Genomic DNA, 72,089 nt, shown 5'->3' on the forward strand with positions numbered 1-72,089 from the left:
TACGCTGGTTCACGGAGTCGAAACTCCTCTTTCTCACTGTCAATTCTATTATCAACATAAGGTTTTAGCCGAGTAATATTTACCTTAAAAGTGCCAAATTTAGAATGATTTACCTCGACTGTACCGTATGAAAAAATATTCAATATCGTAAAAGGAGTTGCTCCGTTTCTATTAAGCTCTGAAGTGGTGATTCGAGGGTCCGTTTTATCCAACAATACCTGATAGCCAATCTTAAATTGGTTCGTCCCATCCTTAAGCTCGTCCTGGAGTTGCTTTGGTTCATCATGTATTCTAGGTTTCTCTTTGACGTGTGTCTGCCATTCATCTAGTTCATCAATTTGTAATCTTGTTTCTTCATGATTTGTTATGTTTTTGTTATGTAAGCTGGACTGCGGCTCTGTCACATTTTTTCGAGATGTTTCCTGCAAAGAATGTTGAGCCACAAGGTTATTAACATTAGCAGAACTCGTAATATCATCTCGATCACTAGATATCCTAACAGAATCACAAGCTTGGAGTTTAATCGTCTCATCACCTACACGAAGTATTAACTCACCTGTACCAACATCTATGATAGTTCTAGCAGTTGCTAAAAAGGGTCGTCCTAAAATCAACGGTACGTCACTATCCTCATCCATGTCTAGAACAACAAAATCAACTAGGAAAATAAATTTATCAATTTTGACGAGTACGTCTTCAACAATACCCCTAGGAAATCTAATTGTTCTATCTGCCAATTGAATGCTCATCCTAGTTTGTTTGGGTTTCCCAAGACCTAGTTGCTTAAACATTTTGTAGGGCATGACATTAATAATAGCCCCTAAATCAGCCAAAACATTATTAACACTCAAACTACCAATTAAACAAGGAATATTAAAACTCCCTGGATCTTTCAATTTGTTGGATAGTTTATTCTGCGAAATGGCTGAACACACTGCATTTAGCTCCACGTGCGACGAATCATCTAACTTTCGCTTATTTGCTAAAAGCTCCTTTAAAAATTTAACGAAATTTGGCATCTGCGAAAGAGCTTCAATAAATGGTAAGTTAATATGTAATTTTTTCAACAGTTTAAGGAATTTACTGAATTGTCCATTTGTGTGGTCTTTTCTTGTCGCATTTGGATATGACACATAAGGTTTATATTCCTTACCAACTGAATATTGCTTATTTTGGCTTACCTCAACCTTACCATTGCATACCACAATTTCTTGCCTCGGTTCAGATTTAGATTCAGTTAACCCTTCTTCATCTCGAACAATGATCGCATGAAGTTGCTCTCTTGGGTTAGTTTCGGTGTTGTTTGGCAAGCTACCTTGTGGTCAGTTTGAAATCATCTTTACCAATTGACCGATTTGATTCTCAAGCCCTTGAATCGATGCTTGTTAATTTTTTAGTGTTGTTTCGGTGTTTTAGAAATGAGTTTTTGACATTGAAATAAACTTCGTCAACATCTCCTCAAGGTTCGGCTTCTTCTCATGTTGGTAAGATGGTTGAAAGCCTAGACCACCCTAAGAGAAGTTGGGATGATTCCTCCAACCTGCATTATAAATGTTACTATACAGATTATTCTGAGGTCTAGAATTATTACCCATATAGTTGACTTGTTCGTCTTCTATGCTTAAGTTATAGGATCGATTTTCTAGATCATTCCCTCATCAATTTGCATCGTATTTCATCACCGGATGTACCTACATAGAACCATATAAACCATCAATCTTCTTATTCAAAAGTTCTACTTGATTTGACAACATAGTGACTGCATCAACGTTAAAAACACTGACTGCTTTCATCAGATTTGTCCTCATGACTTGCCACTGATAATTATTTAATGACATCTCTTCTATAAAATCGTAAGCCTCTTCAGGTGTTTTGTTATTCAAAGTCCCACAGGCATGTGCATTGATCAATTGCCTAGTTGAGGGGTTCAAACCGTTGTAAAAAGTTTAAACCTGTAGCCATAGAGGTAACCCATGGTGAGGGCACCTTCTCAATAAATCCTTATACCTCTCCCATGCATCATATAAAGTCTCTAAATCCATTTGTACAAAGGAAGAGATATCATTCCTCAATTTGGTTGTCTTAGCCAGTGGAAAGTACTTTAGCAAAAACTTCTCGGTCTTTTGATCCCAAGTAGTGATAGAACCTCGTGATAAGGAGTTCAACCATTGCTTAGCCTTATTTCTCAACGAGAAGAGGAATAATCGTAGGCGAATGGCATCATCAGAAATGCTATTTATCTTTAAAGTATCACAGAATTCTAGGAAATTAGCCAAATGAGTATTTGGGTCTTCGTCCTGCAAACCATCAAACTGAACAAACTGTTGAATCATTTAAATAGTATTAGGTTTCAGTTCAAAATTATTTACAGCAACAGTAGGTCTAACAATACTCGATTCAGCCCCAGTTAAACTGGGTTTGGCATAATCGTACATAGTACGAGGAGTAGGATCCGGATTTACAGGATTTATAGCAACCACAGGAGGTAACTGATTATTATAATTTTCTTCCATCTCCTCAGTATTAATAATAATATCTTCTTGCTCTTCTATTGTACTTTGTTGACTTTGCCTCGCTTCTCTATGGTTTCTGCAAGCTGTACTTTCGATTTCACTGTCGAATACTAGAGGTCCTGGCAGGTTTCTTCTAGCCATAAACTAAAGGAACTTGCCAAAAGAAAATAAAATAAAAGTTAGTAAATTAAAAATAAAACAAAAAATAAAATAAAAATGGCTAAAGTAATAAAAATCTAGTGTTCCTAATATTTTAGTCCCCGGCAACGGCGCCAAAAATTAATGATCGTTTTATGATTCACTAAACTAGACTATGATCGCGATAAAGGCAAACGCACCTATCGAATGGTAGTATAGTTACGATGAGTCTAGAATATCGTATCCACGAGGACTAAAAGTATTAGTAATAACTATCTTTCTATTATTTAGCCTATAATTAAAGGGATTTGTTTTAATCTAAAATTAACTAAATTAATTAACTAATGAACGCGACAGAGAGTGAAGGAAATAATCGAATAAACCAATGATAAAGCCAATACCCAAGGAAGAATCCACCTAGAACAATTCCAGTGAGGAGAAGAGAAAGAGGGAAAAAAAAACTATGAACAAAGTGGGAAAGAAGAATGTTAGACGACAGCAACAAAGGAGAGTAATTAGACAGCAACAAATGAGAGTAATTAGACTCAATAAAATAAAATAAAATAAATGATAATTAACCCTAGGTTAACAAGAGGAGCGACACAAAGCTTAAATGAGAAAAAAAAAATTGGGAGTGAAAGGAATTAAACTCGAGCCTCTAAGTCAATTAGATTGCCTTCTTATTTACCACTAAGCCAATTACTTAATGTTGTTTAAATTTTACAAACTTTTAACTAAAAGTCACAGTATGACAACTCTTGGTCTATAAATTCAATTTCTTCTAACCATATCTTTAGGATGTTACAATAATCATATAATAGCAAGCTTAAAAAGGAAAAGAATTCATACAAAATAAACCTGACAATTAAAAAAATCCAAAGTTATTGAGGACTTCAATTTGTTACCTTTATGATAGCAAGCAAAATTGACTTCAAACTTTTCCTACACACTTATCTCTTCACCACACCAAAACCCTTTTAACTTGATATGCATTTGATAGAAGTTTGAACAATTCATCAATGATTGTGAATCGCATTAATTCTAAATTCTTATTATGATCGATTTGTATCTCATTTTTACCACTAAGGAAATCTTCTGCATTACTATCATGAAAACAATGAACACAATATCTTGATCATAAAGTTCATTTGTGTTTGAATCAAAGCTTGCAGCAGAGCATGCATTATTTCTTTTCTCTTGGTTTATTATAATTATTATAATTGGAGAATCTAAACAAATTATTTGAACTTTTCCTGACATCAATGTTTTGATTTTGGTTGTAATTTCCTGTTTCTTCAATCTAGGAATGAGCTTTTTCTCCATTAACTCTATGGAAATTTCGACTTTCATTCGGATTTTCCATTTGTTGAGCAATAATTTTTCTTCTAAGCTCTTCAATCTTGATAGCTTTGGAGGGGAAAACTAAATTGATATAAAATAAGGGAAAGTTTGAATTCTGCAAAATTGAGGCTGTTCATATATAAAAATCAACGATTACCTTTTGGGAACTTTTTTTTTCTTCATTTTTTTACGCAACTTTCAAAGTTAATGATGTATTTGGTTAGTGGAACTTAATTAATTATGAACAGCTACAATAATTGCATTTTGTGAGAGAAATTAGGAAAGATAATATGTAATTGTACACATTGTGTACACTTTCTTGCATGATTTTCTAGACGGTTAACAATGCACTAAATTAACAGATGTCTCGTATTTTAATGATGTGATTAGAGATTCAATTTCGCTTATTAAATTAAACATATTTTATAATTAATTATTTAATTTAACTGCAACGGAAAATTAATTATTATCATTGATAGTGGATATTGTGATTAGGAAAAAAAGAAAATAATATGTATGTATAAATAAAAAGCCACATGATCCAAGAAGCGCATGATCCCAGAAATCCTCTCTCAAAGTTAACCAATCTACCGACTAAAGAGACATTCCTTCTTTAAGAAACACACCAGCCATGTGCATCTGTTTTTCTTTTAGCCCTTCTCACCAGGGCATGTTTTAACTGAAATGGTGGACATTAAACTCTTTGGGTTTGGAATGAATAAATGGGTTCTTTGTTTTTTTATATATTAATTTTCATATCTAGGTTGTCGGCTCCTGAACGAAAACCAGATTGTGCCTCTCGAGGCATTTGCTTCCTAAACCTCCTTCATTGCACCGACACAATGGATTAGCCTATGAGACTAATTCCACACCAGCCGTCGCCCTTAACGGCACCCCAACCCCTCCCCCTCCCAATCTCATGCACCTTTCCAAGGCCCCATAAACCATACATGTGCCCTTATAACTCTATTGACATTCTTTGGTTTTCTTCACTTGAAAGTTGAAAGTTGAAAGTTGAAACCCTTCTCTCTCTTCTGCAAATTAGTTTTCTTTGATGAAAGCTAATGCAGTCAAGGTAACCGGTTATGGAGAGAGGATGGAAGCCTAGAATGGAGATATCACCAAATTGTCCAAGATGTGGTTCTTCCAATACCAAATTCTGTTATTACAACAATTATAGCTTAACACAACCGAGGTACTTCTGTAAAGGTTGTAGAAGATATTGGACTAAAGGAGGGTCACTTCGGAACGTGCCAGTCGGTGGTGGTTGCCGGAAAAACAGAAGAGGTAAGTCCTTAAGGTTACCAACGGATGGTGCCCAAACAAAGAGTTCGTCATGTGATTCATTTGGGCATTCTTATGCCTCTACTGAATCTAATAGCTCCTCATCCATGTCTGATGGCTCTCATATTGATCTTGCACTTGTTTATGCAAACTTCTTGAGTAATCAACAACCGGAAAACAAGTCCGGTTTCGAGGTCCCAGAGTTGCGAACAGAGTTCGATTCTTCTCTAGAGTTATCGAGAATATTGAACACAAACATGGCATCAAGTATTCAGCTGCCAGAAGAAAATGGTCTCGATTTGTCTACGGAAAACCATTTGAGCAACAATGGACAAATATACTGCTCTGGTGGTAACTATGGGTTGCCGCCATTGCCAGGTGATGATTTACCATGGCCGAATTCTCAATCCACCATGAGTCCATCCTTGCAAGCAACACAAGAACCAGTCCTTGAACCCGAAACTCATGATCCCAATCAACTGTTTGGTAATTGGAATCCATTTGATTTGTATAGTGATGATACTTTCTCCAGGACTTGATCATGGAAAATTTAATGCATGTGCACTAGCCTCAGCTATATATCACTGTTTCTTTCTTATATTTATGTATAGAATCAAAAATATTCGTGATGAAATAATATCATATATTTTATGTTGCTTTTCGTATCTGATTTATCAATGAACAATTATGTACAAAAATACAATTGGTGATTGAAATCAAGCTGGATAAGAAGAGAGCAAATAGGTAGGTAAGCAAGGGGAATTCTTCCATACTCTAGCATGCAATTTCAGCACCTCTCTTGCCTTCTCTTTTGTTTTATATCCACAATCCATTTGAAGTACCAAGCATAGTTTAGTCACAACACCTAATTGCAGCATCTCTTGTAGCACATTAATGGTAGCACAGAACTTTGAAATTGATAGCAAAATCCTCACTGCCCTTTCACTTGCAACCTGAGAGACCCTAAGTATCTTCTTTGAAACAATTGCAAGCCCTGCTCCATGGCTTATCAGTTCCAATCGGCCTTCGGCACATCCGCATACTGCGTCCAACACTGTTAGTATCATCTCACAAGCCCTTTTCTCTGATGAATCAAGAAGCATGTTGATTAAGACCGGTACCACGCCTGCTGCAGCTGCTTTAATCTTGTTTCTTCCCAATGGACAGGTATAGACGAACAATTTTAGAGCAGCTTTCGTGGCCTGCTGAGAAATTTGATCACACAAAACTTTGACTAATTCAACGAATAATTCAGGTCTCAAATTGATGAGTTGCATTGGACCAGCCATCTCCACCATTGATTTCAACAACAATACTGCATAAACGCGTGATTCATAGCTTCCACCTTGCATTACTCTCGTTAATGACACTACGAAATCACCATTTTTGGCCATAAGCTTCTTCAGAGCAGCTTCCGAGAGTTGGAGACTGTAAAGAATACTTAAAGCCTCATCAATTGTTGATTCTTCAGCTACTGTAGAATCATTATTACTCACAATTGAAACCAAGAACTCAACTGCACCTGAAGATTCCATACATCTTTTGTTTGTAACATTCTGAGAAGCAATCGATTGAAGCCTCCTGAGACACTTGATTTGTTGCTGTGGTGACTTAGCATCATCGAGAAGCTTGATAATCTGAGCTTTGCTAATAGGTGGTTTTGGCGTTGGGATTCTTTCGATTCCATGAGAAGCATTTAACAAGCACCAAGATTGAATCAATCTTCTAAGGGTATGATTCGGGGTAAGTTCACAATCAACAATAACTTGCTTTGTAGCAGGGCATGTAGTGTTCTTCCCTGAAAACAACCACTTTTCGATGCTTTCCCTGTCGTACGTAATCCCTGTTGAAACCGTAACAGGATCCTTCATAAACTCGAGAGAAATGGGGCAGATGAAAAATGGAGGAACATCGATTTCATCCATACCAAAAATGAAACCAAGATTTCAAGAACAACCCGGACAAGAAAAAGCTTAGATTTGTACAAAGAAAAGAATTTGAGAATTGGATTCAAAGTAATTGAAGTGAAGCTGATGAAGATTTAATCGTGAATTGGTTTGAACTTGGAAGAAAAATTGGGGAATGAGTTTATATACGCGAGACATTCAAAACCAGAGAGAAAAGTCAAAAGTCAAAACACGGAAAGGGGTTGGCTTTCCAAGAGGCTCAAGTATGACAACTATAAGTCTAGAACTACTATTAGTAGACCAACTACTTGCCTGGTCTTACTCAATGCTTGAGATTTTTATAGGTTTTATTTGCAAATTTCTCCCTAAATTATACCTTCATACATTTTTTTTTTAGGTAAACTATTAAAATAGCCACTTTTATTTATCTCAAATTATATTTTAGTCACTTATGTTGACATATTGTAACATTTTAGACATTGAGCCGTTAATTGTTGTTAACAGTGTAACGGTAAGCTAACGTGACACGTTGAATCATCATTTCAAACAAAAAATTTAGGTTAAATTATACAATTGGTCATCATATTTTTTTGTTTTAAGCAATTTAATTTTTTTCTTTTATGTTCTTTTAACTTTCTTTTTTTTTTCTTTATTTTCAATTCTCTTCTGCTTTTCCCTTTGTTTGATTGATCATCCTAATTTAATTGTTTAAAAAAAATAAAAGTATAGGGACTAGTTTTAACAAATAGAAAATATAGAAAAAGTTAGTTAAAAGAAATGGAAAAGGGAGGAAAAAAGAAGGAGAAAGATAAAAACTAAGTTAACTGCAATAAACACTCAATGACTAGAATATTGCAATACGATAATAAAAGTGACTAAAACATAACATTTCAAACATAGGTGACTAAAATGTAATCTGAGACAAATAAAAGTAACTATTTAATAGTTTACCTTTTTTATATTTAAAGTTTACCTTTATTTTATATTTGGATTTTATCCTTTTATTTTTATTTCATGAAATTTAATTTATTTATTTTTCAATTTTTAGGGTAAATAATTATGAACCCTACTAATTTTTTTTTGTTAAATTTAGATCCATTACAACTGCAATTTATTTGTTACTTGGCTACCAAGTAGGGGTAAGTATTCGATCGAATCAAGTCAAATTGAGTAAAAAAATTTCAAGTCAAGTCGAGTCAAGTTAATGAATCATATTATTTATACTCAATGTTGTGTTTACATGGACCAGTTATTTAACTAGTAGACGAAGTATAACATTATTTAACTACGTGAACAATATAATGATTTTACATTTTAACTTAATGGGTAAACATTTATCAAAACAACATAGTTTTACTTTTTAACTTGATGATTTTAACTTTTAACTTTAGAAGAGGTAAACATTTATCAAAACGACGTAATTTTGTCTTTTCTTATTCGGATTTTTTGTTAACTTGAATTGTGTAATTCATATTCGAGTTAAACCAAAAAATTTAATTTTTTATTCGAATTGATCCGAATAATTTGATTAACTCAAACTATTTAATTCAAAATTAATTTTTTTATCAAGTTTTTAGAATCGAAAAGGATTTTGCTCAGTCCTACTACCAAGTCAGTATTTCTTTCGTTTCAAAATGTTACAACAAAAAATTTAACTGACATTAACAGTTAAACCTTCAATTTTAATAACTACATATGTTATATATAAACTTAATAAATTTAACCAATCAAATATAAATTTATTTTAATTTTCGTTTAAATCAATCATATATAATTGTAAGGTGTAATTTTTAAAATCGTAATTATAATATGTGAATCTTCAATTTTAATGTTTTTAATTTTGTTTGATATTTAATTATTGTGTTTTATCTTAATTTAACTTTATATTATAATTCTTTCAACTTGTATGTATATTTATATTATTGTTTATAATGTTTAAAAGAAATTGGAATCAACTAAAGACTTTCTAGGGTTAAACGCACCTTCACCTTCGACTCAATTTCCTTGCTGTAATACTTGGTTATCCACCTCTTTTGACCCACGCCATTTTGTTTAAGTAGACTTTTCTTTTTTAATGTTGGATTGTTATTTATTTATTTATTTATTTTGGGGACGTGATTGATTATCTAGTCTTCCTCAAATTATTATAATGGAAATTGGAAGGTCAGTATCTCCAATATATACACATATATATATATATATATATAGTTTTAAAATCACGTGTTAACCAGCTAAATTTAAGGTTATTACTGTTAGGTAAAAAAATTAAGAGTTACAAATAAATAAACTTGAGTTCAATAATTAATTACATTTTATACTGATGAAAATAGTTTATCGAGCAGTGATTAGTGTATAATAAGATTACCGATTTATTTGTCAATTTTATAGAATAATTTAATAATAATAGAACATAGAGAAAAAAAAAAGAACTTTTGTTTGTCAATTTTAATATGTCTTTATATGTCATGTAAATGAAATTTCATTTTATTTATAAAATTTGTATGTGTTTTTCTAAAAACATAATTATCCCAACATTTTTTTAGATAAATACATATATTAAATAAACATAATTATTAATAATTAAGTCACATAATTTATTACCATGAAAAGTGGTAATCCCAATGAATCATGCAAACCAAGCATTATTGCAGATTTATAGATCAAGATTTTCTAGCCTGAGGGTGTTGAAGGATACAATTCTCTTGCTGCCATGGACTATAAATTTGACAAACTACCACTAAATTCTCTAACTTTTTAACAAGAATTTGAATTGAATGTTAGCTTAGAGAGAGAGATGAAGGGGTGAGACGAGGAGATTTTCTTGCATCTGGCATGTCTGCCTCTGTTGAGCTCTCTGTGCGGGGGGATATTTTTCGCATCGTACCAACCCCATATTCAACTTCATCACAGTGTTCATCAAATTTCCTCCCCATGTTGAAACAAAATAACAACTTGATTCCTTAAAACCTTGAATTTATCCTCTGGAGTAATGCTTGATTTCAACTACTAAGCCCACTCCCCTGTAAAATCTGATATTTCAGGGGAAACCAAAAAAAAAAATTTGCCAGCATCTTTCCAAAATTCATATCTTTTTAGTGAGATTGTTACGAAGGATGACAAACAAATGTCGTATATTCAAAACCCAAAAATAAAAATTTACTCTTATTTTAATAAAACAAATAGTTGCTAATGCAGTTCGAACTTAACCTATACATAAGGTATTGTCCAAAGAAGAATTTTATTATATTAAGGGTGAGTTTGAATGGACAGTTTAACTGTAGTTAATATAAAAATAGTAATGACAATTAGATTAAATATTGTAACAGCCTATTTTGCTCTTTGTTTGATTTGATTGTTTGTAAATCAAAAAATGTTATATCCATAGCTAAAGCGATTTAGCCTTTTCATTAGAGCCTTGATTGGAAATGGGGTGAGACATTTTCCACTCCATTAGAGTTTTTTATTATTTTTAGATCAAATTATTTTCTCTATCCGTTTTGATAGTTTATAAAATTATTTTTCACGAAATTTGTGATTTTCTTTAAAATTGAAAAAAATATTTTCATTATAAATATAATATGTCTTATCATTACAACAACATTATTGATAATCTTATTTAAATTTTAAAAAGAGGTGAGATTTATGTACCAAACAAAAAAAAGTAAAATAAATTAATAACCCTAAATAATTTTGTCATTTAATCGGAGTTGATATTTCCAAAATAATGTTAAGATAATACAAGTATATGGGATATAATTTTCTCATTCAACATATATTTTTTCACTTTACGGGTACATAATATGATCACAAACTCAATTATAAAATAGAATTGAATCAATACAAATTATAAACAGTTTAAGAATTAAAATAATTTAAACTAAAATTAGCCTACTAAATTAAATCTAAACATAACAACAACACATGATGAAACTTGAACTTGGAAATTTAAAGGCACAAAATCTTGCCAATAATATTAAGACTTCACTGGTAGCAAATACTTTTTTTATCTTAAGCTACTTGAATTTAAATAAAATATCCGTCAAATAAAAATATCGGTTAAAAGTATAACATGAATATTCTCAAATTTTAAATATATATATATATATATATATATATATATATATGGAGGTGATTAAAGTATCGTAATCAATGTTTTAAAAGAAAATCTCAACAACATAACATTTACCTATTTTTAATGATAGTAAGAATTTCATCATCCTTAGAGTATTGAAATCGATTTAATTAAATCCTAATAAAAGAGTTGTTTTTTGAAAATTTTAAAATGGAAATTTAGAAAATTGACAAGTTTATTTATCGTATATCTTTACAAAATATGCCATACACTAAATTTAGAGTAGATTTTTAAAATTTTACTCATAAAATAGTATTTATAGCTACCTTTTTCATTAAGCATAACCCTTTAAGTCCTTCCACAACTTTGATGTTGATGGACTATAGCTGCAGTTTTGTCTTTATTCAGACATAATCTTTTAGGTTTTCGTGAGCAGTAACAAATTAAATTATGTTTTGTAAACTTATGCATTATTTATTTATTTGAAATCTTGACGTTAAACACTTCTTATGATTCAATATATTTTCAATGTTCGAAGCATTTAATTAATAGTAGAAATAGTAAATCTTGTTAAATTTCTAACTTTTACATTATGGATATATTTTTATTTTGGTGATTAAATTATTTAAAAGTTTTAATTTAAGTTATTTAGCTTTTAAAATCGATATTATATCACTTTTTCTTCTCATACTGCCTGCACCAATTAAAATCTCTCCTTTCATATTTTTCTTTTATAGTTCAATTTTTTTAATGAAGTAACTTTGGATATCCTGAATCTACGAAAAAAAATTCAAAAAGCTTTTTTTATTTGGTCTTGGATACTGATTGTCAAATTGGCTTAAATTTGAGGTATGTTTTTCTGTTCATCGATAGATAGTAATCCACCATACTGATCGCTGAATCGTTACTTAGAGTTCACTGGCGGAATTTAAAAAAAAATAATAGCCAATGATTTAAATAAAAAAATTTAAATAGTTCAATGACTAAATTACAATTTTTTTAGTTAAATAAACAAAAACAAAAACTTAAACCGAATAATAATATAGTTGAAATAAACAAAGCAAGGAAGCAGTAATAAAATGGTGACACCATCTTATTTATGTTCTTATCAACTGATTAAACATCAGAAAAAAGAACTAAATTTATAAATTTGCTAAAGAAATACTAATAAATTCATACCCCAAATGGACTAGAATTTGATTATACCAAGTATACCCCAAGTAACTAATTTGATGATATCAATCCATCTATCCCAATCCCCCATTACAAAATTAATATACAATCCTCAAATATATGCTGAGAATCCTAAATTGTCTAAAGGACTCAAATTGTACTTGGCAAAAAGTATAAAAACCTATACTAGGCTGAAATTCGTTTTCTTCTTTTATCTTTACACTACCATTCATTTTCCTGGAAAATGTGAAGCAGCCCCTGTAAGTTTAATCATGCAACAAAGTCGGGTAACAATTGTGCTGCAAACCTTTTCCTGTTCTGAATGTTGATGTTGTCATATGCAGCTGAAGAGTGTGGTGTGGAAGGGTTTATAGACCCAAACTCATTGGGTTCACCAATGTCGACCCTTCTCCCCATTTGCATGGCTTGGTTAGGGAGAAAAGTTTGATGAGGGGTGCCTGATAAAGACAGGTTTTCACAATGGGGAAGTCCCAAAGTGAGTGAAACACCATTGCCTGAAAACCTTGGAGTGAACTGTTCTGTATCAAACCTTGTTATTTCTCCAATGGGGTATTGTCCAAAACCACCCATGAAATCATTATTAGTTGTTCCTCCCATGAATGTGTACCCATCTTTGTCAAACTTCATTGTAACTTCATTATTGGTTCTCGGTTTCTTTGGACTTCCTTGTGTGATCCCTTCCAATTCAGATGATCCAATGAAGGAAAATCCTGACTGGTTACCGATAAGGGGAGACGCTGAACCCATTGAAACCGACATTGAGGAACAACCATTCTGATTTGGGATATTATTGTCCTGTTTGTTTTCTGTACTAGTTTTGTCTGGTGCAGTGGATTTGGATGTTGAATCTTCATTGTTATGGCTTTTACTTGTTTTCTTCTCTGAACCATTCTGTTCTTGTTCCTTGATTTCTTCCAAATACATCTCTTCCACCATTGGTTTCCAAAGCCGAACTCGAGCATTTATGAACCAATTAGACACCTGACTCCTAGTAAGCCCTGTTTGTTTAGCAAGCATGACCTTGTCTGAATCTTTAGGGTACCTGAAATACAGATAAACAAATCAGATACTGTAATAAAGTATTGGAATTTTGTTACAAGGTCCAATTTTAGAGTACTTACGGATGAAGAAAGTGTTCAAAGAGCCAAGCACGAAGAACTGAGACTGATCTTTCAGGTAATCCTCTTTGGGGTCTCCAAGCATTGTGTTGGATCATTCCTAACTGTTGAAGTGCTCGCTGTTGTCGAAGATGATGATCCACCAACTTAAGCCTTGACCCTTCTATTTTGCTACCTCCTAGACAATCTTCTTCACCCAAGCTCTTGTTGGCTGCCCGGATTTGACCTGTTATTGCATCTTTCAAACATCGAAACTGCTTTGAGATGGTTTTTAAGGCAAGAGATGTGTATGTTTTAGCAGAGCCGATTCCAGCTGCTTGTTCAAATGATGATATCACTATCTGCATCTGGTGATGGTATTGCCTGTACCTTTGATCCACCTGGAAAAACCAAAAATCATGAACTAACAAAGAACATTGAATGATCCACCGTACATATTTAGAACAATATTTTCCTTGAAGAAGAACACAACTTTCCCGTATATAATATGCTTTTATATATGGTAAATAATAAATATCCATATAATGTTCATACCTCATCAAGCATGCTAATTAGCTTTGCCTTTTTCATCTGAATTTCCTGTCTCTCCGCCGTAGTCAGTTCGGGTCCTTGCTTCCCATCTGCATCTCCGGCTGCCGCCGCGGATTCTCCGACAGCCTTACTGCTATTGCTATTGTCTCCTCCTCCTCTACCCTTTTTAGCCAATTCGTTCTTGGTAATCCCGGTATTGTTAACATTAACAACCTCATCGAGAAGCTCTTGAGCAGCCTTCAAGAATTTAGAGCTCAACAGCATACTTTGTACACCCGAAACTCCATTAGTCACACCTGAACCCGACGAACCCGACCCACCGGAAACCCTCATATCCTCACCTGAAACCGCTTGTGCATGTGATCCGTAACCATGATGATGTTGTTGTTGTTGGGAAGAAAGGCTCAAAGAGAGTCCTTGCTGAGCGCGTGGAGTTTCACGCGCTGCTCCGGAAGGGTCAATAGGGTTGTACAAGTTGTAATGGACGCGTTGAACGAGGCCATGCAAGGGGGAGATTTCGTGGGAAGGAGGGTCTTGGTTGGCGGTGGAAGTAGCCGTAAGTGGGACACCGACAAATTGTTGAGTGTGGGGAGGTGGTGGAGCGTGAAAAACGAGGTTGTTTGGCTGCGGCGGCGGAGTGGTGTCGGAGTACTGAACATAAGCAGGGTTCATGAGTACGAGGGTTTGAAGACCATCAGGTGCTTGGATTTCAGGGTTCCCATGAAAGTACGTCGCCATCGGATGCTGTTTCTGTTGTGTTTGCTGTTATTTTCTGTGCTTTCACTTCACTGAAAAAAAAAAGAAAAAAAAAAGACTGAAAGTATTAAATAATACTGTCAATCAAAAACAAAACATACGGAAAAACCAAAACTGAGAAGAAACTTGATTTAAAACTTTAAAAACCTTATTCTTCACAATCAATCATCAAACTTGGAATCAACCCATTTAAGAACTTGCTTGTCTGATAAATTATAGCTGCAACGGGAACTAATTAAATGATGATATTGGGATGATCAAGTGGATCCTGTACAAATCAAACAAGTTCAATCAAACACAAAGTAACTTTGAAAAAACAAGACATGTTTATTTGTTACTGATATTCAGTACCTGGTTTGATGTTAATACGAGTGTGCACGTGCTTTATGATCATCTTCATCACTGCGAATCAACTAAAGGGAAAGTAAAGGTGATATAATTATAGTTAAAATACCATAATTGATGAGAAAGAGATTCTGAATATGATCTATCTATGGAATTTATGGGTTTTTCTTTTAATGAATTCCCAGCTTCACAATATAAAAAGAGAGAAACTCAAAATCTCTGCAACTTCTCCACTGAAAATGGCAAAAGGAAAGAAAGAGAGAAAAGTTGAGATTAAAAAAGGCTGAGAAAAAAGATACCCATCTTTATTCACTTCATTATCCACAGATTTAAGGCAATTTTTCTTCAATCTTTAATTCCCATTTATTTTATTTTTCTTTTCAAAATTTAAGTGAAAATATATATATATTTCTCTTTCAAAGAAACTAGGAAGACATATTTATAGGAGTGGTAGTCTATATGACATTCATTTACAAAAATTTATATATTTAAAAAATTTACAAAATGGTTTCCTTTTATCTTTCAGTAGAAAATGAAAATGACAGACAAATGATTTCTGATATATATATAATAATGAAAATTTTTAAAATATATATATATATATAAATAAATAAATAATGAAATATTTCTGTGTCAGAAGATCACAAAACAACTGTTAAACGAGGAAATGTCTCCTTCCACGCCAAAGCCTAATTAAGAAAAATTAAATTATTATTATAATAATTTAAGAAAACAATGAATAATTCTTATGATGATGAACATGGAGGGTTGGAGGGTCCTACTCCTCAGTTCAACGTTAAATATCTCTTTGTCTTTATCGTTTTTATTACTTTTTTTTTTTATGATTTTAAATGTTTTTTTTCCTTTTTTTTTATGTGGTTGGATGCCAAAGTTTGAAGATAAAGCAATTAAATTTCTAAGGATCACAGAACCAACCACCATAACACACCTACTTTAATGCTTCAAAAAGAATATTAAATACAAAATGAAATAAATACTGCTACTATTATGATTTTTACAAATATATTATGTATATATATATATATATATATAGAAATGTAAAGAAAACCCATTGTTTTCTCTTGCCTGAGAAATATTATAAAACTTGAAACCTACCAAAAAGTGAATAGTTTGATCTTTGAAACAAAACAAAAGCTGGTGGGGTCTTTCAATCAAATGCATGAATGTGTGAATTTGAATATAAAGGTTCCAACTGTGTATGCCCTACTTTTTATTTTATTTTATTTTATTTTTTCTTATAATTTGAAATAAGAAAAAGAAAATTAAATCTGAATTTGGACCTACTTGAAACCAAATCCATTTAACAAGATAATAATAGTCAATATTTTACATAAAAGGGAAAACCCTAAAAAGACAATGGAACTATGGAAGTGTCCAGTAGCAATAGATTTAGTAAAAGTATAAGAGAAGTTGTTGACCTTAAAGAGAGGGTTATATGGGAATAAAAGAATGAAATCAGAGAGGGGGACTGATCAGCTATTTTAAATAATTAACTCTCTCTCTGAACAACAAAATACTTTACTATCAACATCAGTAACAATTATAGTAGTAGCAGTATAAAAGTGATGAGCAGTGACAGCCTTTCCAGGTTATGATGTTAATAGGACTATAGTTTATCCTACTACATTCACACTTTATATATTTTCTATTTTCTATAAATATAATGCTTCATTGAATTATACGAATATCAACTTTAAAAAGTATTCAAATCTCCATGAAATTTTCATAAAAAATCTCACTTATTTATGTAAGATTTAAAAAATAATCGCACGGGTAATGTCTACAATCAATTAAAAATGTTTAAACCATGATAATTTATAACATAGACAAAACCACATATAACATGTTTCATGACGATAACTGACACATGATCAATTCACACAATCATATAAAACATCATATAAATTGCCACATAACACTACAAGACAATAAGTGACTCACTATATAAACCTAAATGCACAAGAGAGCAAGTATCCTTCTCTTCCATCACCTCCCTCCCGTTGATACATTCTATCAACATAAATAAAAGGACAACTTTAGTCTTTATTAATTACTTATTATTTTATTTTATTTTTTATCTTCAATCTTTATATTCAATGGTTTTCAACATAAATATTTTAATTATTATTAAATTTAATTATAAGTTGCAATATATTCTAATATAATTATATGTTAAATATATTGTATTTTCAATTAATATATATGATTTTTTTTAAAGTTGGAAGCACAATCATATTATAATTATAAACAATACCTTGAATAACTATAACCGAAATTAATTATTATAAAGCACGATAAACTAATAACTAGAATAAGAACTAAGAGCTCACATGTAGTTTATACTGAACAAGATTTAAACTTGAAATTTTAAAGTTCTTAAGACTTTATATTTGTCATTAAATTAAGGCCCAATTGACTATCAATTTACTTTTTTAAACCCATAATTTGATTACAATTTAAAATTTTTATTGTGTAAAATTACTTGAAACTCTTTATAAGATTTGAGTCATTATTATTAGCGTGTCAACAAGAGACCTTAATCATTATTTTTTATGCTCTCGATAATACTTTAAATTATAAAGTGGGTATTGAACTTTTTATATAAAAAATTTAAAAATAATTGTTGAATTTTATACTATATTATATTTGTAGTTGACGAAGGATTGTCCAAGGAAGCAAACTTTAGAGTTTAAATTAGTGACGTAGAGTAGAGACCATTAACTTGGAGTTTTTCATTTCAGTACAGCTACTGAAAGGATCCCTAACCCTTTCCATAAAAAGTAAGCTCAAAAACTCACCTGGAACACTACCCCCTCTTCTTCAATCATTGATTCTCGAACTCTACACCTCTACCCCCTTTTCTTTAATGGTGAAGCGAATCATTTGAAGCTATTCATATAATACCATTAACATCCATAATTTGATGGTGCTTCAGCCTTCACGTAGTAAAATATTTAAGCATGTTTTGTTCATCGTAGAGATCACTATCGTACTGATATGTTCCCTTCATGGAATCCATGGAATTGCAAACACACATGAGATGAAAGTGCCAATACATATCACATCAAACATTTTTAAAATAATAATAAACTATTCCTTTTTTAATTGAATATTCTATCTTCTTCTTCTTCGTACTTCTTTTTCTTACCCCCCTGGTTGTTTATATTTTATTAATTTCTTTTTCTTTTTCTCAGCAATAATGATTATGATGATGAGAGACTATTGTCTCTATAAGATCTTTTCTTAAAAATAATCCATTCTGTGATCTGTTGCTGCCTGTCACTTCTCATCCAAATTTCCAATTTCTTTTGGGAAAGAAAAACATCGAAAAAGCTAGAAGGTTTCATGATTAAAAAAATTTATTTATGTTGCAAAAAATAAAAGAGGAAAATGAAGTAGGCCTAGAGAAATTTTCAAGAAAAAAAATTAATTTCATCCAACATTTTTAAATTAGGATTCTTATTTTAAATTAGTCTCAAATTTAAAACACTTCAATTATATTTTAAAATTTGTAATATTATATATTCAGGTTCTTTTATTATTAAAATATTTAATTTAATCGATAAATAACAGCTTAATTTTTATATAGTTAAATTTAAAATGAAAATTTTAAATTTCGATTATATAAAAATTAAATTAAATTTATTAATAAATTATTATTTTAATGTCCATTTAATACTAAATGATAAATAAATAAATAATTCAAACAAAAATTTAAACTCCTTTTTCTTTAATTCCAAATTCATCCTTTGTATATGTTATACATACATTATTAAAATATATGTTCCAATGTGGAAATTTTAGGGTTAAATTAGGAAAATATGAGGCAAGCCAACTTTTCAATCTTGAGGATGGAGGTCGGTCAACTGCCTCTTAGCCGGACCCCGAAAAAGACAAGCCTAGTCCTATATTTAAAAAAATTATAATTCAATATTATGTTGGAGAAAATACAAGATAAAATTTTAAAATGATATTATCTAGGAAAATAATTACGAATTTTAAATAAAATAACAAACAAAAAATGTTTAGGTTATTTCAAAACATTTTTATATACATATAAAATGTTAAATGGACTTGAATTATTTGATAATTAACCATATGTATATATATTGTTTAAAAAATTCATGCAAAATAGGAAATAATTTTAGGTCTTGTTGATAATTCATTGAAAATATTAAATTAACTGAAAATTAATATTTTTAATGATCTAATTTTTAAGTGTGCTCATAATAAAAAAATAAATGATAAAATTTTTAATAATAAAATGTGGAAAATAATAAGAAAATAAGAGACTATTATCATTTAATGTTGAATTTTTTCAACTCTTATTATTTTATTTTATTTATTTTAATATTATCCTTTAAATAATTTACCTTTAAAATTTTAAAATGCACATTTATCAAGCTGTCTAACTATATTTCATACTTAATTTTAAGAAAATACCAAATAAATTTTATAACTTGATTCAATACTTTTCAGTTTGAGGAGTTCATAGTGCGACAAGTGGCACGTCAACATTTTATAACATTGAAATAAAAATTAAGACTCACTTGAAATTACAATAAATAATTTTTCTCTATTTTTAAATTAATTTAATTTTGAAATCAATTCTATGTAATTTTGAAATCTATTCTATTAGATATATTTTTATCTTTTACATTATTATAAATAGATGTCTCATTTTTTATAACTAATTTTTTTAGTTGGTAGGTTTTTATTAGCTTTTTAGTTATATATATTTTTATTTTTTATTTTTAATAATATCATTTAGAAAATTTTAGAAAATTTTAAAATAATTTAATTGCCTCGGGTAAAAACCTAGTATAGATATTATATAATAGAGAAAAAAAAAAATGAGTATTAATTCAGATATTAAATATATAAATATTAATATTCTAATCTAATTAATTTAAATATTATTAAATATTTTTAAGGTTGTGCGTATTGAAGCGCATTCAATCTCCTATTTAAAGGTTGAGAGAGATTATGAATAATTGTAAGTTTTTATAAGAAAAAAAAAGTAGAGTATAGAATTAGTCACTCAACCACTAGCGTATTTTTGTTTTAGTTATCCAATTATGAAAGTTTTCAATCTAGTTACTAATGTTTTAGGTCATTTTATTTTGGCCACTCATATTTTATATCTTTATTATTTTGTAACTTTTTAACTAATATAATAACATATTTAATCCTTAATACTTACACATTCTATCAGTTTATACCTCAAAACATATAATTAAATATAATTATAGTTATATTTAAGCGATATAGTTAAATATAAACACATATAACATTATTTATATTAAATAATTATATTATTATTAATATAAAAATATCCCTCTCCTCTACTCCTATAATTTATTAAATAGGCTTATCGATGAGAAAAAAGAACCAAAAACAAAAAAAAGAATGAATTTGTATTTGTATTTGTTAGTTTTTTTTACCATCGATGTCGAGCAACTGTTGGCGTCTTTGCTTTAAACGTTCTCTTAGATTATTCACTGTCTCCGTCCCCGTCGTTTGCTTCTCTTTCAACTCTGCAACAGACTATTTTTTTGGTCATTTAAAAACTTTTTAACTCAAAAAGAATATCAAAAGACAAGCCTTTTTCTATCTCTCTGCTCTCATGGATTCATAATTGAAAAAGCAGAAAAACCCAGAATTAAAGAATGAAAAAGGGAAAAAAAAAACCCAAAATTAAAGGAAAGGTTTTTTTAAAATAAAAAATTATAAGAGGGACGGTGGTGAGAAGGAGAGGGACGACTGGAAGAGGGGAGGGGAAGAATTTTTTTTATTTAATATAAATAATATTATATGTGTTTATTTTTAATTATATTTATAATGTGTTTGAGGATCAAATTGATAGAATATATAAGTATTGATGATTAAATATGTTATTATATCGATTAGAAAAAATCATATCATCACTTTGCTTAATAGAATAATCAAAATAAAAACGATCTAAAACATTAATGATTAAATTGAAAATTTTATAATTAGACGATCAAAATAAAAATATATTAATAATTAGGTGACTAATTCTAGAATTTACCATAAAAATTACTTTTTAAAAATATTTAAAATCACAGCATATATTTTCATCCCTAGATAGAGAGGTGTTTGAGGACATTGATGGACCCATTTTTGAAATAACTTACAAAAATAAGGCAGCTTTTAAAGTGATGAGCCCCACCATTACCATATTATTCTTTGCTTTGCTTTAATGCCCGTCTCAAGACGCAACTATTATTGGGTATTTTCTCTATAGACTAAATAAATACGAAAATCATTAAATTTAAATCTCACTCACGAGTGTTGCGTAAATAACGTAATAATGACGTAGTTTTATATCACTATATAGTAATGTATGTTTTACCCATATATATCATGCGTGATAAAGTAAGATATACAAGCTATTTCAGGTAATATTCTTAAGCCCAACCCTTCATATTGTTTTTTTATTATTTTTGTGGTTGCAATTATGTGAGCCTCAAGTTGTTTTTGGATTAATTTAGTGTTAATTGTAGTGTTGTAATTATTATAAACAAAATTTATCTATAAATGGTTGGAAGAAATGAAAGTGAATATCTTCTCTAAATATTTGGATTAAATTTGAATTTTGAAATTGTTATTGTTGTGAGAGCTTTACTTTTGGGTGGCATTAGAGGGGGTTTTACTTATCTTCTATAAGCAATATTAATCGATGGCATACGATATGTACACTTTAATATACTATTGAATTCTTCATAGCTCATATCAGTGGCTAGTAGATGCTCAACTAATATATGTAGTCAAGTGAACTACACTTTATCGACCTTGTTATTATCATTGTCAATTGGATAATGGCTTATTAACTACATCATTTTCGACTCAAGATTAAATTTAGTCACATTGGTTAAAGCAACTCCTCCAATCAGAAAGCTCGTGATTAGGGCTAATCTTTCAACATGATTGTCGCTTCAACATTGGGGAGGTGGAAGGTAAGAATCTCTACTCCACCTTTCCACTAAGGTTGTAAGCAACAACGACCGCATTGGAAATGGGGTACTTTAGCAACCTTCAAAAACCTATCTACAACTAGACGATCTTTGAGTTGATCATGTTTTTCATCTAACATTAGATAAATTTATTCTATTGAATTCAAAGATTTCATTACTCAATCTAGTAAGTACATAAAAACAAAATAATTCAATATTTTAAAGTCAATATAATAAAATATTCAAAACTAAATTTGAATATTAAAAAGAAATAAATAAGTGCTTGCTTAATTAATAAGTTAATAAAAATTTACCATACCAGTAAATATTAGGAAAATATGATTAGAGGCAAGTATTTGGTCGAATTAAGTGAAAAAATTTTGAGTTAATCAAGTTGACAAGTTTTATTTTATCATTCTAACTCAATTTGAAAAAAATTAAAAATCGATTCGGGTGAAATGAAATTCGAATCAAGTTGAATTGAATAAATTTATTCGAGTTAAATTTAAACCAGACCTATTAAATTCTTGTTGAGAATATATATTTGAAAACTCTTTTAAAATAAAATAAGAGAAAAAAACAAGATAATTACTATGATAAACTGGATTTAATAATTACTTATCTAAGGCAAACTACATATTATCCTAACTAAAATTTCATGGAATTTAATTACAATCATGGGATAGGTCAAAACCATCTTCCTTTCCTTTTGTTTTTCTTCTACATTTGATGCATGATTAATGACAATGAAACTTCTCTTCATTTATCTATGTTTTTTCTTTTTTTATCTATTTATTTATTAATTCAAATTAATATTTAATCTTGAAATTTTGTTCCAATGGATGAGATTAAACAAATAAAATAGATAATTTTTTCTAATTAAAATTTCAAAATGACCTTTAGTGTAAAAATATCAAAAATGCTCTTTAAAATATCTTTCATCATGTTTTAACCATGCGGGTTATTTGATCATTTCAATCCTTCCACCATTTAACTTTTTGACACTTGGCATACTTATCCATGATATAATTGCATATGACTTAATGGTAAAATTTTTTATAAGTCCCTTTTCTTCTTTTCTATTTCAATTTAGTCCATATACTGATTTTCAATTCTAAATATTAATATATTTCCAATGCTACTTTCATGTAAAATGACTAATTATTCTTCCACCTTTTCCTTTTATAATTAAATTACACTTTGATCCTCAAACTTTTACTAAAATATAATTTAGTTTATACTAAAATTTACTATTTGTTTTTTCTTTCTTGGTATCAAATTTGACTCTACTAACATATTCGATTAATAACTCTTAGTCTCTCCAAAAATTTACTATTGATATTCCAAAAAGAACTCTGTAATGACAACAAAATTCTTGAAATGTTACGGCTTGCTTATAAGACAATCATATCTCACCATCCTTTTAAGATTTTGATAGTTTCTCATGCCCCAAATATTGGTGCTAGATTTCTAGATCATCATTTGTGACTTTGTGACACTTCACTATATCGACCATCTTGTAGCAATTGTTGAAAGTTCTACCCCTTCGTGATTAGTTGAAAGTTATAGCAACTTTACCATAAAAGAATCTATGATGAAATATACTTAATTTCCATATTCAACAGATTCAAAATGACTAATTAATTTAATTCCATTTTTAAACTTCAATTATTTAATTAATTAAATAATAATTTGAAAACCTTAAATTAATTCTCAAGTCAATTTTAAACTCAATGAGAAAACACATTCAATTGTGAATGTAACCCATTCTTTGACTTCATCATTTCAATTCATTTCTTTTCATTTGGTTTTACATGCAATTCATTTTTGGTTTCAACGAGCTAGTAAAAGGATCGATTGAACATATATAATTAGGACTCAAATGATTTATAATTAAGTTTTAGCGTTTTGCCTATTAATTATAAACTCATTTAGTCACGAAGTCATTCCACTATAGTATTGTGACTGAGCTTTCTCTAATTACATACCATTACGAAAGCTACTTAATTAGTACTTGCCCAATGACCTTGTCATAAGTGTATTACCCTCATAAGGTATTCTTAATCTCTTTGGGATAAATTCGTTCTCCCTATATGATCTTATTTTTATCTCATGGTAACCATTACATTTTCTTTCATGAAAAGTCAATTACTATCAAATAGTAACCAAGTCATTTATCACACAAAAAAAAAACGACCCGAGGTCATGTTTACTTTTCATCTATTATGTAATGTTGATGAAAGGATATCATTTACCCATTAGTTGGACTATGAATTCTACTATTGTGAATGATGCTACATACTGCAGAGGTCATATACCCAAGCCACCAGCTTTCGGATCCTTATCTATTTGAACTCAGACTTTTACTTACATCAAAGTATACGAGCCATGCATACATAGCCCATCATCCATTCAAGATTAAGGTATGTCACATTATGAACGTCACAAGTGAATAAATCTATGAATGAATATAGGATCTATTCTACTTGGGTTTTTTCTAATGTACTATCAATCTAGTTAATCACATCTCTGTCTCTATCTTCTTGGAGTCATCCGCTCCGATGCTTAAGACAAATCATCTCCCCAGTTGGACTTGATAGATGACATATTAGTCTTTCAATTAGTTTGCTCATTTCCAATTAGATGAAGCACATGTTTAGGTACGTCTACTAATATAAGTTGTTTTTCTGTATTACGACCCGGCCACATAATACCGCTTAGTATTAGTTAAACATTAGATAACCAGTGAGCCAATATTTGCTTCCATTTTGCTTTGAATGAAAAAAAAAATCAAGGATAATATACCAAGGGTATTGATGTAATTCATGAATATTTTTTATTAAACTCATTTATTCGAAAAATACAAATGTACATAGACAAAAATAATACACTTAAGGTACTAGATCCAACAAGGATCTCATCAAGTTTTTCACTCGTTAAGCCCAACATCTTAACCTGCTCCTTGTTGCATTCAATAATGTTTCAATAGTTTTCAATTTGGATTCTGGTTTACCAATAAAAACATCATTTTCTTTAATTATTAGTACAAACTTTAGATTTTCTTTGCAAGATCTTGAATTTGTATTCTTAAGGATTCGTTCATATTGCACATTATATTTCATTTCTCTAAAATTAATATGTTTCTTGAAACTTCTCATAAGATGCATGTAACAACCCGGTTTTCAACAGTACTAAAAACGGTAGTTTCGGAACTCTATTTTTGATAATCGAGTTAGTAAATGTTATTTATTAAGATCTACGAGGTCATTACAATATTATATTGAATTCTAGTCTAATAATTTTGGTTATTTGGAAAGTTAGTCAAGGTATAAGTGGTTGGCCTAAAGTTAGTGATTTTAGAAATTGAGGTATCGGGATCTTGCTTTCGAAAATCGAGCCCGTATATATTTTTATTAAATATTTATAGAGTTTTTATATAGGTGGATTGAATTTAGGATAGGTAATTTTGCCGAATTAGTGACTAATTAAGGTATAATGACTAAATCATAAAAATCGTAATAGTTAATCGCTATAGCTTTTTAATTGTTAAAAGGCTTAAATAGAATTGTTCAGGGGCTTAAATGGAAATTTTCTTAAAAGAATAGCATGGACGGTTGTGGATGTCCTTTATAATAATATTAAAAGAATTTGTTTTAATTAAATTAAGGTTATATGATAAATAATGTAATCAACATAAATAATAAAACAACAGGCATCACTATAATCATCTTTTTGGCTTTCTTCACCTAAAAAAACAAGGAAGAAGAAGAAAATCGTCATTTAAGCTTCAATCTTTCGATCATTGCATGGTGAGCATTTTCTAACCCATTATTCGTAAATTTTATGTTTTTGAGATTGTTGTAGCTCGATTTAGCTAAATCATACCTCCATTTTCAAAATTTTTAAAGTTTGTAAATATTTTCATTAATGGTTTTGTATGTTTAATGATAGGATTTGAAGCTTAGAAATGTAATAGGACTAATTTGTAAAATGAAATTTGTTAATTTTGAGTTTAGGGACTAAAAAGGAAATATTTTGAAGTTGACATGAAATTCCTATAATTATTGAAATTAGAGGGCTGTATAGAGATGATATTGAAATCAAAATGAAAAAATGAGCTTAAATATGAAAATTATGATAGTTTTAATTTTAGGGACTAAATTGAAGAAAAATTTTAGGAAATTGTATTAAAATAAATTAAGTTGTTATATGTATTTACTAAGATGTTATAAGGCTGTTGGAATTGATCAATTGTAATGAATTATTATAGATATGGGATTAAATCAATTGAAAGTTAATCGAGAAATAAGAGAAATTACATATTAATCCTTGACATTTTATAGTTGTCGTTTTCCGGTAAGTTCATATGGGACTTACTTTATTAATTCATGATATGTTTGTATTATTTTTTATTTGCTCTTTAGTTTTAAATTGTTAATTATATATATTGTTTTGGACATCGAATAGGCTAAATTGTAAATTATGATAAATATGAACAGATGCGGGATAGCAAATGGATGCAAAATTGTTATATGATAGGATGACATGTATATGATGATGTTACAAGGTTTAAAATGTATATGAATTGCTATCTAAACTATGAAAAGTGTGTATACACTAATAAGAATTTAAAATAGTACGAATTGTTGAGATTTGTCCCAATCAACATAATAAAGTCTTGCATACAAGGTTATAGGTTGATTCTAATGATTTCTGAGATCCAACATTTGTTTGCAGGCTCAATGATACATGTGAAACTAACTCGAATGAGTAACCTGCTATCGTTTTAAAGGTTTAACCTGGACGGGTAACCTAACACGAATATATATTTTCAACTTTGATGAACAATTGATGTACCAAAGATACATGTGATACTGGTTTAGCTCAGACGAGCAACTTGCTGTCGTTTTAAAGGTTTAGCCCAGACTGGTAACCTAACACTACTATACGTTCAGCTCAAACTAGAAATTGATATATTAGAGATACTTGAGACACAGATTTAGCTCGGACGAGTAATCTGATATCGTTTTAAAAGGTTTAGCCTAGATAGGTAACTTGATGTGTGCTAATAAATACATTTATCTCAGATAACATGAGTAACAATATAATTGTGCATGATATGATTTTAATATTTTAAAGTGGTTAAAAATTGAATTGATTATGCATATAGTATTGAAAAATTGATATTGATATTGGATTGGATTGTATTGAATTATTTAAAATGTATTGTTTGAAATTTGTTTAAACTTATTTTGTACAGGGTTGGAAATGTACAAATGCACTAAAGGTGCAAACAGTAGGGAAGAGTGATTATGAACTTGGTTGACATGTGTATAAAATGTAAATGTGAGAATAGCATGAAAATAATTAGTATGGTGGCACATGATGGTGATTTGAATACCTTGATCTTACTATGTCAATATATTAACTTGTGGTTGTTTTGTGAACTTGTACAAGAATGCTTAAGGATGTTGAAGAAGTTTCATGTTATGCATCTTTGAAATTCTATTGGTTAAATTGTTAGGTAAATTAAGTTAAATTTCGTATGAACTTACTAAGCCTTCGATATGCTTACCGTTTTCTTCCCTTAATTGTAGATTTTTGATTGCAAAGCAAGACTATCAGATCATCTCGAAGCTCACACTATTCATCTCCTGATTTAATAGACTTTAATTTTTTAAACTCAGTTATATGTTGCATGTATTAGGGTGCGTTAAGTTGCTTGAATGGTTTGAAATAGTTCATTTAATCTTGTATTGTTCGGTGCCAAATGTGGCATATTGGTTAGATGTTTTAAAAGGATGTTATATGTTATATTATGTTTTATCAGGGAATGAACAAGTTCTGGATAGGTTTATGTTGGTTAAAAGGTGCATCATTTCTAGGAGTTAGATTGTACCATGCATCAATTGTCATATTTTTACATTACACAAGCTGACACACTGCTGTGTGTTCACTAGAATTTGGGGAAATTTTGGACACACGTTTCCACTTTTCACACGGGCTGACCACATGCCCATGTGAGTACTGTAGATTTGGTCACTTAACTTTTCACACAGCCTCAGTCAGTTGCACGGCCCAGCCACATGACCGTGTGACTTTTGTTGAATTTTTGCACTTTGATCCACACGGTCACAATTAGTTACACGACCTGGATGCACAGTCATGTTACTCCAATACTACACGGTTTCAGCCTATTACACAGCCTAGGCACATGGTCATGTGACTCCTATTTTGCATTATTGCCCTTATTTTTTGTAAAAGTTTCAAAATAGTCATTGATTGATTCCGAGTTGATTTTAGATGCTTTTGTAAGCTCGATTTAAACCTGATTTTGTTTGCATAACATGATTTGTGTGAATGTATGAGAATTATTGAGTTTTTTAAATATATTCTCAATTAAAATCACATGTAACTGTTCTGTTATTTGCTGTAGCATCTCGTAACTCGACTCCAACGACGGGGATGGGTGAGGGGTTTTACAATGCATCTTTATCACTATCATTGACTTTCTGTAATCTATTTCTATGGTACAATATCGAAAGTAAAACTCTTTCACTTGGCAGTGGAAGCAACATAATTGCTTAAATGCTTTGTATCTTTAGCCTCATCACTCTAGTTGACATTGAAAGACCATTTCTTCCTTTTAAAAGTAGTGTTGTTAGCATTTTCAACAGTTTTTTTTTTTTAGAATTGAAAGCAATACTCTTCTCAACTTAGGTTTTTTCTATTTTATTCTCCTCACTAATTTGGGTAGAAATATTCCTAGTTAAAACTAGTGAGGAAAAACTAATTTGGGTAGAAATATTCCTAGTTAAAACTAGTGAGGAAAATGCTTGGATCTCTAAGAGAACTTCTTGCTTTGAAAGACCTTGCTATTGAAGGCACCAAACACTCATTATAAATGGTAGAATATTGCTAGAAATGCACCAACAAGAAGGTGTCATTTTGAGTAGATTTGATGCTACCTCTTGAAAGGATGTTGTCTCTTTTTATAGATTCCAACCAATTGATCTCACCAAGATAATATGATAAAGTTGAAAAAGATAATGCCCTTGATTAAACAATTTTCTAACTATCAAATCTTTATTCATAAATTAACACACACAAAATTCCATTAATTTAAAAATTTTAAATTACAAATAAATTACTTACAATTGTTAAACTATATTTTGTATTAATTAATAATAAATATATTTAAATTTTAAATTTTACACTCAACTCTTACAATAGTATTCACAATACTATTCGAGATGTTGCAACCCTATGCAAAACACTTCATATAACTCTAACTTTTCTTTTAAAATATAATTACTTAAAAAATTGTATTCACAAACTAGATGTTATGGAATCTAATCTATACTATTATTTAAGTCTTTGGTTAAGTTGGTATCACGAGTCAATTGACCAACAGCTCAGTTAGTGAAATTACAAAAATGTTCATTCGTAATTGAAATAAGTTATATGAATAGAGGGTATTTTAATTTTTTTAAAATCAATAAAAATTTTGCATGTAATTGGAATTAATCATGCTATTTACGTCAATAAAATATTAATTTTATCACTAAACTAAAATTTTATTTTAATATAATAATTACATTATTGTATTATGTATATTTTATTATATTTATCAGTTTTATATATTTATTATTATTTAAACTCTTAACTTAGTGCTATGAATTAACCGAATATCAACTCGGATGAAAAAATTACAAAAATATATTTTCGTAATTAAAATAAATAATTTATTATCTATATTTTAAAGTGTAAAAAGATTGTAGTGTTAATTATTTTTCTTTATCGTTGATGTCTTAAATGTATAATATTGTGAGATACAAACATTGTGTAAATATAATATTAAAGGAGGGTAAAAGACTGATTTGAAAGGGAAAGTGAGTAAGCAGGGAAAGGAAGCTATGGAAGAAGGCCACGAAAGGAAGGGGCAGATTGGTCACGTGACAGAAGAGCCGACACGTGTCAAATGGAGAAATAGAGAGTACAAACTTGACAATGAATATATATATAAATAAAGGTGGGGCTCTTTTACTAAATTAACCCAAAAAATTTTTATATTTATAAAAATGACTCAGATTAAAAAATAATAACAAAAATAACCTGAAATGAATAGTAAAATTTGGTTCTAGCCTGTCAATGGTCGGCACCAACTAATATTTTGCACTCATGATTGCCAAATGATTGTGTCAGGCTTTAAAAAATTAATTTTTTGAGTTTTGGCCTGACAATGGCCGACACCAGGGTATTTTCTTTTAAAATCGTATCATATTTGTATACAAAATACGAGTTTTTTAAAAAAAAATTTGGTGCTGGCCTGTCAATGACTGGCACCAAGTACCAAAAAAATCAAAATTTTTAAAGAAAAATTTTACTGTCCGAAAATACGAGTTTTAAAAAAAATTTAGGTCTTTGGTCATCAATGGTAGGCACTAAGTATAAAAAATCAATTTTTTTAAAAAAAAATTGCTGCTGAAAATACAAGTTTTTAAAAAAAAAATTTGAGTGTTGGCCTATCAATAGCCGGCACCAGATACGGGTTTTTTTTTAAAAAAAATTTTTTGGGTGCTGGTCTATCAATGGCCGGCACCAGATACGAGTTTTTTAAAAAAAATTTGTTTGTGCTGGCTTGTCAATGGTCAGCACCAAGTACAAAAAAAAAGATTCAAAATTTTTTGGTTCTGGCCTATCAATGGCCAGCACCAATACGAGTTTTAAAAAAAAATTTGATGTCCAAAAATATTAGTTTTTAAAAAAAAAATTTGTACTTGGTGCCGGCCATTGACAGGCCATCACCAAATTTTTTTTTTTAAAACTCGTATTTTTGGACAGCAAAAAAATTTTTTTTAAAAAATTTGGTCTTTTTTTTTGTACTTGGTGCCGGCCATTGACAAGCCAGCACCAAATTTTTTTTTAAAAAACTCGTATTTTGTATACCAGTATGATACGATTTTAAAAAAAAATTACCCTGGTGCCGGCCATTGACAGGCCAAAACTAAAAAAATTAATTTTTTAAAGCCTGACACAATCATTTGGCAATCATGAGTGTAAAATACTAGTTGATGCCGGCCATTGACAAGCCAGAACCCAATTTTACTGTTCATTTCAGGTTATTTTTGTTATTGTTTTTTAAACTGGGTCATTTTTATAAATATCAAAATTTTTTAAGTTAATTTAGTAAAATAGCCTAAAGGTGGGGCTGTTGCCGCGAGACTCGACTCTCCTCTCATTGGTTGCTTTCTTGACCTTTCTAAACATGTGGGACCCTCTATTCGTGGAATTACACGCGAGGGAGAGAGAAGGGTTTTGATTAAGTGGTGGGACCACATGGGAAGAAGAGGCTAAAAGGGTGAATCTTGCTTAAAGCAAAAAGGGAATTCCAAAAATATGCTAAGTTGACGCGTGTACAGTGATTTTTAGGATAAGAGAAATAGTGGGGCCCACTTCATAATGAGATTAAATTTTAACTTATTTTTTAAAAAATAAATTTTAAATTTATTGAATCGAATTATTCAAATCATTTATTTTTTAAAATTAATTCTAGTAAGTAAATTAAATTTTGAATTTACAACTCATAAAGGTTAAAAGTATATATAGTTTTAACTTCAATCTTAAAACTCTTCACTTCTTTAGTCCTTAGAGATAAAGAGTTTACAATTTGGCCTGTAAAGTATTAGTTTAATGCTCAATGTTAAAGTTAATAGTTAAAAAGTCTTTTTTTAGTGGTGATCTAAAAATACAATTTAAGGGGTAGGGGTAAAGTCAAAATTTTTTTTGGAGAGGAGCTGGAATTAATTATATATTTTTATAATAGTAAAATACAATCTCACTATTTTAATAGCATACATCTTTATCATTTTTAGAAGATTAAATCAATTCTTTTACCATTTTTGGTGGGACAAAGTATAATTTTACTATTACTAATTTAAAATTTTATAAATTATAAGCGGCCTATATGAAAAATTTTCCATTTTAAGGGGGCTGGGCCCCTGCCAACCCCCTAGATTCGCCCTGGCCTTTTTAATGCATTTAGGCAATTCAAGCATCCAATTGAGTGAAAAAAAAGAATAAAGGTTTAATTTTTTTTTGAAAAAGTTTGAGGATTTTTTTATGTATTTTGACAGTTCAAATATCCAATTAAGTACAAAAAAAGTAGGGCCTAATTGCTTTTCTGAAAAAATTTAAGGACTTTTTATACTCTTAAACCTATTTATTTGTTGAAGCGAAAAAAAGATGAGATTAAATTCGTTTAAAATATTTGTTTAAAGTTAGGTTTAGATTTTTTTTTAATTCAATTTTTTTTTTGGTAAATAAGAGGATGTAAAGTCTCAATTATCATGAAGTTAAGTTGTAAGTTGTGAATTGAATGATAAGAATAAGTACAATTTGTTGATGTACGAAAACAACAATATGATTCATAGGTGAAATAAGAAAGGACCCAACTTTTTGGTTTTCATAAATCATTATTTATTGAAACTGAAACTTCATCTTTAAACTATTTCAATCTCAACCCCATAAAATATTGAATATACAAATGCTTTAAATCATTGATTTGAGCTCAATTGTTGAAATTTAAGGAATTTAGTGAATGAGATTTATATAAAATTTTATGGAAACTTAACTTCAATTTATGTTTATATTTAATTTTTTTGTTGAAAATAATTCAATATTGATTAAATTGATATGATATATGTAAAAATAAAATAAAAGTAACATGGAGGCCGTTGTACAGAATTATATTGAATTTTGCTTTCTTTACTTAAAAAATAGATAAATTAATTTATGCACATTAGACCAAATAGCAAATTGATCTTTTCTTTAAAAATTTCATTCATTTCTAGTGTTACACGTAGCATGTTACGTGTACCTCATGCTAACATATATGTGTTAGTTTTTAATAGTAAAAATAGATAGAAATTTTAATAGAATGATTGGTTTGCTCTTTGATCTAATGTACATGGACTAATTTACCTAGTTTTTGAGTAAATAGGTCAAAATACAATTCAACTCTTACTACAAATGCCACCATAATACTTTTACCGTTAAAACAACTATAAAGTAAAACCAAACTAATAAAAATTAAAATATTACACAACACTCAGGTATAGCAATTTCATATAATAAAACTGTAAGTCTAAAGGTAATAATTTCATATGAAAAAACTCGAACCTTAGTATTAAAACACCTAAGTTTTTTTTAAGCTAATTACATGAAATACAATGCTAGCATATATCAAAACCTCGACAACCTCTTTCCTAAATTTAATAAGATTAAAAAAAATACAATATTCATAATACTAGTTGGATTCAATCATCCCTAAATTAAAGCACAGAATTAATATATTATAATGTGGCTTAAGGTGGGGTTGAAATTATACAAATATAGATAAGGTTAATGTAGGTGAAGACTCTATAACCCTAAGTTGGCCTACATGTATGAAATTAAATGGGATAATAAGGTTGAAAAATCAGTAAAAATAATTCTAAATGTTCACAACAAATGTTTGAAAACGCCCAATGCCCCCATATGCACACTATAAAGCCACATGATTCATGCTTTTGTAACCCCTACATAAGCATATGGACCACAAAGTATGCCCTCAAATGAAAAGACATGTGGGTATAGTTTGATTTCTTTTTCCTTTTTTTTTTTCTGCTAAAATTGGTGTCAATTAATAAAATTCAATTTTATTATATAATATATTGTTTTTATTTTTATCTTATAAAATAACAATTACCATAACTATTTCATAATCATCGCAAAGTCATCTTTCGAGAAAAAAAATCTTGAAATTATTAATTCAGTGTTTGATTCTAAATATTTAAAAAGAAAATATTAATTATTATTCAATTAAAGGCCCCGTGAAAGAGATGTAATATACTACGTGTTCATCAAATTCATTTTGGAAATAAATATTGACTTTGTTTAGTATTAAAAGTTTTATTATTCATTAATGGAAACGTGGCTTCTCTACATCCAAATGACCATGGGAGAAGAAGTGGATAGTTAGGCAGACAGTGGCCCCTACACTGCATATAATAGTAAGCATCAAACACTTCAAATGAATTTATTTAAAAAACTTGGGTATACCTAACTATTCTTGTTGGATTCCAAACCATGTAATAATCCCATACGAATTTGGAAATGATAACAATAAAAATTCAGATTATAAACAGAGTGACAAAGAATTTAATGGTGAATATTTAAACCTTTTTGTTTAGTATTGTTTTTGAACAGCCAAAGGCAAGCTTCTACTTGCCTCACTTCGATCACCAGGCATTAGTTCAATGATAGACAACAAGCTATTGAAATAAACTAAACCCCATTGTTCGAATGTTTATAAATTGTATAATGTACTAAAATGATGAATCGAGGGTGGCTTCTCTGATTTGGAAAAGGAAAGATAGATTTTTGGAAGTTTTAGTGCTTCGGCAAGTGTAGACAAATCCGATGTCCCATGTATTTGAGTTTGAGTTCACCATCAATGCCAGCCTTTGTATCTTTCACTTTGTGTCCCCCTATTATTGTTCCTTTGTATGGTATACATCAACATTTTTTTTTACGAGGTATTGTACTACCTCTCTCAATAATATCATCTTCAGAGTTTAATATACAACATCTGTATTCAACAATATGCAAAATTGTAACGCTCATTATCTTCCTTAAGAAAGCTGTTAGGGCTAAAATTTAAAATATACTAAATACAATCTCTTTAAAGATGATGAAGTTAAATTCAAGTTTTTGGAAGTTTTCAGAAAATAGTATTGATTGTATATAATTGAAAGGAAATGACCCAAAAACATTGAGTAGGCAATGGATAATATTACTCAATATGGTTGGGCCCAATAATCAACTTGATAACATTGAGAAATAATGAATGATAAAGAGATATGGACCCTAGCTTTTGTGCTTATTCCCAGAGTGTGTTTCCTTCTTGTTCAAATCATAAGATTCCCCCATTTCCAAATTGGCATTTTGTGGTATCCTACATGTTTTTTTCTTACCTTCCACACTACACATACGTCTATGCCATTTGTATATTAAAGGTGGCATGCCATTTCTAATTACTCAATTTTAGGTCATACCAAACAAAAACCAAATATATTTAATTATAATCCAAACTAAAACCGAACAGGATTCAATAAATATCGAACCCGGCACTATGGTTCGATCTGGTTTCTTGGCTTTCTGCTCAAACTCTAGTTTCAAATACATAATAGGTTACAAGAAGATAAAGGAATAACTGCCACCATTTTATTACAAGCTTATGCTGACACCTAAAACACTGTTACTTACAGCAAAGGATTGTTTGGTTTTTCCTATATTAAAAATATTTTGATATCTATTTCTATACATTAATACAAAGGAGAACAGTCATAAAAACAGAACAAGACAAAACAAAACTCATAGGATACTGTCTGAATATATCTCACACCTGTCTTCTTAAGCAAAAAAGACTAACAAACATGGTTGGCAGCCTCCTACAACTATTATGCACAGGATTGTCGATACAGTTATTATATTGACTTACCAGCCATAGATGGGATTTTCCACTTGTGGTGGTAAGAGATGAAGGTCTTTACAATGTTGCTTGTCGTAATCCCGTGTACCAGGTATTGCCCCGGTGCAAAGTCTAAGCAACTCGTTTCCTGTAAGACAGTAGTGGGCGAATGCTAGACCCCCATCAACCATCTCTGAAAGGTTTGGCAATGACGATGATTTTGCAATTATTTTCGATCCCGCTTTTGCTGGATTATGTTCGTTATTCAAAACTCTGTCAAGCTCTGAATATTCTACAAATCTTTGGGTGGCAGCCTCCCACGACAGGTTGTATATTTGCTCGGGAGTAAGGGGTTGAGGCTCATTTGCCAATGCTTCCTTTACTTTAGCAACAAAATCTTCAGATGATTTGTAAGTCAGACAGTTGGGAAAAGACCTAAAGAACTCATTTGAAGGATGGTCTGCACATACTACGAATTTCCCCATAGCAAGTGCCTCTGCAGTAGCTGTGCAAAGCACATCGCTGACACTGGGGTTGATGAAGATTTTGTACCTTCAGGCAAAGAAAAAATGTTAGGATGTTATAAATCAGAGTAACTATACTTGTAAAATGGTTATTTTTGCAGAAGCTTCATCTCAGCAAATGATTGGATAGTATATATACCCATGAAGAGAATCATCCGCGTGGTCCCTTCCTTTCAGAAAATTAAGGTTCAGATTCAACCTCTTAGCAGTACTCTGAACTTCATGTGCGTCCTCACCATTTCCATACACATCCAACTTGAAACCATCAAGATCATTCTTGTGCTTTGCCAGCAAATCTATCAACTCTTTGTATCCTTTTGCCCAGACCATCTTGCCTAAGAAGTATGCTCCTTTAGAAAAGGCTTGCTGCCCAAGCTCCCTTTCTTCAGCAACTTTCTCCCCAATTTTCAAAAACTTTGGATTTACTCCATGAACATTGCAAATCACGGATTTTGGTAGATCCTGAGTTGCAGCAGAAAGACGAAGAACCTGAAGGATGGAAAACAAACACTTAGTTTATGCAATATAAAGGATGACTCTTCAAGTTTACCAATAAGACTTTTAAATGACTTGTTGAATGAGCAGCAGACCAAATCTATGATACAGTTCAGAATAGAAAGAAAAATGATATTGAGAGATGCCAGGCAAGCATAAACAAAATCGACATACACCTTGTGGCAATACGCTCTGGTGACCCAATTGTTGATGTGTTTCACAAGAAAAGCTTGTAGAGCACCATTCTTCTCCCTCTTAATATATTCCAAGTAATTTGTGTGGACGATACCAACAACATGGTTGAATTTGTCGGTCCAGCGTTTACCATGATGATACCAGTTCAGATGTTCTGGTTCTTCCAAAATACAAATATCAGTATCTTTTGATGGGATAAACTGAGAAGTATCTCCAGCAGGTATTATGCTTCGCCTTTCTTTTGAAAACTAGAAAACAATTAGCAAATATTGTTATTTATTATATATGATAAATGACTGAGAAGATGGAACATGATGTAATACATCAGACATTACCTTTCCTGGATAAAAGGAGATGTTAAAATCAGCTTTAAATCCAGTCCTTTCTTCAAGCCAGTTACGTATATAATTCTCCTGCTCCTCTGGTGAACTGAAAGTGAGATTGTTGGGATAAACAAGTTCTTGATCAGATCTGCAAAGCCACGGAACCAAGAGAGTGACTTTTTGTTTTGCCGATTTGGCCAAGTATGCTGCCCGAAAAAGTGGATTTACGGCAGTTCCTGTCATCCATGGAAGGCTGGCAGTTGTAACAATAGCAACATGTCTTTTCCCGTCTGAGACATCATGCTTTACAAAATCTGTCCAAAAGCCACCCTCATAACAATGCCCTGTACTTTGAAGAACGCTGGCTATCCTTAAATCGAGTTCATCATTTATCTTATCACTATCAACTGTAGGGGGTTCTCCTTCGGCAAGGGAGCGCAAAACAAGTTGATTCTTCCGTTTGCTACACAAGCTTTCAACTATCTTGTCACATAGATCTGAGAAATCACATTTAAGAAACTTGTAAAAATCACTTGCAGTTAGATTCCTAGTCTTGTATATTAAGCAGATACATTAGATAAGCCACAAATGGCAAAATGTAGACTTACTTTCAAGGTCATTAAATACTTTTTTCCCTAACAGATGTAAAATTGCAAGCAAATGAAAACAGTTCTGACTGCATAAGTAAACGATGTCATACTAAAGAAAGTGACAAAAATCGGGAAGAATAGGAACTTTATTGATCAGTGGAAGTAGAAAGCTCTACTTGTGAGTATCTTAAGTTCTTTGAATATTTGAAAGGTGGCATTACTATAATGAAAAAGGAAATTGATTTGAAATTTCATTGTCACATAGAAGGGTGTTTAAAAGTTAAAATCAGCCTCAAGAAGACCACTACTTCCTCAACAATCAACTGCCAATGATAGGTGAACTATTAATTATTCAGCTTAACTACTCCCAGAAGAGAAATAACATAATGGGTTATTTCAAGCACTGGAGTTCATATTTGCTCCAGAACAATGGCCATTGAAAGTCACGGCCCCAATTTTATCCACAACAAATCAGCTGCATAAGTTGGTGAGGTGATAGAACATTTTACAGATTCCAATAGACAGGACATCAACTCAGATAAAAGTTAACACGGCACTACACATTTTAAAAGAGAAAATAAGAGAGCTATAGCTACTTACCCCTTCTGACGCCAAGTTGATCCAAAAAAGGCCCAGACTGCCTTACCAGATATGCTAAAAGTTCAGGTACATCTAGTGGGGGTACATCCTATACCAGACAGGAAAAACAAAGAAGCGTTAAACAATAACGCAACCATTATGTTACGAAGCATCTTAAAGTTCAACCATGTTTACATATGCCTACAATATCATTAGACCTATACAATGGGCCCATCCTCCAATAAAGATGTTTGTAATGAGATGATCAGTATGAAAGTTGCTACTGCTAGGTGCTAGAAACTACAAATAACTGGTGAATCCTGAGTTATCTCTAATTATTTCTCAAAACGCATAGCAGACTGCAGTTTCGCGCAAGAATTAGCCTCTATGAAGATACAAGAAAGGCACAAACTAAAAGGCTAGGATTTACATGTTGATAACAGTAGATCAGTCCTGTATAGCCTATCGACAGCAATGGCTTGCAACCAATGATGTATAACAACGATAAAAAATATAAATCACATGGAGAGAAGATATCAGGTTAAAAACTCCAGATAAGAAATATTTCTAGAAATTCAACTCATACGAAATGTTTATTTTTAAAAATCACTGTAAAAGTTGAGGTGAAAAGAATATCTATCTTTGTTCAAAGCAGAAGACTTGTCAATCAGCAAAATTTTCTTTTAGTTCAAAGCTTTTACATGGACTCAATATGCATGCTTTTGGTGCTTCACTTGTCAATATGCATGCTTTTCGTTCAAAGCCCATGCTCTAATTCCTTAATGTCAAGAGGCATTAAATCCCTTGTAAGGTGGTAAACCTCAATCAACCCAAATATTTCGCTATTAAAGGATGAAAAAGTAGAAAGAGTCCAAGATACTATGCACAGGATGCGATAGAAGTTTTAGTTCAGGCCACATACAATTCAAGATGTTATGACTTTACTCCAATATTGCTGTGTTAGGGAATATTAATATAAGAATAATAGATTATGCTAATCCCAACCAAATAACCACATATCCAAATATATACAGGCACGACAGTAGTTAAATAGACCCTACTATTGTGTAGAAGCATAGTCTAGTTGCCTATCATTACAAGGGAGTATCACTCTTAGATTCTTTAATACAGAACCATTTTAGTTATAAGAAATCAAAAAATTGGAAATATGTAATAACACTAAAAGGCATAGTTTGAGAAAAGAACCTTTGACTCCTGAGGCTCCTTGATTATTGCTTTCTGCAAAATAAATAAATAAATTAATTTAAAATTGCATGCTTAAAATATTTTAGATGAGAGTAATCAAGATAACAAAATCAGACTGTACAAACAGGACCCGTACAAGCTAAAATGTACAACATCCAACTATATACCATCAATCTAAGGATCTTCAGCAACAAGCTATAACAGAATTCCTTTTATGGAATACCGTAGAGTGAGCAACCTAAAATGCTTACTCTTCAAGTTACATAACCTTTTCCATCACAGGAACTTTATGTTAGATAAAAAGGTCCTTACAGGAATGTATGTTTCTGGGTAGTGAGTAATAAACTAAGAATTAAATTTACATCTACATAATTACAGAAGATTCCGAAATCCAATTTTAAACCAACAATTTGCAAATGTGCCTATCTCTGATCTTTATCTTTCTGGTGGAAAATCTTAAGATTCAAAATCATGATTAACCATTTGTATATCATGATGATATTATGTTTTAGTTATCCTAAAATAACTGATTGGTCAAAGGGAAAGGAATAAATTACATTATAATATCTGATCTTTCCACAAACACTTCAACCTAATTTCTCTTCTCAACAGTGCTTAATCAGTCAGAGTATATGCTTCCTAATAGGGAATTTTGATATCTTATGATACATCTTAATTCAAATTATATGCTTCCTAATAGGGGATTTTGATATCTTAGATACATCTTAATTCAAAAGTAAAAGAAGGAACATGTAACTAATCGCCAAGATACTACCCACTATTAGGGGTTGATTAAAGGGCATCTGCTACAAGGAAGCAATAGAACTGAAAGAAGGAAACCAATTTTGCCAGCCTTCAGATATGAATGCATGCTTTTTGCAATGGTAATTCCTGCATCCATATCCAAATATATGAACCAATTGATTAACCAGGCAATTTTAAAGCAGTCATTGTATCATCTTCCCATTAAAGAACAAGGCGTGTCTACATATGCCACAGGATTCAGCCTTTAAATGCCATAACTACCATGTTTATTTTAGAGGTAAATGAGTTATAGAAGGCCCTATTATCTAAAGATTATCACAATTTTCATCTTATTATTTTAAATCATTAAATATACAATTCAATCTAGCCACCAACATGTTAATTTGAAGCACAACATCCTAGAAGCAAAATATGAAATTGAAACCAATAAAAATTCCCAGCCATGGCATGAGAAGCAACCAAAACCTTCATTAGTATGAGCATGACTATTACAAGCCCAATTAAATGCATTTAAAAAATAAAAATTCAAGCATCTTAAAAAACTCGAATGAACTCATGAGATTATCTAACATTTTGTTCTAATTTACAATTTCAGTATCCTAAAAATTTCAATTTTCTAACCATTAAAGAATTGTGCTGATAATGCGAAAGTGTCGTACTCTTTAGGTGTCATTGCACCGAAGCGCTACTGTTGTAGAGCTACGCACCCTCAAGGTTTTGTCCCCCAGCTCTGAAGCAAGCCTGGATAGACCACTTGCACCTAAACAAGCAAAACCACGGGCTGCTGGAAAGCAAGAGCAGATGGTGCCATGATCCCTAAAAAGTAAGCATACTGGGAGACTTGAACCGATTGGGAGACTAGAGGTCATGGATTCAAGTCTCCACATAAGCTCGCTTTTTAGCGACCATAGCATCGTGTGCTCTTGCTCTTCATGTCATGGTTTCACTTGTTCATACATCAACAAAACTAGGGACAACGTTGAGCGAGCATCGCTCTCCAACAGTTACCCGTCAGCCCAACAGCACCAAAGAGAACAATACCTTGTTATCAGCAAGATGCTCTAACATTAACTACACCGCGCATTCATCACTGTTTCCTTCATTCAACCAACAAGAGAATTCTGGAACTAAAAAGCCCTGTATTAAGGAAATAAACCCAAAAAGAACTGACACACCAATCATAAACATTGAAAAGAAAAACAAGCCAAATAACTGGGAAAGAAAGGTAGCGCTAAGGGTTTAAGTCTCAGTCTAGAAAAAAGCAGGGAAAACAAAAGAACTTACCAAACTGGACTTAACTTTCTCCACAAACTCACTATTCTTAAACCCGCCAAAAATTTCCACCGACGCATTTTTCTTCTCAAACTCCCTTAACCTTGTCTTCAATGCCCGAATTGGTTCCCAATCCCCAAATTGCTCTTCCTCTGTAAACCTCGCCCTCCTATCTTTCTTAAACTTATTAAATTCAACAATTCCATACATATCCTCTTCCTCGGTCTCGTCCACCTCCGCCACAATCGCGCTCCTTATCCTTGACAAGTCTATCCCTAACTTCGCTCTCGGCCCCCATTTCTCCATCACTCTCCTGCTAATCTCCGGCGCCGAGTAAACCCTCCGGAACTCCGATATCTTAGGCTGCAACTTCTTCATGAAGTCAATTTCCGATGATTGCCGGATCGCTGGTACCGAAAAAGTTGGAGTCGCGGATTGTATTAAGTTTTCAATTTCCCTGTCAAAACTCGCTGCGAGGTTCTTGAACGTGTTGGCTCGGTCCTTCATAAGCTGCAAATCCGCGTCGGCCGAGTCACGGACCTCTCTCCAACCTTTCGAAATGAACGAGAAAGCACTGGAATTCGACGTCGTCGTCGTCGCCACCGCCGCCGCTGCCGTAGTTTGAGACCCCTTGTCCATGGCGAGCAAATTCAGCTAGGATTTTCAATATTCCGTTAACAGAGAATTTTTCTTTAACCTGAATTCTTCTCTTTTGGGGATTGACACTTTGCAGAGGCGAGAAAGGAAAGAGAACGAGAAAGGGAGAGAGAGAGAGACAATGAGGATTTAACGGCTAAGGTTTTGTGCTCAAAGAACAAGTAGTAGGAACTGACACGTGGAATTCCACATAGGAATAGTGAGATGGTTCAAGAGATTTCCCTGCTTACGTGGTGACTGTCACGTGTAAATATGAGGTGGCACGTTTTGATTCGTTTGTTAGGATCTTCTTGGAGATGGATAATTAATGGAATATGCTTAGAGGAGCCGATTCCTTGCGGGAATCTGCATTGAACCCGATTGTGATTTTGTACACGTGGTCCATTTTGGTTGGCTAAGACCCAAGATTTCCACCTTCCTTGTCCAACTTTCCCTTTATTTTCCATGCCTTGCTGGTGTGACTTTTCCTGCTATCCTATCTAACCATGCTTCCTTGATGTAAACAACCGATTACTCAGTCAGATTAAAAATGAACTGATTTTTGAACAAGTCGTAGTTAAATCGATTAAACCAATTTATAATTTTTTTAGTATCAATAATCAATTAATAGATTAAAACCGAAGACATTATATTATAACTATAATATCAACGTCAAAAATTTTATCATTAATAAAAAAATAAATATTAAAGGCTAAATTTAACAGTTAAACAGGTGTCTATCTGAGATCAATCTGGAAAATTTTAGCGTCTCTAATTCTGTATTACATTTTTCTGAAATTTTTAGATTTAACGAAGCGGACAAATATATAGAATGCAAAGCAACTGGAAAGGGCTATCCCAAATGCCATATGGGAGATGAGTGGCCATCGGATTCCCGATAGCAATTGTGGGCAGCTGCCAATGTGATCCCACCAAGGTTGTCAGTTTTTGACCTTCATCCACCCTTCATGCAAATCACGATCCACATGTTTCTTTACCACTTAAAACATTCCACTTTCCAAAATTACCCTTTATGACTACTCAAAATTTGAAACATGTAACATACTAAACAACATAAAATGAAATGACAATCAAGCAAAGTTAGCAGACTCAACCCAACACATGGGGTGTAAACCTCTTAGACAAGCAAAACTGCATTTATACACCCGTCGTTTTCTGGGTTATTTGTTACTTGAGCATATTTTCCTGCACGCATATCGGAACCGATTAGAATAAGCGCTAGAACAATAAAGAAAAACACGAATATTGGTCAAGGAGGATATTTACCCCAAACAACTTTCCCAGCTGGCGTGACCAAACCCAATTCACTTACATTCACCTGAATTCGACATGAAGAAAATGAGTATCAATAATGCTAGGTAAACAGATGTCATACCAAATGATTTTGAATGGGAAACAAAGAATTTACCTCGATGATTGTTCCTTTGGTCATGACACCAAGAGATGTATACATTGGACCATTGGGATTTTTCTTTACCCCAATAATGTCAAGATTGAAGGTGCACTTGAGCTCAGGATGTGTAACATGAGCTTTAGTAAATCGCAATCCTGAAGGACGGATGAAACGCTCATATTTTGGAGGCTTTCTTGTAAAACCAGGTCCTACAAATGTGCACTTTGTAACCATTCTCTTCCATTGCTTTGCTGCAAGAGAAGAAAACCATAAATAAATTGGACAACCAAACTCTGGAAACAAAGATTGTGTTTCTTTAATGGTTGACATGACAAACAGAATAAGCTAAATTGTATATACTCACTTTTTCTTTTACCAGTTCTGAGCACCTTAAACATCTCATCTTCTGCGACCGGCCTGACCTAAAGAGGTACAAAAGTTCAAAGTCAAACAAATGTAACTATGAGAACCGTTAAGACCAGAATACAAAAGAAAAATCGAGAAAGAACATATTAAGATATAACAAACAGAAAAGTTCGGAAGTCTTATTACCTTGGGAATAGGGACCTCCCATTTTCCGGCTTTCTCTTTCCTCTTTTGCTTTATGGTATTGCTAAGAACCTAGGGCAAAGCATAATGTTATATATATTGATTGACATAAATATAGGTACTAAAGAAACAACCTCATTTATAAGCATACCTTAGCACGTGTGGTATTTTCACGATCCATAAGATAGGCAGGAATAGCTCCATCTTGGACTTCGTCATCAACCTTACGCCTAGTTGATGATTCCTCATGCATAGCCAATCTGTTCTTGACATGATGAAAATATAATTCTCGGTTATTACATAACTAACAAAGAAGAGACCAGAACTGATGAAGAAATAACAGCTCTTTGAAACAAGGTCACGCTTTAAAACAAGAAATTCATGTCTCAAAGGTAGGTTTCAACTCATGTTTCAAATCCTTTGGTGTAAACAAAACAATATAAATTATAGGTGTGTTTTTCTAATTCATTTACATGTTTGAAGTAGTCTTAAAAGAAATTTCTCAGGGAAAATCAGAAGGCAATATCTAATACCATTCAATCTCTTCTCTAATACCACCATTCATAAATGCATTTTAACCATTCCAAAATACATGCACTGACAACCGGATATGGATTAGCTACTCACGAAAGAAATTTTCAATTTTGAGCAACATGAAAATGGAAGACAATCAAGTTAGCTTCCCAGGAATAAGTGGCATGAAAAGGACATAGATTTAACAATAGACAGTATGATCACTATGAATTAACCATCTTATTCAAATTCACTCAACTACGGCAGGTGATCGTATTCGCGATTTCATTTGAAATTAACAGAATTTATCTGTCTGCTAATAAATGTTAAAATAAACAAATAATAGTCAAGTCTTTCCAGTGCAAAATGGATCAGCAGTTCTATGAAACCCTAATTGGAGTGTAACCAATACAGATAATAATAACAACAAATATAATAATAATAAAACTTACGTTTTTTTCATGAGGGCCTTTTCAGCATAATTTTTCTTCGCAATCATCTTACCCTTAATACCCAGCGCCTATCATAACAATTCAACAAAAACAAATCAATTATCTCACAAAATTCCACCCCCCCCAAAAAATGCAAAATAACCAAAAAAAATGGAAAAAAAAAATTTAGACCTTTTGAGCCTTAGCTGAACGCTCGTGTACTTGACGAGCTTCCTTCTTGCGCTTCTTCTCGAAGAAGTCATGGCGGTAACCATGCCTCTTCCTGTGTAGCTCTATGTAATCACCTTGCGGCTAAACAAAAATCAAATAAGAAAAATTAGCAACAGTTGCGAAATTTAACCATTTGAAATTAGCTCTCGAAAAGGATTGAAAAGATAGAATTCGAAAGAAACCGACCATGGCGGCTACAAAGCTTTGATCTTCACTTTGGGGAAGAAGAGAGAAAAGAAAAGCCAAAAACCCTAAGGTTTTATAATTTTGTGGACAAAAAGCAAATCGGGTCAATTTTACCGTTGGATGGGTATAAGAATGCGGGTCGGTATAATATTTGGGTTGGATTAGTTTTGGGCTTTAATGTAGAATCTTGGGCTCTATAGAAACAACTGTTAGGGTACTGATCTCGTTGGATAGTACTTTTTGCATACCTACAAATTTTTATATGTATTTTTTTTATAAGCACGATGGTCTTAATTTATTTTATGATTTGAGCTTAATCATATTCGGGACGGAAATGATATTCAGATAAAACTCTTTTAATCACGATGATTTTTTTTAAGTTATATGTGCATATTTATTCATTTCCAACAACTTTTTGGTTTGGTGACAAAAGCATTATGTTGTAGGTATGAAAGCTTGGGTTCAATCTTGAGTAATTTCATTCTCTTCCCTCAATTATTAAAAAAAAATATATCCACCGGTTCATAGTTTAACATGCAATTTATACAGATTTATAATGAATTAGTGAAGAAATCGATTAGACATGTATAAATCATTAATTATACCAGTAATGATTAAATTACTTGTGGACATGTTCAATTTGTATAATCCATGCAATTTCTTTGAGAATATACCATTAACTCTTTATTTGAGCTATAATTCAACTATCTATAAGTGAAACTGTATCGTATATAAGTCATATACCAAATGTATCAACCTTTTGCTTACTACTCCAAAATACATTGGTTATCAATACATCAAAGTATATAAGTCATATATATATATATATAGTCATTCACTTATTATTAAAGTAACACAATGATCGTCATAAGATAATTAATCTATAAATTGACTTAAGATTAATTTATTTTGGGTCTAGTTCTATTTAGTTTCAATCTAACCAATCAAATATGTCTTTTATCTTAAGATTCAATCCTATTATGAGAGATAAGACGAGTTATCTTTTTCTTTAATTTGACTCACGAAAACATTTCTTTATCTATGTATTTTCTTTCAACATAGAACATTAGCTTATAGATAATATAGTCAATGATCTGGCTATAGTGCTTAGTGGTATGCAATGAGAAACTTTATTTGCTATTACATGCTGAAAAATGTGGAAGTCATGAAGCAAGCTTGTGTTCAAAAAGGAGCAACCCAATACCAATAAAATTCTTGACAGCAATGGGGAAGGGCTGCAGGGTTATAGTCAAAGCATTGGGTGCTGCACAATCCTACAACCCGAACAAAAGAAGGGATCATGCATATGGTAAAAACCAGTACAAAAATATGTGTACATATATATTTGTTCTTTTGATGACATTGATAATGTCCCCAGTCAATGGGTAAAAGCAAAACCTAAATTCACAGTTTTTTTTTTTTTTAACGAAAATTAATGACTGAGTTTAAAGTAAACTAATGATTATGCTTCACCAACAGACAAGATGATATAACAAAATCTATGTCGGTGAATCTATGAATTTTGGCTAAGAGAAGGAAATGGAACTTTCAGTCTTTCATTATAACCCAGGAAATTTCAACCATGATTTCCTTGTCCATTAACTGACCAATCACGTGCATTTCCTGCTTCATTTACTCTTCATTAATTACCACTAATTAGTAATGTTTAATAAGCTAATAATAAAGAAAATTATTGGATTTAGTGGGGTATTTTAGATTTCACAAGTGAATTAAAAGTTTGACAAATATGTTATAGGGTGTAGTAAAAGAGTATAGATTGTATGAAACTGTGATTCCACGTCATCCCTATTCTTTTTCAATTGAAAATGTTAAAAATCAGGAGAAAAAATCTAATTTGTCATCCTCCTATTGGAAAATGATAGGGATGACATATAATCACAGTTTCGTACAATTCTTTCTCATAGTAAAAAGGGTAAAAAAATTAATTACGTAAATAAATGTGACACTTTTCACACTCTCAATCCACTTATGGAGTCTAAAAAAACTCGAGTAACAGTGTATCAAATATTTATATTTATGTTGCGTTAATTTCTATCGATGTTAACTCTTTTCTAAATTCTAATCATACGATATTTATATTATATTATTTTACATTGATGTTTATGTTATTTTTATGTTTTGAGTATATTAATAATCAAATTTATGTAAATTTTAACATATATATATATATATATATATATAAATGAAAATGACTCAAAAACTTCAAAAGTGTATTTTTGAAGTGGAGAAAGGGTTTGGGAGGAAACAAATATTATTGTGGTGTTTCACTTTCACTCTAGCTAAAACAAAGATGGAAAGAAAACATTTCCCTGTATTTAGTCAATCTTCTAAATTCCTAAATCTTATTAGATCAAATGTCCTTATCAATTAGCTGAATGGAAATTGAACTCAGGCACTTTCAATCCACACCACCAACCATAGATTCCATGTATTTAGTTTTGGGTTATTATAAAAATTTATAATTTTAACAACAATATCAATTAGTGGTTTAGATGATACAGCAAATAATCTTGATTGTTGTACCATGAAGACATATAATTTGCAGAGTTAATTCCACCAACCATCTTTACATTATAATTTCCTCATATCTTCTGTAATATAATTTTAAAGAAAAATTTATTATTTTAAAATTGATATTTTAAAAATATCAGTTTTGATATTTTTAAATTTTTACAGAAAATTGTTGTTCCTTTCTTTTCTTTTCGAATTTGCTTTATTTTTAGTTTTTATTTTATGTTTTACGCAGCAAGTTTTTATTTTTTAAAAAATTTTATTTTAAATTATGTCAAGACATGTCATTTATTGGTTAAATTAATGTTTCAATAATAGGAGTGTCTCGATTGATGCAACATTGATAGTTTAATGATGTAATTAAAAATTTTAAAATTTAGAGATAAATTTAAAATGACGATCATATTTTGGAGATATCTAGTGCAATTAACTATAATTCTTATAGTTATTTATGTATAAAAATCATTATTAAATAGTAAGATTAAGATGATGATATGTATCTATTTATTTATTAAATTTTTAAATATAGTTTTAATGGACACGTGTCATCATCTTAATTATATTTATAAAATTATTATTTTTCTAGTGTGGTATAATATATAAGTTAATAATGCTATATATAATGTTTTAGATATTTTCACATAAATTTTACAATTTAATTTTTAGTTTTTAATAAAATATAAATTTTAAAATGATTAATTATGTTAAAATTAGAAAATATCAAATTTTAGTTCAAAATATTAAAATTGTATATAAATCATTACAAGTTGATACATAAATGATATTAATGAAATAAATCGATATGCAGGGGCAAATCCAAAAATTCTTTTAAGGAATCAAAATAGAATTATAAATTTTGAGAGGTCAAAATATAATTTTATCATGTATTAATTTATGATTTCATTATTTTCTGAAAGGACTTGATAGTTTTTTTTTTTTTGAGGGTTTAAAAGTGTAATTTGCCCATATGTTAATTTATAATTTAAACATTTCTTAAAGAACTCATATAGCAATTTTTCCATGTTGAGAGGGGACCAAGGCCTTTGCTTTGCTTGACCCTTTAAAACTCGTCCCTCGATATGTATTTGTTAAACCTTAAATTTTTTAAATAGGATGATAAATATATTTTAATATGCTTAAACTCATTTTTTACATTAATAATAATATTTATACCAACTAAATTAAAATTAAATTCATTAAATTTATTAGATTAATTATATTGAAACATCTAATAGCTTATTTTAATGAAAATTATAAGATATAGTTTGGACCCTCCCACTACAAAACAAAAAGGTTGGGACCCCATTAATCAAAAGCTGTCTTTGCACCGCCACCGAAATAAAAGAATCATTCAGCTACCCGCATTTCTATTATACTCTCCTACATAAAAAGTATAAAAAAAGTTCGTAGGCTGCCAGTTAAAATAGAGTTTTTAAAGGTTTAATTTTAAAATTTTGATACAATATTACAAATCTATATAAATATTGATAAATTGATTGAAATATTGGTAAAATTTTAGACATTTTGGTAAATTCAAAATGTTAATTATTTTGGGTAAAATGTTTAATATTTTAATAAATCCAGGTAAAAAAAGTGGTAGTCTTAAACATTTTGATAAATTCAAAGAAATAGTGATAAATTCATATAAATTTTGGTAAAATTATTAGAAATATCGGTAAGGTCACATAAATTTTAGTAAATAGTTAGAATTTTTTGTAAATTTATAAAAGTTTTGATAATTGTTAAGATTTGTTGTAGGGTTAGAAATTTTGAAAATTCTGATAAAATAATTTATAGGAATTTTGATAAATCGTTAGATATATAAATAAGTTCTTAGAAATATTGGTAAATCGTCAAATATTTTAGTAAATCCTTAAAAATTTTGGTAATTATTAAAACTTGGTATGTGGTTTATAAAATTTGAAAATATTGGTAAGTTATTAAAATTGTAGTAAAGTCCAATAAATATTGATAAAATGATAGAAATTTTGATAATTCTTTAGGAATGTTGGTAAATTCTTAGATATTTTGATAAGTCTATTAAACTTTTGGTAATTGTTAAGATTTGGTTTAACGTTTAGAAAATTTGAAAATATTGGTAAAATCTTAAAAATTTTGGTGAAGTTTCATAAATATTTGTAAAATGATAGAAATTTTGATAACTCGTTAAATATTTTGATAAATCCTTAGAAATTTTAGTAAATCGTTAAATATATTGATAAAACATAGAAATTTTGGTAATTGTTAAGACTTGGTACGATGTTTAAAAATTTGAAAATATTGATAAAATCTTATAAATTTTGGTAAATCGATATTTTTGTTAAATCGTTATATAATTTATTAATTTATAGTATAGAGATTTCAAAATACATTCATTTATCTTAACAACTTCTTAGCTATTTGGATGGCATTGTGAATGTTGTATAAAGAAAATACAAGTCCTTACTCCTTTGAATTTGACTACATTTTATTGATTTTACATAAAATATATATTATATTATATTATATTATGCAATCCATATCTAAAAATAAAAACCTGGAATAAGAACTAATATGAAAAATAATAAGAGATAACATTCATAATTTGACAAAGTACTAAGATTTAATATCAATAATTAGACAAAGGGTTTAATGGCAAAATGCACCATCCATATATATATATATATATATGTATGTATATATATGTGTATATATATATCATTAGCCCTTACATTTGTAAACAACAACTCAAATACTACTAAACCTAACATCTTTATTTTCGTTACCAGCATCAAGTGGTGGATACTCCCCATTTGGTCTAAAAGGAGAAAGTTTGTTCAAAGACTGTAAGGCATTTGCCCTCAAACTTCTTTATTCGTCAATATTATTATTTTTTTTTTTTGAAAACTTAACTTATCCTCAAACTCCCTAAAATTCCTACAATAAGCGAGTGTCCATAAAAGAGGGAAGAAAGCTTGTTCAAAGACCATAAGGCATTTGCAAATTTATGCAAAGTACCAAAAACAATAACATGTCAAATAACAAGAGATGTTATGCCGTAAATTGTAATTAACACCACCTTAACTCATTGTGCAAATTTAAACTAAATCAAATGTGTTCCTCTACCTAATATTTTACTATTTTCAACCTCAATCACACAATAATTCACACCCAATTAACAAGTAGCAACACCAACATAATTCAAATCATAAATTTTAGACCTAAAAGTGCCAAGCATATCATAATGCAAATTGCATGTTTATATCGTCAAAATAATTAAGTGTAAAACCATCATTTAAGCTATAAAATCTACACTCTAATCATCATTTTTAAAAAAATCATTGATTTTTTACTTAGCAAGAAAAAAACCCTAATTGGTAAAACTAAATATTAATCAATTTCAAAGATCAAAACCAATGATTCTTTGACATCAAGTCACCAACAATGCCCATTTCGTTGCGATAAAATTAATATTGCAAAAAAATATTGAGAGGAACCAAGAAGGTGTCAAACAAATGACATAAATCAGACTTCATTAATAAGACAATTTCTATATGTTAAGAAACATCCTAGCTAAAAAATGAATAAGCTTAAACTTAAAGAAGCAACTTACTTATATTCTGCACTTCTCAAATTATTTACTTAAAACGAAAATTTTTTTGTCAATTAATTTTGTACTCATCAATTCAAGATGTAAAAAAACAGAAAATATTATTCCATCAATGTTATAACTCAAAATGCATGTCCTTGTACAATTTATTATGTTCGTTAGCATGAGAACGTGAAAGAAGCAATTCTTTATACTTAAAGGGATAATAAAAATTAGAACAGGATAAAACTAAATATTAAAAGAATACATCAAATGAACTATGAAAAATATCAAAACACAAAGAAATATATATGTAAAAATATTTATTTAAAAAACCATCAAGAAATATGTGTAAAAATCCTAATAATTCCAATTACAAGATTAAGAGGGAATAAATGGATGCATTTAATATTGTTGAAAAAAGGAGGTGGCAATGGGACTCCGCGTTGATGAACAGTGGGAAGGGAGCAAATTGGTGGCGATGATGAATGACGAGATGGGAGGTGTCAACAATAATGAATGGCGGCAATAGAGGGGAAGAAAAAAAAATTTCACGATGGGAGAGAATAGGTTAGCGATGTTGAATGGCAAGATGGGAGTGGATGGGTTAACGATGATGAACAACAGGATGGAGGGGTCAACGATGATGAATGGCGATAGGGGAAGAAGGGTTTTTTTTTTCTCAAAACATTGCTTTTTGTTCTAATGGTAACCAATTAACAAGAAAAGATTTTATAAAACTGTGATTCCACATCATCTTTATCTCTTTCTAATAAGAGAATGATAAATCAGATTTTTTCTCTTGATTTTTAGCATTTTCCTATTGAGAAGAGATAAGGATGACGTGGAATCACAGTTTCATACAATAATTTCCCTTATAGAATTTTAGTTAGATTTGAAGTTTTTCAGAAGGAAAAAAATTGAAAATCAGAATGAAAATTCTAATTTGTTATTCTTTTATCAGAAAGGAATAAGGATAACGTGAAATTACAATTTCATACAATTTCTATCAAGTAATATCGATTTCCATATTTTTTTCTTTTTTTTCTTTTAATTTGATCCAATTGCTGGAATTCCTTTACACATAATCTAGCAGTTCTAATTTTTGAGAATTTTTCCTAAGCTTATATTAACTTTTCTTGTCTGAGCTCATACTAAAATTTCCCTTCGTCCACTTCGATTATATTATTTTTTTATTATTACCTTTAAAATCAAGGTAGGAAAAAAAATATAAAAGATGGTCAGTAAAGGATATATTGGTCCCACTTTTGTCGGTATAGATTTGTAGAAGTATATGATTAATCCAATAACCTAATGTCATATATTTAAACTAAAAATCATCACAGCACTATGCAGGTTAAAAAAAACTATTCCTTTTTAAAGTAATTACATTTAAAAGAAAATTAAAATAAATTTAAAAGATATACAAATTATTTAAAATTAATTATATTTTTAATACAACAATTATTCAAATTAGTCAATAGATTCCAACTTGGCATTCTAAAGTAGTTATATTTTAGTAGTTATAAGCTAACATAAATACTAGTTTATGACACATTCATGATATAAGTAAAAATATAATTATATAATAAATATATTTATAAAAGTTTATATAAATAACAAATGGGGCTTCAGTTGAATAATAAAGTATAAATATTTAAAAAATTAATAATTTAATTAATTTCAAGATAAATATAATTATAAAGAAGATAAAAATAATTTGTTCTTTTCCTTAAGGATAAACTTTGTGTTAGGAAAATAATTTTCGTGACATAAGTCTTTTCCGAATATATTTGATTATTTTCATTACATAAGACTTTTATTAAAATTTTTAATCATAGTTTTTATTAAGTTTGGTAATTATTTGACTCAATGAAATTAAATTAATAAAATATAGTTTAAAAATCAAACTATAAAAAATACATATATATTATTAAAGTTATATTAGTATTTTAATATTTTATTTAAATAAATTTATTTTTCTTATTTATCCACTCTCCTATTTTTACTTCCATTTCCGCTCTTTTATATTCAGTTATTATTGTTTAAAAATAACATATAATAAATAACTAAACGTATGGTTTAAAACTAATTAATCATAATGACATGTGAAATATGTACGATATTAAAATAAAAAATATATTAAATTATGAGTAAAATGAAATTTAAACACATAAATACATTAGATAAATTAAATGCACTATAATTATTTATTATGATTATATCATCAATTGTGAGTTAGTGTCGAGTTAACTTGTGACATCAACTCAATTAACAATATTATTAATATATATAGTTGGTGGAGATAATAAATGATACATATTAAAAATGTATAAAAAACATTAAATAAAGTTTTGGTTGAGTGATAATTTTAAGGAATTATATGAATATTTTTCTTGATTTTTACAATAAAAAGATTAAAATGCCTTCAAATAATATAACTTATTTTAATTACAAAGTGACATTTTATAATTTTCTAACCAAGTTGGTACATTAATTTCCTAACCGAGTTGGTATCTGCTAATCCTTGATTCCAACTCGTTAAGGGTTTTATTTTAGTTAAATGGTAAATTTAAGATTTTAATAATCCAATTAATATTGGATTCAAATCTTACAATAGATATATTTTGTTAAAATAAAAAATTAAAATATTTTCAAAAATATAACTTTTTAATTATAAAAATTATTTTTATAATTTTTAAATAACCCAAATAAAATTAGGTTACACCAACTCAATAAAAAAATTAATAAATAAAATAAATCATTAAGATAACCTAAATGAATTGAAAGCGATAACATAACGGTAGACATGGTTGTCAGTTCCGATTAGGTCGCTACACAACTTATTATATCTTAGCCAAGTCCTCCACAGTACATTTAATTGTTGGAAATAACAATAAATTACGAAATAATTATTTTATAATCAAAATTAAATAAATTATATTTTTAGTAAATAATAATTTAAGTTCAAAAACCTGGAAAATGAAAACTGTCTTTTCAGGCCAAGTTTTCAAGATGCATGCATTAAAATAGAGTTATGATTTTCAAGTCAAAGGAGAAATTAAATAAATTATATTTTTATATTTTTGGTAATATATTATTTGAAAATTGAATTATCTATTTATGTTTTAAAATCCCAAATAGAATACAGACAGGAGGATTGGGAGTAGAAGTTGTCTTGTAACACATCTTATTCTTTAGAACTAAATTCAACTTAGTTCTTTTAGATCTAACATGCATTTATTTGTAATTAATGTAAAAATAATGATAGGGTAAGATTAGATATTATAATATAAGATAAAAGAAAGCTAAACACATCCCATTGAAGATAAATATCCATACAAATAAACCCTTAGCTAAATGTAGTATAAATAAAGTTGAGGTTTTGGGATTTGGTTGGTTTACTTTGAGTTTGATTTTATAAATGCTTTATGTAGTTTTTTTAAAATTTATTTTGATTTAAATTTTATTATTTAGATTTATTTTAGTTTAGATTTAGAGATATCTCAATTATGAGTGTATTGTATTTTGTAATGTTTGATTTTAATTATAATTATTTAGATGTATATTGTTTATAATTTGTAATTGTAATTTGTTATATAAAAATCTACCCTATCATATAACTACCTTACACATAGTAAAGTATTATTACTCGAGTTCAAAGGCAAATTCTTGGGGGGCCTAGTAGTAGGGATAGCAATGGAGTGTGGTAAAAGTGGATGTTACTAGATTCATTATCATTCCATAGTTAGTACACTTTATTTTACTTTTGAAAACATCTACCACTTTCATAAATGTTGAATGCATATATTTTCACTTGGCTCTGTTGCACTTCAATTTAATTTTTACTAGCTATTTCTAATATTTTCAATCTTTTTAAAGGTAAGTAATATTTAAACAAATTGATTTTTCAAAAAATTATTTAAACATAAATCATATGAGTTTTATAGTAAGTTATTACAAATTCACCCTTGTAACAGTTGGGTAAAATGTTAATTTCATATAATAGGGTAAGGTGGAGCGAATCAAGCAATTATCGTAATTGCTTCATACCCACTGTTTAAAAAGAAAATTCATCCCGTCCCGTACTACATCCACTTTTTACAAAAAAAAAAATTCTCTTCAGTTTGAAATCCATCAAGTAGTTCGAATTTTGTCATATCTATCCAACACTGAAGAATTAAAATAATATAAACCTCGAAACCCCAAATTCTATTAAATACATTTGTTAAGGTCATATTTATCAAACAATAAAAAATATTAATTAAAACCTTAGCACCTTTGATTATCGAAATAAATTCCATTAAATACATTTGTTAATATTAGATTTTATAGTTCGTCGTTTATTTATTGTAAAAATATTCGTGGTGAAAGAATTAGTTAGGGCTATCGATAAAAAAATATACTAATTACTACCAAAAACCCATTAAGAAATATAAATAATGAAATATAATATAGTGTGATGAGTATGTCATGCGACTATATGAGAATAGCATTGAAGGGACTTGTGAAAGATCAGTATTGGTCAATTATAGCACTCTCTTATTTCTTTAATCAAATCAAATCTTCCTAAAATTTTCAATTGGATCTTGTAATTTAAGTATTATTTTTCCTTTTTATTTTTTTATTTTTTCACTGTCCAAATCCAATCTCAACCTCCAGTCTTTCTCTTTTGCCACATTGATTAACACTGTGAATCTCTATTGGTATTTGATAACGCACATTTATATCACCGTTGAAAAGTCAACTCTTAACAGTTTTTAGTTTCAAATCAAACTATAAAAATAGACATTTTTATTTACTTCAAATCACATTTTAATTTTTTATGTTTAAAATATTATGTTTTAATTATTTAAGTTATTGTTTTGTTATAAAGTAGTTACTCTATTGTTAAATTCCGTTACCTCTATAACAGTAATCTTACGTGGCAGTCCCAATAATTTTAAATGCCGACTTAGATGTTTAGTTACTAGGATAAAAATATATTTTTAATTAAATAAATTTAATTTAGACTGCTACATAGGATGTTTAAATTAGTATTTAAAACCCATTTGAACTGTAATGTAGGACCGTTGTTAGGGAGGTAGCAAAGCTTAACGATAGAGTGACCACTTCGTAACAAAACGATAACGTAAGTGACTAAAATATAACATTTCAAACATAAGTGACTAAAATGTAATCTGAAACAAAAATTGACTATTTTTATAACTTACCCTTATAATTAAAATCATTTTAAAAAGTATTACTAAAAAATATTATATTTAAAAAAAGAGAGAAGGAACCAATGTGATGGCCTAATGGTCAAGGGTGTTTGTTGTTCGAGTTTTATCTTATTATTGTAATTCACAAAAAAGAAGAGAATATATTAGAATTGAATAGAATTCATTTTTTTAAATATTATATATATGAACTAATTGTATTTTAATATTAATTATTAAAAATTATAATTAAATTTAAATATAATTATTTATAATTATTATGTTTTAGTGAATTTTGATAATTATTGTATAATTAAAGTATTTGAATCACTTTCAAGCGGGAAAGTAATTAGTCATAATAACGTTTAAAATTATTTTATCTAATTTATAAGAAAAAGAATAAAATTATTAATAGATGGAATTTGAAATTAATATTAATCAAAATTCTGAAATATGAAATGTTGTATTTGCTTATTTCATTAAGTTATATCAAATTTAAGTTACTTTTTATTTATATAAATTTTGAAATATTTATTTGTGTTATAATTAAATAATATATATTCTTTTAATAATATGGTATGATGCCTAATAATAACGTGGGATAAAAATGATCACATGATTCTATCAAACAAAAATATGATCACATGATTCAAAGAGTTGGACTCATATGCCATTATTGTCCATGTGTGATACTGTGATGACTTGAATTATGACTTTAAAAGAATATTTCCTTATATCTACTGCTTATATTATTTTTTTTAAAAATCTGTTAAACTGTTTCCATTTAAAGATTATTATTATCAGCTTTAATCAAATAAATGAATTAATGTAATTTTCGAGAAATATATAAACAGGGGCAGATCTCGGCTCCTTTGATTAAAAGAGAAAATTTTCTTTAGCCCGATATTGGAATTAAGTTTTTTAGCTCTTAAATAAATAGAAAATTTTCATTTTGACTCCTAATTTAAGCATTTTAATGAAAGAAATTTAACCTTGGCGCTTCTGAAATTTTTTAACTTTATCTCAGTTTCTCTTAAATAAATTTTTTCTTCGCCTCTAATCAATATCTTTTAATCTATTATTCACTTAATCATCTCACATCAGCTCTAAAGAACTCACTTCAAGCTAACCTTCCTCTATAAATACCATCTTCCAGCACCAAAAGATGATGAGAGAGAGCACAAGAGAATTCAACGACTCCTGATACCATCACTCTGTCAAATTTTCCAATTCTCTAAACCCTCATTCTTAGAAACTCTCTGTACCATCTTCTGTGTGAACTATTACCGCTATCTACTCAAATGCTTTGTATAACTTAATTACTATAACAAATATAAAATGATAAATCTTAAACCTATATAAAAATTTAAACATAAAATTTTAATTTAATTTAATCATCGTATATCACAAACACAAATATTTGGTAACAAAATGGTTGAATGGCATAAGGCAACTACCACTACCGACTATGCTAATGACAAAAGTTTATTGGTAACAAAGCTGGCAAAAGCTAATAATTTTTGTCTGGAAATGTGGAAATTAGTGAACTTAATCCTCCAATGTTTGCGTTCCCATTCCATGGCTTCTTCATTTTAATTTAAACCTCACATGATTTTAAATCCTTAACCTTCACTTCTTTTACACCTATGGTTGTTGGAAATAGACCAATTAATTGAATTGAGAATCAATTTTTATATCAATTCAAATGAAGGATAAAACCAATTTTGAATCCATTATTGAGTGAATCCTTCGGAATCAATTGAATCAGGTTAAAAATTTAATTAAATCGATTTTCTCAAATTTTATTATTTTAAACTTTTATTAATTTTTAATAATTTATTTAAAACAATATCAACCCGGATAAACTACAAATTATAAACTGATTATTTGACTAGTTTGACCGTCAATTTAGTTTTAAAAACCTTGACCGCAACTAAATTCAAGTTCTTTGTTCATATGTGCATTGTAATAATTTACTTTTATGTTGTAGTTGCTCGAACACGGGAAGAAGACAAATGGATAGACAACGGCCTTGGGTCTAACAAGGTAAATTTCCAATTTTAATCACTTCAAAATTTATATAATTATAAATTAATATAAATGATAAAATTATAGTTTAGTCCCTAAAATTTATTATTATTTACATCTTAATCCTGCTCTGACATATCCTTGTAATTCTGTAGACTTACACTTAATTAGCGACACTAATAATAAAAACCGAAAACACAGTTTTGGAGGCATCTGCATTATTTTATTACCCATAAAGGAATTTGAATGGTAGCTTCTACCGTAAACAAGCCAGCAGGTCACGGAAATCAAAGCAGCAGGGAAAATGGATCAGACCAGTCCACTCTACACACAAAAAAAATGACCCACCATCTTATATTTAATTAAACAAACCACAAAGAAAAATAGATTAATAATAATAATAATAAAATACTAATGACACCCTTCATGTCACACAACCTGTTCCGAAAAGTCAGTGTTATCCTTGTCTTTTTGTAGTTATTGATGAAGCAAGGCAGCTTGGAAAAGGAAATGTCTGGTCTTGTATGTCACAAATTATTAACTGGTTTTTCAGTATCTAGATGATGATATATTGTGTATATTTACAACACAATGCTATTTCAGAAATTTCACTTTCGTGTTTTAAGGTATGGTCCTTGTTTCTTTCCTTCCATTTTTAGCTCAAATGCTTCACCTTTGGGTACAATAATTTCTTTTCTTTCTTCTTTTTCTATGTTATTTTGCTTGTTTTTTAAGAACCCAGAATTTCTGGAATCTAAAGCATGTTGTTTTAGTTTGTTTGATGCAAGATTTTGAAGTGGGTATTTGAAGAAACCGCCATTGGTTTTTCAAATGAAGCTTCTTTGGTAGCGGTTAGGGTGATCTGGTCCAATGCAGCATAAAAAATCTGTCATGAGAAACAAGTTTGCTTCACTGCTTGTTTTATCTCTTGTTACAGTGGTTTTAAGCACCACTGACCCTGGGGACCTTGATGTCTTAATGCAATTCAGAGATGGACTTGAGAATCCTGAGCTCTTGAAGTGGCCTGAAAATGGAGGTGACCCTTGTGGTCCTCCGAGTTGGAACCATGTTTTCTGTGCTGAGTCCCGGGTTACTCAGATTCAAGCTCAAGGTATGGGGTTGAAGGGTACTTTGCCACAGAACTTGAACAAGCTCACCATGCTCAACAACATAGGTCTCCAAAGAAACCAATTGAGTGGAAAGTTGCCATCTTTTAGTGGCTTATCAAATTTGCAGTATGCTTATTTGGATTACAACAATTTTGATTCAATTCCAGCTGATTTCTTTGATGGTTTAGATGATTTGGAAGCGTTGGCATTGGATCACAACAATTTTAATGCCACAACTGGCTGGTCAATCCCCAAGGCTTTACAAAGTTCTGCTCAATTGACTAACTTTTCTTGTATGAGTTGTAATTTGATTGGTTCATTGCCAGATTTTCTTGGTTCCATGCCTTCTTTGACAAACTTGAAGCTTTCTGATAATAAATTATCCGGTGAAATTCCGAACACCTTCAATGGCAGTGTTCTGCAGATGCTTTGGCTGAATGGGAATCAATTTACTGGACCAATTGATGTAGTGGCAACAATGGACTCCCTCACAGTTCTATGGCTGCATGGAAACCTTTTCTCTGGACCAATCCCAGACAACATTGGTAACTTAACTCTTTTGCAAGATCTCAATCTTAATACAAATAACCTTGTTGGTTTAATTCCTAATAGTTTAGCAAACATGAAACTGGACACCTTAGATTTAAACAATAATCAGTTTATGGGTCCAATTCCAATGTTTAAAGTTTCAAATGCGACTTTTGCTTCAAACAAGTTTTGTAAAGCCAGTCAGGGACTTCCTTGTTCCCCAGAAGTTATGGCACTTTTAAGGTTTCTTGGTGGGGTGAATTACCCTTCCAGGCTTGTTTCTTCTTGGACTGATAACGAGCCTTGCAATTGGGTGGGAATTAGATGTAATGGTGAGAAAGTTTCCATCATAAACTTGCCCCATTATAATCTTTCTGGTACTTTGAGTCCTTCAGTTGCAAACTTGGATTCCCTTTCTCAAATTAGGCTTCAATCTAATAATCTAAGTGGTCCAGTTCCGGATAACTGGACGAGCTTGAAATCTCTGGAAACTTTGGATCTCAGTGGCAATAACATATCTGGTCCATTACCAAAATTTGGTAGCACTGTGAAGCTTTTAATAGCTGATAATCCTTTATTGAATGGTGATAAGAAAGCCCCTTCCACCGGGGACAATGCGCCATCCGGGAGTTCGGGTTTTCCGACCAATAGCCGATCTACCTCTTCAAAAGGTTCAGGGTCTAGTCCCACTGATTCTTCTGTGGAATCAACCGAACCAAAAGGGTCCAAACAAAGCACATTTGTTTCAATTGTTGTTCCGGTTGCGAGTTTTGTGGTTCTTGCCTTTCTGGTTGTTCCTTTGTCTTTCTACTGTTGTAAGAAAAGACAAGACAGTAAGTTGGCTCCTTCCTTGGTGATTCACCCAAGGGATCTGTCTGATTCAGACAATGCGGTTAAGGTTGTTGTTGCTAGTAACACCAAAGGAAGCACTTCTGCACTAACAGGGAGTGGTTCTGCAAGCAGGAACAGTAGCAACACTGGGGAGTCTCATATTATTGAAGCTGGAAACTTAGTCATATCAGTTCAAGTTCTTCGAAATGTGACGAAAAATTTCGCACCTGAAAACGAGCTTGGCCGTGGTGGCTTCGGTGTAGTTTATAAAGGGGAACTAGATGACGGGACACAAATTGCAGTTAAAAGAATGGAAGCTGGTGTGATTACAAGCAAGGCTTTGGATGAATTCCAGTCTGAAATTGCAGTCCTTTCAAAGGTCCGGCACCGTCATTTGGTATCTCTTTTGGGTTATTCCATTGAAGGCAATGAGAGAATTCTTGTTTATGAGTATATGTCTCAAGGAGCTCTTAGCAAGCATCTTTTCCATTGGAAGAGCCTGAAATTGGAGCCTCTATCTTGGAAGAGACGATTAAATATTGCCCTGGATGTAGCTAGAGGAATGGAGTATCTTCACACACTGGCTCACCAAAGCTTCATACATAGAGATCTTAAATCTTCAAATATTTTACTTGGTGATGATTTCAGAGCAAAAGTTGCGGATTTCGGTTTGGTAAAACTTGCCCCTGATGGGGAGAAATCTGTTGTGACGAGGCTTGCCGGGACTTTTGGTTACTTAGCACCGGAATATGCAGGTATGCAACTCCTTTAATCTTTTCCAATCATTTGCAATGATATAGGCTAAATAGACATCATAAGTTTTTCTCAGTGAAGTAGTTAATTTGTTTAAACTTCGAACTGTTCGAACTTTTGTTTCTATACATAGCTTGAGTTCCTCCATTGGAGTCCCATAGTTGTTGTTCTTGAAAATCTTTTGGCTTTTGTCCTTTTTGTTTCGTGTCTAACTTCACATGCCAATCAATTCAGTGACAGGAAAAATCACGACCAAAGCTGATGTCTTTAGTTTCGGAGTTGTGCTGATGGAACTTCTAACTGGATTGATGGCACTAGACGATGATAGACCCGAAGACACCCAGTACTTAGCTGCATGGTTCTGGCATATCAAATCAGACAAGGAGAAACTGAGGGCAGCCATTGACCCTACTCTTGACATAAAAGATGAAACTTTCGAGAGTATTTCCATCATTGCTGAACTAGCTGGACATTGCACAGCAAGGGAACCCAACCAAAGACCAGACATGGGCCACGCTGTGAATGTATTGGCTCCACTTGTTGAAAAATGGAAACCATTGGATGATGACAGTGATGAATATTGTGGCATCGATTACAGTCTTCCACTTAACCAGATGGTGAAAGGTTGGCAAGAAGCTGAAGGAAAGGAGTTTAGTTATATGGATTTAGAAGACAGCAAAGGTAGTATCCCTGCTAGGCCTACTGGTTTTGCGGATTCATTCACTTCAGCTGATGGTCGATGAAAAAGAGGTAAATCCGTTGCATATTTCCTTTTAATATTTTTGTTCATTTGGGAGTTGTAGATAGCTGTTTGTGTTCTATCTACTTGAGAATTCAATGTTAATATATAAATTTTTCTTGTTTGTGGTTGGTTTTTATTGGTGGGTTCCCTTGTCTTTAAATTATAAGATTCATGTTTTGGTGTTTAAACTTTCAGTTTGTAACATTTTGGCCCGAGTCTACAATGGTATTAGCCATCCAAAACATTATCACCTATTGATTGTAATAATTAGATGGGCATGCAGGGGGTAATGTACTTCTGAGGTTGATTCCTTTGTGATGCTATTTGTAAGACCCAAATTTTGCCCTGCGCCAATAAAATCACAGCCCAAATATCAAAACTCAACTAAAACCCAAAATACCCCAAGCTCAAATACAACCCAAAATAAAAAATAAAAAAAATAAAAAAATGAAGAAAAAGAAAAAAACCTAACCTCTTCACCTTATGTGCCGCCCTAAGCGCCGCCCTAGTCCTCTTTTGTCTACCACTTGTAAAAAGAAAAGATCGTAAATAATAATAAAAAATGTTGTAACAAGGCTATAAAAGTCATCATAAAACCAAATGTAAAGAGGGGAGGAGGAAAAGAAAAAAAAAACATTGTATTTTCACATAGAGATCAAAAATCCAAAGCAAAAAAAAAAAAAAAGGTTGATTTTAATTTCTTGTATTCCCTTTGTTCATTTTTCATTTTTGTTATTTTATTTTATTTTCTTTATTTTATATATATATATATATATATACATAATTTAATTGAATTACTTATTTGAATTCCCTTGCAAACATGTTTATATTTTTCCATTTAAATCTATTTATGTATACCATTTGTTCCTCAATTTTAAATTATACTTTGTTTATTTCAAACACTTGCCTATATTACTATTTTTTTATATACAATGTTTATATTAAGTTTTATGCTTTATGTATCTTGTTAATTGTTGGTAAGTAAATCTTGTTTCAAAATATTTTGTATAATTATTGATTTATATTATATAGTATGCCATTCGTATATTCTTTTGTATATTCTTACATGGTTGCATTTATATAATTCATTTATGTTACAACTTGCTAATATGTATATTATTCGTTTTAAAATTTTATATAGGTACACATTACTATTGCTATGCACATAATATATATTATATATATATACATTTTTCGAATCTTGTTTTTAAATTATTTTGCATAACACTAACTTTAAATTTCCTCTTATAATACTTATTTTGAAGCTCATTTATATGTTAAACTTTATATGCTTTATGTATTATTTATTTTTATTTTTATTTATTTTACAATCTATTGTAAATTTTTTGCATGTATTATCTGCTTATGTATATATATATTTATATATAATTTACCTACTTTTAAATTGTTCATTTCAAGTTTATTTGTTTTAACATTTTTATGAGCTTTTAAAATATTTTTCTTAAAATAGATTTTTATTTAACCATTAGTTAGAAACGTTAAATAGTATATGTGGTAAGATTATTATCATTGGGCATGTTACGATTTTCATGTTTGCACTTTTCAAAAATTTGTATAATATATTATTGATATATGTTTTCCATATTTGTTACTTTGTTTTGCATCCCCATGTATTATATTATGATTGAGATTGCCAACCTATTTGCCTGAAATTAACCTATTTATCTGAAATTATTCATTTCATTTTCTTTGCTTCAAATGAATCGAATAAATACGTTGCAAGTTTGTTTCCATAATCACTCCCTTTTAAAAAATAAAAAATAAAAAAAAAATTTCAAAGCGAGGTAATATTTCGTGTTTGGTAATTCGAGAAATTGTGCCCTAACGTGTTGGGTTTCGATTTTCTGTTTGACCAAATAAATATTCTCTCGAGATTTCGTCCATGTTTTTTTAAATTAAAAATAAGGCAATATTTCGAATTTAGGAAATTCAAGAAAATCGTACCCTAACTTACTAGGTTTCAATTTTTCTTGTTTAACCTAAATAACTAAATATCCTTTTGAAATTTCAAATGCATGAGTTTTGGAAATTATAAAATGATCTTGTATCGAGGATTTGAAATGTTGTGTCCTATCGTGCCGGGTTGCGCTTTTTTATTTGTTCAAAACGATCAAAGATCCCTTTGGAATTTCACTCACGTTTTCTAAAAACTCTTTAAAATGAAAGAAATGTTCGATGTTTGGCAATTCGGGGAATAGTGCCCTATTGTGTTGGGTTGCAATCTCCCGTTTGTTCAAAATAATCGAATGTCTCTTCGGAATTTCACTCGTATCTTCTAAGGTGAGGCAATGGTCAATGTTTGGAAATTCGAGGAATCATGCCCTACTGTGCTGGGTATCGATTTTTCGTTGGACCAAATAGTTGGGCATCCTTTTGTTATTTTCGAATTATAAATTTTCGAACGTCGAAACAAGAAGATTTTGGCAAAGGATTCGGTTATTCAAATGTTATTAAAAAGAACCACATTTCAAAAACATTTTAATTTTAGACAAAAGGACATTATTTAATCGATTTGGTACCAATTTTGGGCGTAACGAGGTGCTAATCCTTCCTCATACGTAACCGACTCCGAGCCTATTTTCTCATATTTTCAGAGACCAAAATAATTGTTTTAGTAAACCAAAATGTTTTATTAAAACAACCCAAATTTCTAGGTGATCCGATCACACCTAAACAAGAAAATATTGGTGGCGACTCCATTTTCGCTTTCCAAAAAGTCGATCAATCATTTTTACTTCGAAATATAAAAAAAATGGTTTCGACACTATTATTATCCATTATTATGAACAAGTACATAATGTGGGCATGTAGATATTTTTATCTATATGAGTCTAGTACTCAAGAAATCATCAAGTCTTTTTTGAACACATCCATAACCAAATGGAACCTACAAAGAAAGACACAAAATATGAAAGCAGTAGATGAAAAGTAATTTAAGGGGAAGACACTGGGGGCTAATGCAATTGCATGTGTTGTTTGATAGATGGATATATAGAAAGGGTTGTGCTGCTTGTTATTGTCATGTTGTGAAGTTGGGGCCATTGGATTGATTATTACTAGGAAACACCAAACACCCATATCACATATGTGCCTTATCTTTTACTTCCAATCATAGACTTGCATTGCTCCCACATTTGGCTGGCTGGCCACTTTAACTTTCATTTCATTGATTGATTGATGGATGGATGGACGGACGGGAAGATAGTAATAGTATTCCTTTTCCTTGGCCAATGATGTACACAATGCTTTCGAGTTACCATTATACTCCTAATAATGATGTGTGTGAAGCACCATACATTTTCATTTTCACCTCAGGAAATCAACAAGCTCCATGCAAAATATAAATGATCAATACCACATTGTCTTCTTTCTACATTCATGTAATTTTTTTTTCTCTAAAACCAACTCGAATCGATTGGTCATCACCCTATACACGATAGTCCAAGAAATTTCAAAGTATTTGTCAAAACCTGAATATGGCCTATCCCAATTCAAAAGATTAGTCTATTTCATTACTTAAAAGCAAATTATTTAACATGTCGATAAAGTTTAAAAACTTCTCAAGCAAATTATTTAGTACACCGTCAATAAAATTATGTAAAATAGACCAGATTTCCCTATTGGAGAAAGCTCAAGATCAAGCTCAATATGGGAGAACAAGACGATGAATTAGAGGAAAAAGGAAGAAGGGTTTAGAAGAAAAACAAAAACCAATTTGTTTGGAATAGGCTTTTTTTTTTTGGATCAAACAAATCATCACAATTTCCTTTAATTTTGGTAGGGGTTTGTAGGAAAGCTCAGTGAATTTTAGGCTAAAACTAAACATGGATTAAAATTTTTGATTTTTTGATGGAATGGAGTTTGGTTAAAAAAATTTATGCTAATATTTGATTTATATAATTTAAACTACCACACAAGTACTGTGGTTAACCAAGAACTTGGCTTCCCAAAAAGTGTGGTTAGCGAATGGAAGAAATTGGTCAACTAACTTTGCAATCCTTTGTTGGTTGTTATGGAAATGCCACAACAATTTCATCTTCAATAATATTCATAGTAATGTTGATGTTGTTGTAGATACAAGTCTAGTCTAAGCTGAGAGTTTTGTTAACTCAAAATCATGTGAGCTCTATCACATTCAAATAATATCGAGTGATCATTGAAGGAAACCAGAAAAAAGGGTGGGCAAGTTAAATACAGATGATGCATTTTTGGAAAACATTAACACTGTTGCAATAGGAGGAGTGTTTAGAGATCATGATGGCAATTGGAAGTGTGGGTTTACCATGTGGATTGGGAAAGATTCAATCTTCAAAACTGAGGTATGAGCTATTTTAGAAGGTCTAAACTTAGCATGGACATTTGGATTTAGGCAACAAGAGTTGGAATGTGATAATGCCTTAGTTGTGGAAACCATTTTAGCTGAGGCTGCAAGAAGTAGCATGTTACCTGAGTTGCACTTGATTAAGCAACTCATATGTCATGATTAGAAGGTTCGTCTTCGACACATTCCAACAGAATACAACAAAGGAGCTGATTGATGGCTAAGTTTGGCAAAGAGAATTATGATGAGATGCATATATTTGAGGAGTGTCCATCCTTATTAAGGAAGCTACTCAAGGGTGACCTTCATCCTATTATTTGTTTCTTCTAGTTAACTTGCTTTTTAATTTCGCTTTTTAGTTGTTTCTTGTTACCAAAAAAAATACCACACAAGTATGACTTGTGAATCAATTCACTATCTTGGGGATATGGTGAATGCTCTTTACCAAAAAACCAAATGTTGGTATTCATTAAAATAGTTAGAGTTACTTCTATATATAAAGCATTGATTGAGTTGATGTTACCCTCGATCAAACCTCAATTCAGTTGTAAAATTACTAAAAGCCCTTTTTTATAAAAGAACAAATATTATTTTGAAAATCTTTTTGTCTTTTTACATTTCGATAAATTTAAAAAATACATATTGATTATGAGAATAATGGTATTTGAACCCAAGAAATATTTGGTTTGGCTTTTATTTTAACTAAAGTTATGTTTGGTTTTTATTTTATTTTTAATAAATTTATTACATAATTGTTTCCACTCATATTGTGGGTATGTCATAAGTGAATTCTTTTTTGTTCTAATCATCGGAAAGTGGAAAAATAAAGACCTAAAGCTAGGTGATCTTAGAAAGATCTCTAAACAAAAGCTTACAAAGAGAAAATTTTTTATGAAGAAAGATTTTCCTCCGTTTGATATGTATACATACTAAGAGAACACTATAAAATCCTTTCGCTAGTTTAAGGTTTTTTATAGTTGATTTCTCCTATTTAATTTATTGGACTATATGATCTTTAATATCTTAACGCAGTAGTGAAAGGAATGCTAGTTAATGGCAACTAATTTTCTTTGCTCAAAAGGAATGATTGGACAATGAATTTCATGACACTCACCCTATCAATCTTGTGGTAACCCTTCTAGTTAACCTTCGCAATAAGATTAGCACTAAGGCCACGATTGTTGCACTTAACATAGTAAAGGATATCTTCGTAATTAACTTTGTCGAGTCCTTAAAGCGCATCCATCCATCCATCAGGCTTAATGAAGTCACCTAATGTGGATTCCATGATAATAGTTGTAGAGAATTTCTTCCATGGCCTACCCAAGTATGTTGTAAAATTTAACCTATTGTTGAAGAGCTTTTGCTCGAGGACAATTTTGTACTTTTGGATCACAGTACCAATGTTCTCATCAATGAAGCCCTTGCCCTGTATTGCCACTATGTTGAATTGCTTATCCATTGGCCTCATTACAATAATCAATGAGTTCTAGATAACAATAAGGGAGTCACCAAAGATGAAGTCAATGGTTCCAGAAATGACACAATTGTGAAAGAACTAACGATTTGCTTGATTGTACAAGGTGTCTTGGTGGGCATCTATTCTACAATTGAAGAAGGTTGATTTATTTGATTAAATACAAAGAGCCACCGTCTTGTAACACCCCGAACCCGAGACCGTCGCCGGAGTCGAACGCAAGGTGTTAACAGACTTCAACCCACTTATTGACAATTTTCAGACAAGCTGCCAATCTGAGTACTAGTCGCTCCAAAATTCATAACTTGAGTTTTACAACTCGAAAATCAGTTCCGTAAATTTTTCCTGAAACTAGACTCATATGTCCATCTACATATTTTTTTCTAGAATTTTTGGTCGAGCCAATTAGTACAGTTTATTAGTTAAAGTCTCGCCTGTTGTAGGGATCGACTACACTGACCTTTGTGCGTTACGAATTGGATATCTCCCTGTACAGGGCTTCAATACTGATGCCGTTTGTTTCTATAGAAACTAGACTCAGAGAGGAATCTACACATATATGGAATGACTCCTAATTATCTCTGGTTAATTTACAATGATTTTCCAAAGTTGGAACAGGGGATCCAGAAACCGTTCTGGCCCTATTTCACAAGAACTTTAAAATCTGTTAACTTATAACTCATATGACCATTTCGTTTCTTCCATATGAAAGTAGATTCATCAAGGTACACTTACATAATTTATTTGCTATTTAATACCATTCCTACTATTTTTAGTGATTTTTCACATCCACGTCACTGCTGCTGTCAGCATCTGCCTTTAGTAGGCTTTACCTATTTCATACTTTCCATGATTCAATTGGCCCTTTTTACATACATAGCACAAAGCGTGATCATGATTAACCATTCCAATGGCTAATCGTTTCAAAATAATTCCATACCTCATAAGGGTCAACATACAAACGATTATAGTTCTATGCTAAAACGATATAAGCCATTTTCGCATGGCTATCCAAGTTTACACAAACCGGAAGGTACATGACCTTCAACAAAGGATGGTCCTATACATGCCATTTCAAAGTTCAACCAAAATTTGTACCAAAATGGGGCTTCGATAGTGTGGATGACTTGACTTCTTTGATCCCGAATCCGATAGCTAACGAGCGAAACCTATAAAACAGAGAGCCAAAGCAACGGGTAAGCATTTTAATGCTTAGTAAGTCTCAAGCAATGAAATCAGCTTTGACTAAGGTATTTTATTCACATGGCTAATTAAACCACTTTACTAATTCACATTCCCATACTCATACTTATTTCACATCACCGACCCTTATGTTCATACACAAAAGAACAACTTAGCCCAAGGCCGGTAGCTCGTTATCAACTTAGCGCATACTTACTTGTAAGAATTCAATTAGTACAAGCACATACAAACATACCTCATTGCTGGAATTTTCACAAGTGTATAAGCTGAAAGTTTCACAGCAAGATTGCTCACTTCGAATCACATACTTTCGGATTTAACCGGATATAGCGACTTCATACGATTGCCTTCGGTCATAACCCGGATTTGGTGACTTGCACAAAGGCCTTCGGGTCTTAGCCCGGATATATCAACTCGCACGAATGCCTTCGGGTCTTAGCCCGGATATATCAACTCGCACGAATGCCTTCGGGTCTTAGCCCGGATATATCAACTCGCACGAATGCCTTCGGGTCTTAGCCCGGATATATCAACTCGCACGAATGCCTTCGGGTCTTAGCCCGGATATATCAACTCATACGAATGCCTTGGGTCTTAGCCGGATATATTTCCAATGTTCACTTACACATATATCAATATTCAAGACACGTCCATAGTTCATTTTCGTTACTAAAGCTCTAACACAAAATATTTATCAACCTTTACTATTTCGGCTCAATGGCCACACAAACAAGGAGCATAATTTTGATATAATTCAAGTAGGGTCATCACTCGAAGACTTACCTCGGATGTTGTCGAGCGATTTCGACGGCTATTCAACTACTTTTTCCTTCCCTTTATCGGATTTAGCTCCCCTTTGCTCTTGAGCTAATTCACACAAATTTAACTTATTAAAATCTCATCATGATAGCTTATGGCGAATATGACAAGGAGTGTAAATGGTCATATGGCCATCCTTTAGCTCAAATACACAATGGTCATGCCCATCTTTACATCACAACAAGCAATTCAATACATTCAAACATCAACGTGAAGTTCAAAGTACTTGGCCCTTATATACATTAGGCATCAAAGTTGCATATGTACGAAATCATAAATCGAACTCAACACATTAGTTAATATTCCTCTTAGCGAATTTTCTAAGCCAAGAATAGGCATCAATATGCTTGCCTCAAACCGAATGCATGCACACTAATTACCCCTCATGTGGCGAATATACACTTAATACCACACAAAAAAAAACAGCATACATTTTACTACTAACACATTACATATCGTAATTCATTGCACATCTCTTATTTACTTCATAATCAACACATCATCACAAGCAAATATACACTTTGAATTAGTATATATGTCATACCAATCCATCATGTGCAAACATATATTCATGTAGGTGCAAGGGCGAATTCTCAAGTGGCTTATATCCAAATATATACACATTTCCAAAGCTTAAATCTTACTTACCATGCAACATGCATGAATTATACTTATGGATATATCATGGCGAATACCACAACACCACACCATTTCAATTTGGTCATGGTGAAACAAAGAACTTAGTATCTCATTCAAAAAAATGCTAAAAGAAAATCTAAGAATCTTCAATCCTCCATCACATGTATCACTTTCAAGCTTGTTATTTAACATGCAATGGCATTAACACCACATTCACTTTGGCGAATTTCATTCCCATGACATAACAAGGATTTGAACCATGGGCTAACAAGAACATTAAGCTAGCAACTAAAAACATGCATGAACCTCAAACATACCTTAATCTTGATGCAAGTTTAGCCAACCTCTTCCTAATCCTCTTCCAAACCAAGTATGAAGCAAAACTCCTTCCTTATCCTTAGTATTTTCGGCCAACAAGAGAGTGAAAAGAGATGAACAAAATTTTTTCTTTCTTTCTTTAGGACATTCGCCAAGCTATGGAGGAAGATGGACACTTTTTTTTTTGTTTCTCATCTACTAACATTAATTGTTTATTCCATACCCTTATTTTATTCTTTCCATCATAACCCATTTACCAAACATGTTTCATGACATGATTTTTGCCCATAAATCCTTGTCATGGCCGGCCACTAGCTATGGGGGAATTTGACATGCAAGTCCATTGTTTTGCATGCATCCTTTAATTAGTCATCACACATTTC

The 72,089-nt window shown here is 30.8% G+C and overlaps 6 protein-coding genes and 1 non-coding gene across 7 annotated transcripts; 3 read left to right on the forward strand and 4 right to left on the reverse strand.

The window, feature by feature from the left end:
* Positions 1-1,968: 1,968 nt before the first annotated feature.
* LOC128290008 (small nucleolar RNA R71) lies at positions 1,969-2,075 on the forward strand. Its single transcript, XR_008279648.1, has one exon. It is a non-coding gene; the product is annotated as a small nucleolar RNA R71 (small nucleolar RNA).
* A 2,416-nt stretch (positions 2,076-4,491) lies between these two features.
* Positions 4,492-6,122, forward strand: LOC108463163 (dof zinc finger protein DOF3.5-like). Its single transcript, XM_017763108.2, has one exon. It carries the CDS (start codon positions 5,078-5,080, stop codon positions 5,813-5,815), a length of 738 nt encoding a protein of 245 aa, XP_017618597.1. The 5' UTR covers positions 4,492-5,077; the 3' UTR covers positions 5,816-6,122.
* Positions 5,899-7,446, reverse strand: LOC108463162 (E3 ubiquitin-protein ligase PUB23). Its single transcript, XM_017763107.2, has one exon. It carries the CDS (start codon positions 7,199-7,201, stop codon positions 5,993-5,995), a length of 1,209 nt encoding a protein of 402 aa, XP_017618596.1. The 5' UTR covers positions 7,202-7,446; the 3' UTR covers positions 5,899-5,992.
* Positions 7,447-12,327: 4,881 nt separating this feature from the next.
* LOC108464442 (BEL1-like homeodomain protein 1) lies at positions 12,328-15,651 on the reverse strand. Its single transcript, XM_017764745.2, has 5 exons — positions 15,206-15,651; positions 15,002-15,122; positions 14,102-14,886; positions 13,571-13,947; positions 12,328-13,491 (listed from the first exon to the last, which is right to left on the reverse strand). The coding sequence occupies exons 3-5, from the start codon at positions 14,834-14,836 to the stop codon at positions 12,699-12,701; spliced, it is 1,905 nt and encodes a 634-aa protein (XP_017620234.1). The 5' UTR covers positions 14,837-14,886; positions 15,002-15,122; positions 15,206-15,651; the 3' UTR covers positions 12,328-12,698.
* A 19,695-nt stretch (positions 15,652-35,346) lies between these two features.
* Positions 35,347-42,498, reverse strand: LOC108463914 (digalactosyldiacylglycerol synthase 1, chloroplastic-like). The gene is made up of 7 exons (XM_017763914.2): positions 41,672-42,498; positions 39,623-39,655; positions 38,438-38,525; positions 37,260-37,744; positions 36,906-37,172; positions 36,374-36,723; positions 35,347-36,262 (listed from the first exon to the last, which is right to left on the reverse strand). The coding sequence occupies exons 1-7, from the start codon at positions 42,296-42,298 to the stop codon at positions 35,737-35,739; spliced, it is 2,376 nt and encodes a 791-aa protein (XP_017619403.1). The 5' UTR covers positions 42,299-42,498; the 3' UTR covers positions 35,347-35,736.
* A 476-nt stretch (positions 42,499-42,974) lies between these two features.
* LOC108461324 (uncharacterized) lies at positions 42,975-45,735 on the reverse strand. Its single transcript, XM_017761134.2, has 9 exons — positions 45,620-45,735; positions 45,395-45,514; positions 45,224-45,291; positions 44,410-44,518; positions 44,262-44,330; positions 44,074-44,131; positions 43,725-43,960; positions 43,583-43,634; positions 42,975-43,501 (listed from the first exon to the last, which is right to left on the reverse strand). The coding sequence occupies exons 1-9, from the start codon at positions 45,620-45,622 to the stop codon at positions 43,434-43,436; spliced, it is 783 nt and encodes a 260-aa protein (XP_017616623.1). The 5' UTR covers positions 45,623-45,735; the 3' UTR covers positions 42,975-43,433.
* A 13,601-nt stretch (positions 45,736-59,336) lies between these two features.
* On the forward strand, positions 59,337-63,150 carry LOC108464382 (receptor protein kinase TMK1-like). The gene is made up of 3 exons (XM_017764661.2): positions 59,337-59,571; positions 59,719-62,168; positions 62,401-63,150. The coding sequence occupies exons 2-3, from the start codon at positions 59,816-59,818 to the stop codon at positions 62,907-62,909; spliced, it is 2,862 nt and encodes a 953-aa protein (XP_017620150.1). The 5' UTR covers positions 59,337-59,571; positions 59,719-59,815; the 3' UTR covers positions 62,910-63,150.
* The last annotated feature ends 8,939 nt before the right edge of the window (positions 63,151-72,089 follow it).

The sequence above is a fragment of the Gossypium arboreum genome, chromosome 2 (genome assembly GCF_025698485.1).
Source record: "Gossypium arboreum isolate Shixiya-1 chromosome 2, ASM2569848v2, whole genome shotgun sequence".
NCBI classification, from domain to species: domain Eukaryota; kingdom Viridiplantae; phylum Streptophyta; class Magnoliopsida; order Malvales; family Malvaceae; genus Gossypium; species Gossypium arboreum.

Coding starts and splice junctions, on each gene's coding strand:
- LOC108463163 (XM_017763108.2), top strand. CDS start 5,078: ATGGAGAGAGGATGGAAGCCTAGAATGGAGATATCACCAAATTGTCCA.
- LOC108463914 (XM_017763914.2), bottom strand. CDS start 42,298: ATGGACAAGGGGTCTCAAACTACGGCAGCGGCGGCGGTGGCGACGACG. Junction 38,526..39,622: donor AGGAGCCTCAGGAGTCAAAG/GTTCTTTTCTCA, acceptor TGTCTGGTATAG/GATGTACCCCCACTAGATGT. Junction 36,263..36,373: donor GCGGATGATTCTCTTCATGG/GTATATATACTA, acceptor CTTTGCCTGAAG/GTACAAAATCTTCATCAACC.
- LOC108461324 (XM_017761134.2), bottom strand. Junction 44,519..45,223: donor AAGGCCCTCATGAAAAAAAC/GTAAGTTTTATT, acceptor TGTCAAGAACAG/ATTGGCTATGCATGAGGAAT. Junction 43,961..44,073: donor CAGAACTGGTAAAAGAAAAA/GTGAGTATATAC, acceptor CTTCTCTTGCAG/CAAAGCAATGGAAGAGAATG.
- LOC108464442 (XM_017764745.2), bottom strand. CDS start 14,836: ATGGCGACGTACTTTCATGGGAACCCTGAAATCCAAGCACCTGATGGT. Junction 13,948..14,101: donor TAATTAGCATGCTTGATGAG/GTATGAACATTA, acceptor TGGTTTTTCCAG/GTGGATCAAAGGTACAGGCA. Junction 13,492..13,570: donor TTTGAACACTTTCTTCATCC/GTAAGTACTCTA, acceptor TCTGTATTTCAG/GTACCCTAAAGATTCAGACA.
- LOC108463162 (XM_017763107.2), bottom strand. CDS start 7,201: ATGGATGAAATCGATGTTCCTCCATTTTTCATCTGCCCCATTTCTCTC.
- LOC108464382 (XM_017764661.2), top strand. CDS start 59,816: ATGCAGCATAAAAAATCTGTCATGAGAAACAAGTTTGCTTCACTGCTT. Junction 62,169..62,400: donor CTTAGCACCGGAATATGCAG/GTATGCAACTCC, acceptor CAATCAATTCAG/TGACAGGAAAAATCACGACC.